This window comes from Cupressus sempervirens, chromosome 6, assembly GCF_028749045.1.
Source record: "Cupressus sempervirens isolate cs-2001-9-10 chromosome 6, ASM2874904v1, whole genome shotgun sequence".
Lineage (NCBI taxonomy): Eukaryota > Viridiplantae > Streptophyta > Pinopsida > Cupressales > Cupressaceae > Cupressus > Cupressus sempervirens.
The window spans coordinates 207,468,974-207,541,062 of record NC_143123.1 but is presented as its reverse complement, the minus strand read 5'-3'; the positions used below and the strand labels follow the sequence as shown (position 1 = coordinate 207,541,062).

The following is a 72,089-nucleotide window of genomic DNA, read 5'->3' as shown; positions in this document are numbered from 1 at the left end:
GAAATTGAATGTATAGTTGGTAAACATCGATACAGAGAGGATATGGGCAGGTACACTTCGATGGCAAGAATAAATGGAGAAATAAAAATAATCTTTATTAAGTTAAACAAACAACTACACAATTAATATACTAAATAAATGTTAAAACTATCAAACACTCAATAAACAAAGCTATCAATGGTAATTCCACCTGACTACTAAAGATTCGTGAAGTTACGTGGATGATAAAGATAGCTCACAAACAACTTTGATTCTCAAGATTCTAGCTCCTGTTCAAACTGTTTACATTGTTCACAAATATTTCTTACACCATTCTTGGAGGTTATTTATAGAAGGTTTAAGTAGTCAGAGACATCTACTATGAAGTAGTTCAATGGAATATCTACCCAAAATAGATCCACATACAGTTTCTATAGATCGTCAAAAGATATGTTCACATATATAAAGATCTATAGCTATAAGATTTTCAAATAAATATGGTCAGTAAAGAAGATTTAAAGGAGATTTTCGTTGATTGATCATTGAAAAGTATTCAATAGAAAAACCACCAATGGTATATGGTTTGATGAATGGATAGGTTTGGACTAAAATGTCCACCTCTAATAGCCTATCGGCTAATTACCAATCTTTATGAAGTTGTTAAACTCCATTTATAAATTAAGGACCATTTATTACACTGAAGCATACCCTCTCTCAACAAAATCAAGTCAGTCTTGGGGTCCATGGGCACTAGATTCTTCTAAAATAGAGTAAAAATAGAGTGGTACTCTTGATATTTTTTCCAAATATTTAAATGAAAGCAATCCTATGAATTTTATATGTGAATCTGCTTTAAAAAATTAGTTCCCAAATTCAAGTTGGTTGTTTCACTGGTGGGATTATTTCATTTTGGTGGGAAAATGAAGAGTAAGTTGTTGAAAAATGGGAGAATTCTTCCCTAAGATGATGGGGCTATTTCCACCCTCACCCCATTTTCACTACTTAATTTGAGAAACCTAAAAAGTCAGAGCTCCTATTTTTATAGGAATATATTCCAAATAAACATTTAGCCCCCCTTTAAAAAATATCATGGGGCCACCCACTCCACAAAAATAGATCCCAAGCCCCTCCCATGGGACCCCTACCTCACTTATAAGATCAATGGTTGAAAATTGCAACTAGGCTTCCAAGACAGTAGGAGCAATCTTAGCCTTTTATTTGTTTGTTTACTAGCTTCTAGACATGTATCATCTTTTTTCTATGCTTTATCTGTGCTGTTGAAAATGGAAAGGGGATAAGAAAGAATTTCGAGAAGAGATAGGAAGGAATGTGTTTGACATGTGTCATTCTGCAACCAAGAACATGATTGGAATGTGTCATTCACATCGCCCAAGAAAACATAATCTTTGAGCATCAATCGCTTAGGGCCTGTTTGTTTGTCAGAATAGGAATAAAAAATTAGAATAAGAATGGAAATGTGGAATGGGAATGAAAAAGAACATTCCCATTCTTGTTTGTTTCACCTAGTATTTGATTGATTTATTTCTAACAAAAAGTCCATTCATCGCTAGTAAATTGAAGATTATAAAACTCATAAGCTTACAAACGTGATCCATATAAAATAGATGTCACAATCTGAGCAGAAATGTGACGTGTCTTGTAGTTGCGCAACTTTCTTTTCTTGCCATTTATTATCCGATCTGGAAACTACGATATCTTCTTAGTGCAATAGCTCCATTTGTTTCAAGTGAGGTGTTAATGGAGGAACTCTCTACATCTGACCTTCATCTTAAAGTCCATCCAACCCCTTCGATCACTTTCTTCATTTTCCCTACAACTCTTGCAACTTTTAAGACGTTTTCTTCATCAGACTTAGTCACCAATTTCTTGCAATCTTCCATTATTACAAACTCGGCTGGAACGAAAATGAATCAAGTGCCAAAGCATGAAAATGACGGAGTCAGTGCTAAAATGAGAACGAATTCCAAATAATTGTTAAATTTTGAAAAGGATAACGTGGAATAGGAATGGGCCATTCCAATAACAACTTTTTTTTGGAATGGACATATCCTTATTTTTGGGGTAAAATTGGAATAGAATTTCCTATTCCCTATTCTAATTTGGTAGAGCAAACAATGAATACAGAATCAATTCTAATTTTCCCATTCCTATTCTCGCAAACAAATGGGGCCTTAATTTAGTATTCTCGTGACTATCCTGCATTCGCTGTTGATTATATCTCTTGCTGAAGTTTGACATTTTGTATGGTAAATGTAGCAAACATTCTTTTTTTTAAAATTTATTTTGTTAACAAGAGCTAGGTTGACTTTAAAGAGCCCAAACTATTCTATATGGTTTACTCACAGATTAGATGAGCATTGATATGGGTGTTCACTTATAGAATCAATTCTCGAAGCTATGAAAGATGGAAGAGGATATCTGCTCCCCACTTGTTTGAAGTTGCATGATTTTATTAATACATAAGTTTTAGTTTGAATAATTTAATTCAATACCAAAATTCAAATTTGAAGGATTTTATGCTTTACCCAAAATTGAATTCAAGTGAGAATTGTATTGTCTCAATGGGATGTCATTGTTGGAGATAGTTTATATCATATCCTTATGTAGATGGGTATGAAAGGGGTGCCTACACACAGGCTCATAAGATAGAAATATATGGTGAAATACCACTTTTGAGTACTTTGAACCTGTAGCCAGAATGTATAGACTTAATTTAGTTCTATATGAGAAGGATTTAGACTATCCTCTATGGCCTCTACCTAGAGTATGTCAAATTGACACCACTGTATTGTAAAGAGGGAAACCAACCTTGAAACTTATGGGTTGGAACCTCAATATCTTATTTATGTTGATCACAATGCTAGAGGTATCATCTTTGCTTTTAGGGGTTGAGTATGGTGAGGGACAATGACTATGCAATTCTGTTGGAGAACAAGTTAGGGTAGGTAAAGTTTGAGGGTGGATATGTTCATCACGACTTTCTCAAGTCAGTAGTTTGGGTGTTTGAGAAGGAGGTGGAGACTCTAAGATATTTGATTAGTATTCACCTAGATTAAATTTTGGATTTTACTAGACATTCTTTAAGATTTGGTGTGGCTTCCATGTTGGCCTTGACAGCTGAAAGTTATAGGGACTTGTTTCCTAATATTCATAGGAAACAAGTTAGATGTTATGTAATTACTCCAACACAATGTGTTTCCCTCAATTTAGCTATGAGGAGTGCAGACATAATCAACTATGTTATCTTACAGGCAAGCTTATATAGATTTTCTAATACTTTTTTTTCAACTAAAGCTTTCTATCATGAGAAGAAACAATATTGTACAAACTTTTATTCTTCTCACTATCTATATTAATAGGTCGTAAAACTTTTACCAAAATATTCCTATGTTAGATATTTTGCAAAACTTAAAAGATAAAAAATATAAACTTGAAAATCATAGCTAGAAAATAATTATTGATGGTTTCGAGCCTTTCTCCATATTTTTCTTGAGATCTCTGTAATGTCCCCTTTTAAAAAATCTTGGAGTAACAAAACAATTACTTCAATTCTTCACACTTACACTATCTGACCCACTTTTGCATCAAGGTTTGAAATGCTCCAAATTCTTGCAAGATGATTATGGAAATCATGGCCTTCCATTACCAATGCAGCAGATAGTGTGACACAGAGGTAGCATGGAAGGATTTTAACCATGGACATTGATTTGTTATGTCTCAAAATCAATGTAGAGGACTCATGCCACCAACCTACTTGGGTAGAACCCCTCCTATGATACATATGTGCTTCTTGGTAACCCGTCATGTTGGCATGGCAGATTTGTCTCTTGCCTAGTGAATGGGTAAATAGATAACAATCACAACAACCTTGACCATCAAGGGTAAGGGCAGAACTACCACCATCAACAACCTTTATAAACCAACCATCATGAATTTTTGAATCAAGCTCTACACTTTTGATTTTGTTTGAGATGGTAAATCAAGGGATATTTAAAATTATCTCATCAAAGGAGTCATCAAACATCTTAAAATTGGTGATTGTAGGAAACATAATGTTCTTAGGTGTGTTGCTTACGTCCATCTCACACTTGTTTCAGGAAGCTCTATCTCAACAAGTACACTTGGAATTTATTTTAGGTGTGATATGAGTTTCCTTTCAATTGTATAGTTGTTGCCTAAATATCCTATTGAACATTTTGGAAGGGGTGGTATTGCATCTTTTCTCCCTCTCTTACTATCTTTTAATCTGTTTCTCTATTTGGGATTTCTTGGAGTATTAAAATGAAGTTTTTTGTGGACATTTCAGAAGACTATATTCAAGCATCTTGCTGGATCTTTGGAGCATTAATATTTTCTTATAAGTTTCATTCTTTTATGAATAAAACCTTTGCAACTCAACTTCCCTGGTACATGAAAATGATGGTCTTTTCCCTTCATTCATTGTTATTCCATGCCCTTGCAAATTTATGTAATAAATGGACATATATTGCATTTACTACTTTTCTCTGTACATCTAAATTTTAGGGTTCATCTCTAATTTACATATCATATTTTTTTGCCTCACCGATAATGACCACCAAAAGAAATAGAGTTCATAACTAAATCCAAAATCACGCTTTTGTTCATAGAAATCAGTCTCTATTTGGGGGGTGTAGAGTTTTTTCATAAATAATTCCTCAATCATGTTTTTGCTCCAAAGCCCTAGTTGACCTCCTAACTTCCACTAATGTACTCATTAAATCTACATGTTCATACCATAAAGCTTCTATTTTAAAAGGGAAAAGAAAGAAGAGAGATTGGGTAATGTAGGATTGCAAGGATATTGTGGGTTCTGGGTAAGATACACTGATAGGTATGGATATGTTGCTAGCTCAGATCGATGATTTGGAAGGTTATTAAAAACATTTTTTTACCCATTAAAAGGGCACTTGTTCTTGTAGGTTTTGATTGTGTTTTTTAAATGGGAAACATTTTCACTCTCTCATGGTTATTCTCCTCTAAAGTTTATACATTTTGTTTACAATCCTAGCCAGCCATTGGGTGAATATTTTCATAGATTTCATTTGCCTCTTTTCACTTTGCATATTCCCATACTTGCTGACTATGTAGAACATTCACACATAGATTTTTGGCCTACTTGCTCCACCATTTCAAAACATTAGTTGGCTCTTATTTAAGATTTTTTCCATCCTCCCCAGCTTTCTCATCTTGCCATAAACAATAATTTCTTAGACATAGCTTTTTATTTCGCTTGCAATCCAATTGTTTCTTTCCTTTTCATAGCTACACCTTCACTGTCCTCATCTTTCTTTTTCTTTTTATCTCTAACGTTAAGAGATAAAAACCACTTCTTGAATTATTGTATTCTCCAGTGCCCATGTTTTGATTTTCAATATTAGTTCTGATTTCATTACAGTGCAGTTTAGCTTCCACTCAAATAAAAGATCAACCTTGAATTCTAATTGCTAGGTTTTATTGTTCAAAACATTTTTCAGTGACTAAAAAGTGATGATTGGTTGTTAGTCTCATACATAGTTGCATGGGAGGTCTTGATTTGAAGATGGCTGCTTGTGGAATCTTAGTTTGTATTCTATCAATGTATGTAACCAGTGGACTTGCATACCATCAATATTTACATCATGAACTTGAAGAGCCAAAAGAGCAAGCTTATGCTTGAGAAAACTAAGTAGTTGATTAAGATAGGAGTAGGGGAAGTTAGAATCCTGCAAAGATGATATAAGGAGTAGGAAGAAGAAGAAAAAGGAGGAATAAGAAGAGGCCACCTTGAAATAGGCTTCATCAAAATGGAACCAAGGTCTTGCTTTTTGCCTCACTTTTCCAATTCAGATATGGTTTTTTATTTTTAGAGGGGTAAGTAATTTATAGTCTTTGTTATGAAATATTTGTCCTGATTGCCCAAATATGAGTTTCTTTTATAAAATTGTATAAAGTTGTTTTCCCTTTTTCTTTAGTCTCATCTCCCTTGTCCAAAATTTTAAGGACCTTTTCCAATCAAACTTCAACAAATTTCACTCTAAAAGTAATTCAATTTTCAATCCACCCTCCATGGTAACCACTGACTAGGAGATCTAGCTATGAGGTAGTCTAATCATCTTTATCACCACGATGATAAGTGTTTGAGGAACACTTTGTTGATATTTTCCACATTTATTTTTACTAGAAAGTTAGAAAAATATTTAGGTCAATCTTCTCCATGTTGGGGCCATATACATTAGACATTAATATATCTTGGCAGCCCCTAAGATCCTTAATTTTGATAGATGGGAATCTATTAGCAGAATGGAGTTTCGCGGTTAGAAAGTTGTTTTTCTTTTTTTTGAGAATGGAAAAATTGCCTACTGTACCATTGACATCTATTGCAAAGTCTTCACCATTCCTTTGTAGAGAAAGCACCAGTTTCATAAAACTTTCATTGTCCTATTTAGTTTCCTACAAAAAATATGCATCATAATTTTACAAGCTTGACTAGGTGATGGTTGTAGAACAAGATTTTAGTGTGCAAGGAACATTAACATTAAAGAAAGCATTCACAAACCAAAACTAAATTCACATATATGTTTAGACAAATAAAAGCAAACAAGAAATGCAAACCTCACAAGAGAACACACTCCATGCTTTCTTGATTTTGTAGATGTGTCCTTTGATGTGGATGTATGCTCAAGATGCTCAAAGCTGCTTCAATGGAGATGGGTAAATGGCAAATTGGTAGCTTTGTGAGCTCTCAATTTGGCATTATAAGGGTATAGGTATGGATTTTGGCTCTCAAAAGGGCATGATAACTTTAGCTCAAAGATTGTTGATTGAAATGGCTTGGGATGGGATTCAATTTATAGGCCAAGGGGTAGAGGGATGGAGGGCTTAGATGCAAGGATGGGGAGATGGTTAAGGAGGGCTAAGATGCACTCAAAGGGGAGCACATGGATTGTGCTTGTTTAACACCAATGGGAAGGTGACACTTGTCACAAAGAGGATGAGTGTGAGAGGGTAGGGTAAAGGGTTGGTTAAAGGCATGATGAGTGGGGTTGAGTATGTAAGAGAGATGTAAGAGGAATGAGTGTGGAAGAGGGAAGAGTGTGGAAGATGGATGTAAGAGTCATGAGTGGGCTTGTAAGAGTCTTTTATGGTTTGTAAGAGCACTCGTGACTTGGTGGTTGGGATTTTTGAGGGGAGACTTTGGTTTGGTTTAGGAAAGTCTTAAACTTGTTTAGGGAATGTGACAACATTAGGGGGTGGATTAGGCTTGGGTTTAGGATTAGATTAAGGATGTTAGAGATGTGCAAGTGGATGACATTAATGAGGGTGGGTGAGTTAGTGGCTAAGCTAGGTTAGTATGGGTGGATGGGGTGGATTAGCCTAAATGGAGGATTAGGGATAAGTTAGGGGTTTTTGGATTTGAGGATTTTATTTATCAAATAGATTTATTTAATAAATGGAGATTTTTGGAATTAGATAGAAGAATAGGATTTAATTGATAAATAATAGGTTATTTGATTTATCAATTAGGACTATAGATGATTAATTAAATTAATCAACTAGGGATGGCAAAGGATTAATTAAATAAAAATTTAATTGATGATGCCTTTAGAGATAACTAAATAGGATTACTAAAGCGGTGTAATCAAATTTAGGTGTCTACAATGGTAATCCATCCCATTGAGGCTGTAGATTAGCAAAATTTATTCTTCATATCTTTCTTCTCATAGGAGATGGTTGATCACTTGCACTTTTTACAAACTTGGATAGAGTCTCCTAACTTCTCTTGATGACTTCTTAAGGATATTTTTGTCCAACCTTGCTTACATTCATTTTCTACTTTTTCTTAATACTCACACAACATCTCTGAGGATGGATTTCTTTCCAGTTGACCTCTCACCACTCCTGTAGATAATCTTCTATGAATTCTTCTTGTCTTCCTCTTCATCTTTCCTGTACCATTTGATGTCACTCCCTTCCCCAGACATTTGGTCCAAGATCCTAGCATCCAAATGCAAGATCATTGCAACCACAATAAGTTCAAGATGATGCCTATCATTTTTAGGATCTTTTGCCTTGACTATTAGTCAACACACATTAAATAGGAGCAATAGTGGGATGGTCCATGCCCTACTTGTTCATATCATTCTCCTTCTTTGTATCAGTTTAGATTGTCTTGGGAGCAAGGTCAAAAAACTTTCATTGCATTGCTTTGGACATAACCTATTCCACTTGAACCTTGATGGTGCATGCCTTTGCTTCCTCACAAACTTGCCTCAAGGAAGAAGCATTTCCTTCTCTTTATGATCCATTCTCCTCCCAAGTTGAACTTGTGACTTGAACATGATCATCCAAGCCACTTTTAGAGTTGCAAAATTTATCAATATGCCCTACTCTCCACACATCCAATCCCCCAAGACAGATGATAGCCATAGTGAGTACTTAAGGGATTACACAAATTAATGTTAACATGGATCTTAGTATAAGGGGTTGACTACCTCCAATTTTGTGCATTGGAGCTACAAAAAAATTCCTCTCATGAGTTTCCAAAAAACCATAAAATCTCTACTGAGTGTAACTCATGCAGCAACTTGTGCATGTGGATCCACAAGGAAATTACTTCCTTCTATTCAAAGAAGGGATCAAAACCTAGATTACATTCTTTGAGATACAAGTCAATAATTGGAAGAAAATATTGCGCTAAAAAAATTGACCTTTGGCTTGAAGTCAAATTGACTATGTCCAATCCAATTATCAATTCTATCTAGTAATACCCAAATACCTATAAATTTTGTGAAAATGACATTTTCCTTAATCTTTCTACCTTTAGAGTGAGGAACTCACACAAAATTTGCACAACCTAGTTCACATTGGAGATATACTACCCTTTGATGAATGTTTCATACTATGGTATCATTTCCAAGTGGTTGTTTCTTGAGGCGATAAATTTGTTGTTTGTTATTATTATTTTCCAATATTTTCAAGATAATTAACATTACATTTTTTCTTTTTTAATTACTTAGATATTTTCTTCATGAATGAACATGCAAACTTCCCACATGCAAGTTAGAAATGTTTATAGATCACAATAAATCTTGGTAGATTACTTGATAGTTGTATTGTTCTACCATAAATCTCTCAGCTTCCAATGTCTCATACACGTTAGGTGCAAATCTATTCATTGTTTAGACTAGACAAACATGTACGCTCTATTGTTAAGGACCCAATTATGCTATTGAACTTAATCACAATAAAATTAATTGGAACCAACTTAATTTGAAATTCTCTAGGTAATATGGATGGCTTTCCTTCATGATTGAGGGAATCTTGGTAATTTTTGAAATCTTTGCTTGGCATTTTCTACAACACCTTTATGTGGTTGTAACTTCATACCTTTGGTTTATGTTTGTAAATTCACTCTTGCAAACTTGCGAGTTGAGTTTTTTTTATTAAATATTACAATGACCTCCCTACTCTTTGTATCATCAAACAACATACTCATTAATGTTATATGGTCAGAATGGAGAAATTTTTGATGATGTTACCTCTATATATATTATTTGTGTTTTTCACTATCCCCATTCAACTTGTTTCAAGATGTATTACAGGTTGGATATGCTATCAGATTATATAATGAGGAAATGGGTTAGTGAAATTGATAATTTATCATTTTACATAACTCTTCCCTTGATTTATTAATATACCACTCCAATTAAGTTAGAAATCACTATGAATTGTACTTCGATGTACGCTATCACACCCCAAGGTGTGATTGCTAGTTTTATTTCCGACGAAATAGGAAATAGTCTAATTACTGATGTGTGCAAGATGTATGAAGCACTTGTTTAAACTTTTTCACAATCACTCTTCTAGCTATCAGACATGCATTTACTCACAATACATCACAATGATTTAATTTGATATTAAAACTAGCAATCACATCTTAGTGTTCAATGGATATGGAGAACATGTGGGAGGTCAAATATAGAAAAAAATGATCTATTCACTATGTATAATAGATTTAGGAGAAGACACATAAATATATGTGTTATTCTTATAAAACAATTATGATATTGCTATCATAATTCAATTCTTTAGTTTTCAAGTTAAACTTATTGACTTATGTTTGATAAGTAGTGGTTCACAAGAATCCATCTTTCAAAGAACGAATTGAACAAAAGCACTCTTGCCTCTAGGTGATGTTCACAAGAATGAAGTGATGTGCCTTTTGGGAAGGTCACCTAGCCTCCTAATACAATAGCTCAAGTGCACACTTGACCATGGAGTTTCCTCCAAGGGTAAGCCCACTTAAATTGCTATTACATTTGCAATACTTTGTTCAAGTGAGTGTTTGTGCTTTATGAACCATTCTCTATGGAGTTCCTTTAGTTCATCAAATATTAAGTAGGTGGTATTTTCTATTGTGAATCAAAAATTAATTATTTCTTTCTACAATTCAAGTGAGTAATTTTTAAGTCTAACTCATTGATCCATGTATTATGATATTCAAATTATTCTTGATAATTAAATCTACTTTCTAAACTTACAAAATGATTGACTTTTAATGCGGCATTGAGCAGAGAGAATTAGGAGTACCATACCTTTTCACTAAGTGCATCTTGAATCACTAGTGTTTTAGATTTTGCCATCACACCAAAAGCACGTACTGATGGTGGAGAGGGATCTCATCGGGGATATAGTCACTACGCCAACCACCCCCCACATGATGGAGCTAGATACAACCATTTATCATATGGGATTTGCACCCACTACATACCATGTTGATAATCCAAGCCTAAGTGGACAAAGGGTCAATGGGCTTGAGGGACTCAAACCAGTGACCTGCGCTCTGATACCATGTAGATTTTACCATCACACCAAAAGCACGTACTGATGGTGGAGAGGGATCTCATCAGGAATATAGTCGCTATGCCAACAAGTGTATCCTTAGAAATGGTGGTAATAACTTCTGACGTGCTAATCCCCCCCTTCTCAAAGAATCCAACGTCTTGTCTCAGAGCAGCTTTCAGATACCTTGTGCGCATAGAAAATGCCGGTCTCTCTCCAGTTCTTGTCCAGCAAAATCCTTCTACAAATCACAGTAGCAGTAAAATAAATAAACAGGACTCAAAGAAATTAATTCAGTTACAATACCACCCAAATCAAATTATGACCCGCCAAAAAAGCTATACCCAGAAAAGCCGCCATCCATACTGTTATTCCAGTGTAGACGTAGTATAGAGTATACTGTGCACAAAAAAACATTAGTAAGAAATCTTGTTAAATTTTAATTCACTGCAGTGACCACGTACGACTAAATATGTAAAGTAAATCATCATTAAACCTAAATTTTAGGCTGTAGATGGAACGAATATTATCATGATAAGTGTGAATTGCAACCATCCTTGTCACCTACAAAACTCCGAAGTCCAAACAGTATTTTATTCATAAAAAATGTAAGAGGCGGTGAGTTAAACAAGTAATTCTTCTTAATTAGCAAAATGCAAACTACTCTGACAAGTTAAAATTTCTCTGGCAGAGAGTCTTACTGTAAATAATGGAAGCTAACAAGAAGTGGTGCTAACCATTAAAGATAGCATCCCACATTATAGTGTAATCTCAGTGAAGAAGGCCCAACAAAGCTACAGTCAAACAATCGTATAAACAAAGGAAATTGTACCTGATTCATATGGTCCATGAAGGCTCGGGAAGTTTGTTTTTCAGCTCCTAACGTGTTAACTAATTCACTCAAAAATACCGCTGTTGCTGGGATGGACAAGCCATCTAAGAGTGCTCCGAGAGTACCAAAAACCATTAATACCACGTCTACCTTGTCTGCATTTCTCACAACCTTCCACACACTACACTTTCTTTCTTTCACTCTATCCTTCACTGCTAATTCCAACTCCACTGTTTCCCCATCTTGGCCTGATTTCACATTTGTATCATCCTCCATTACACCTTGTTCACACAACTAGAGATGACTGTGTGGTAAGAAGACAATCAAACAAATAAGATACAAAATGGAAGAAGGCTGGTGTCTCGACTTTGAATCTCAAGACTTGTCCCATCTTATTATAGACCAATGATGGGCGCAAAGGAACAATCGATCGATATAGAATTGCAAAGATTAAATGAAACGTGGCCATTAACATTCTGTCCCACAGAATTAAACTTACAAATCAGTGGAGCCAAAAAGATAAAACGTACTTCTCGAATAGCAGACGACTTTAGAGCTGTCTCTAATAATTGTTCTTGCTTTCTGCTTAAACTTTATGATTGTTTTGAGTATTAAATTGAGAATAGGTCATGTGTTTTTTTGGTTTTAGTCCATATTATTGAGTTTCTGGGTTGGGGCTGGTGAACGTTAGGGGGTCCAACGCCATCTTTTCTTTTGATTTGATCTCTCTGCATATTCTAAGCAAGTAGCTCGTACAACACGATTCATATTTGGATCCGCAAGTAGGGTATTTCTAGATTGCAGGGAAATATATATATACCTCACCAAAGAGTGGATAATAATTGAGCAGAGTATGCGTAGTGAACGTGGAGATACGCTTTACACGTTATTGGTAGTTGAGTAGGACGTTATTTAAAGCTCTGTTCGCCTTCCTTTTGTGATTGAGATTGTCCACTGATCTACATACTAGCAACATATTAGGTCAAAGTGTTTAACATTTTTAACTTGGGAATTCTAGCACTTCTAATCTAGATATCAACACTTTGTCAGATTTAAAGTTTCTTTGGAAAAAAAATATAAAATATTGGTGAATCTTTAATTATTTAATTTTTAAAAAAATTCTATTTGTGAATCTCACAATTTTTTTAATTTTAAATACTACTTATATTAATGATCATTTTGGAATCATATTATTTGTGTGAAAAATATCGGCAAATATCAATAATAATAGAAAATTCATTAATCAACTTGGAATATTATAAATCAAAATTGAACATTTTTTACCTCATGAAATATTTATAAGGAATATTACATTATATATTAAATCAATAGTGAAAACTAAATATTAGTGATATATCAATAGTTATGATAATTATTGGTGAATTAATTTTAATTTCTCCAATAATATGTAATGTTTAGTTGAATCAAATCAAATCATGTATTAAATGTTGTGGCGAATCTTTGAGTTTAATTTTTTAATACAATAAATTATTGAGCAATTCTAGATATTTTAGAGCTAAATTTTATAAAAATGTGGTGATTTAAGTTGTATTAAATTTTAAATTATTAGTCAAATTACTAGCCTAGAATTTATAAAATTAGTCAATTGACAAATATTAGCCACTTAAAATTTCTTTGATTTAAATTGTTTGGTATCCACAACTCTAAAATTAAAAATAGGTTTTTTTTAAAATTGGTAAACCGTTGTAGCCTTTTAGTTTATTTTAAGGTCTGTTTGGCAACGGGAATACAAGTGGAATAGGCATATGTATATTCTTAAAATTTTGAATTCTCTTTTTGGATGAACCAAATCGAAATTGAATTAGGAATAAAATTGGAATACGTATTCCAATTTTGGCCCAAAAATGAGCATTTTCTATTCCACCTAAATAGGTGGAAATGGAATATGTATTCCTAGTCCAATTTTTTTAATTTTAGAAAATATAAATTTTTGAGTCAGTGAATTCCGCATCAAATTCTAGGTGAACCTAACAAGAACAAGAATACATAACCCCATTTTCTATTTGAGAATAACTATTCCAGAATAAGTATTCCTATTTCCCATTTTTATATTCCCAAACAAGCACTGGTAGGAAAGAGCGGAGAAGAAAACTTCTAGCCTTGTCCGAGATCTGAGTCCTACACATAATAAATGTATTAAAGGGGCATGCCCTAGTTTCAGATATTGTGAAGGAGAAAACCCTACTTTGCTATTTAACTATTCTACACTTCATTTTGTGTTATATCCTTACTATTATTATATTTTCTATTTAAATATGTGTCTTGAGTACATTAGATTTCTTTGAAAACCATTCTTTCCTTTGCTTCTTTGTTTATGTGATTCAAAATATTCTTGATATGGTGTTCTTGCACTTTGTGATTCCGCACTAAAGTCATATGTGAAACCTCTTTCTTCTCCATTATAAGTTGGCCACTCTTTATATGAAGTTCCATTATGATTTTTTGCAACTTAAACATACTTAATGCTCATCTTTACATGTTAGTCCTCAAACCAAAATACAATTCACATGCATCTACTAAATAGAATTATGTCACTTGAATAAATTTAAATATGGATATATTCAAACTCCAAAATGTTTGATTGCTTTAAATACCTACTTCTACTTAAATTTGTATGAGATTTGGACAAGTAAAAGAAGTTTTTCATTTCTAGTTTGTTAATTTATTTTCTAAAGAATTTTAAAATTTCTTTAGAGTCCATTTTGACCTGTGAGTGAATCTCACCATATTCTTTTGAATAAAACTAAATGTTCACGTATCAATTATTGGTCTAAATAAGTTTTCTTTGGTTATGGATAAGATTAAAGAAAAAATTGAAATGTCCCAGATTGAAGGGCATTACCAAAACTCATATTGTGCATCTAATCCAAATATTATAGCCATCATGGATAAGGTCTAGATTTATCATGATGAAAGTCTCAATTAATTCAACTTCATAATCAAATCCTCCATGATTGAATATGAGAATTTATCCTTAAATATTCTCCCACTATGATGACCTATTATTTCTTAACCTCAATTTAGATTAACGAATGATAACTATTAAGATCCAAAATCTAAGTTATAGTCATATTGTATTACCAATCATCTTAAAGAGGAATAAAATACCCCCCTTTATCATATTAATTGTTTAAAATAAGATTGATAACAAAGAGTAATTTACTCATGTTTTGGAAGTTATCCCACATTGTTATTAGTCCTAATCAAATGTCAATAAACCAAACCATTCTGCTAAGAAATGGGCACAAGCTAACATTTGTAGATTTTAGGATATATGTTTAGATGGCAAGCTTATTTATGGGATGACCTTTTGAGTAGGTTCAACCTTCCTGACTCCCATTGGAGGACTTATTGCTATGTTAAACTTGCAATTGAGAGATATTTGGCCTCCTTCTACTCTTGTTCACCATCTTCCTATTCCTATCAGCTGAGATGGCTTGACTATACCCCCTCCACCTTGTTAAGTCCAGAAAAAATTATTCTAGTCTTACTGCCAGCCATTCCATCCTTGATCATCTTAACTCTTGCTGGAACCCTACCTTAAACCCCTTGACTTGGAAAAGATATTTGCAGAAGCTTAGGTCTAACCCAAATGAACCTAAAATCTCTCGTTTTCTTTGCAAATTATGGTTGCACAAGTTGCCTTTCAAGAAATCGGGAGGGGTAGCTAACATCTGTCTAATTTTCCAACAGAATGATTCTATCCTTCACGTTGTTTTCGTCTACCCCTTTGCTAAAGGTGTTTGGGATTTTTTTGGTTTCTCCTTTGATGGGAAATTCAACATTCATAATATCCTTTTTGGGAAGATCTACAACAATAAATTTTTCAATTTATTTTGATCTATTTTATCTTCTCATATTCTTTGGTTGATTTGGGAGCCTAGGAATAATGATGTATTTCGGGGAAAAGGTAGATTTCTTACTGAGTCTCAAAAGAGACTCATAGTACTTGATTTTTTTTCTCCAGGTAACAACAATCTTCAAATTAAAAGAAGTTGATTTCCTAAAAATCTCAAGAGAAGGAAAAGGGACTATGGAACTAAAAGAGTTGGCTCATGGCTACACTTCTTTGAAAAAGGTTGAAGAAGTAAACATCCCCCTAGCGCAACTAGTGAAGAAGCTAAAAGATGAAGGTAATTAGAAACCAAAGAATATGGTTGCATCATTGCCTGGCTCACCTTTCACCCCCTCTCCAGTCAAATATGCCACTACAAATTTTAGTCACAAGTAGGAGGATTGAATTCTACTTTGCTATTGTTTTGATAATTATCTATATTTCTAGCAACTAGTACTTTTTGGTATCAATGTATCTCATGTAATATTTTTTGGTTGTCTTTTCTGGGGGTTGGAGAATGGATCCTACATCCTCATATTTCTCAGGTTGATAGAAGGTTGAAACTAATTTTGATGTACTTTTTTTTTTTTTCCAGCTATGCAATAGTAATAAAACAAAGCCAGAACCAGATGGATGAATGTGACAAAAGAAGTAAAGGATCTCACTAAATCTAGAAAATACATTTTTATTTAAACTCACAATATATACATAAGATCCATATTGTACTGGTCAAGGTAGCTTTACATTGATCTGAACATAATATATTCTTCGAAAAAGCATCAAAACCCCTCAAACATAAAATAAACTAGCAAACTACTTACAAGTCTAAGCATTCAAAAAGGAAGGATACAGATAGCTAGACCGACAAAACCCACCCAAAAGGAGCAGAAAAAGAAAAAGCAAAGACAAATGAAACCCAAAGACAACAAAAGGACAATGAAACCAAAATCTAGAGGAAGCCAAACATAAACAAAAGATTCCAACTAGACAAAGAAAAAGTTCCAACTAGAACCAGGAAGCAAAAAGGAAGAATTAAGATTGCTTTAAGATTCCTCCTCTTCCTTCCAATAAACCATTATGAGATCAACCACTTCCTCCAAATGTGCCATCATTGTGCCCAGGGCTATGACATAAGTCATTTTCTCCCTACTCGATTTATGCAAATTTGGCAGGGAAAAGACCAATTTGTATAGGTCATCAAATCCCACCCTTGGTTCAATATAGGCATTAAATATATGCATATATTGAAGGAACTATTCCTTATTCTGGTCTACCACAATTCTCCTCGACCAAAGCAAAAAGATAATGTTGGACTCCATCTTAGGCTATTCCTTATAAAACTGAATGTTATCTCTAATATATAAAGTTGGACACCTAGGGACATTAGCTTGCCCCAAGCTACTTGGAGGGTTTGCCATATAAACTTCAACAAGTGTGATTTTCATATTCTGATTAATGTTGAGCACCACATGCTCTAGGCCCTCTAACCAGATGGGATCATAAATATTTTCGCATAGGTGGATAATCTCCCATTGGCCAGTATGGGCCCTAACTAGAAACACTATCAAATAGCCTAAAATAGAGCTATTGGTGACCCAAGTATAGTCATAATTAAAACCATTCTCACCTAAGACCTTGCACACAACTACCCTATTCATATCATCAACCAGGTTTAGAATCCTATTCCATCTCTCCGATTTGACAACCCCCCTAAATGCCATAGTACAAACCTCCAAAACATGAAATAAAGAGATTGTAGACTCCATTCTAGGCCACCTAAAACTAAAAGCTAACACCTATCAGAGAAGACAAATGAAAGTGACATAAGAGAGAAAAAAGAGATGAAATATAAAGACCCTAAATGCTGATGACAAGGCCATTGCGGAAGACCTAGAAAGTTCTTAAGGGAGAATTAGACAATATTATAAAATTATTAATAAAATTATTAGACAACACTCCTAATATTGGGTTCATTATTAGTCCTGATTATCAGTAGATAATTTTATAAATTAAACAATACTTACCCTTACTACATTAGAGATTAAAGGGTGTGATTTAATGAGGTGATTAATCTTGAATTAGGGAATATAAGGGTGAGAAAAAAATTAAGATATATTATGCACTCAACTATTGAATTTAACTACCCACCTCATGAAAGGCTCTCCACTATTCGTAGTTTAATATCCTCACCTTCCACTCCCCTATTTGCTAAAAGATCAACTTCGGTATTCCCTTCTCGATATATATGTAGAATTCAAATTTTCTCAAATTTATCTATAAGGTTTAGAAAAATCTCAAGGTTTGAGTTCATGATCCAATTTGGAGTCCTCCTTTTTCTTAAAGCATTTAGAATAATTTGGGAGTCCCCTTCAACTATTAATCTCTTTATACCCAATTGTAAACTAAGGCTAAGCCCTTCTCGAAGTACGTCTAGTTTTGCTATATTGTTTGTTGTGATGCACAATGGTTTAGCTCTCTTGATAATCCAGTTTCCTGTATCTGAGCATTTATTGTAGGCTATTTATGCTTTCCTCAGGTTTCCCCTTGATGCTCCATCAAAGTTTAGCTATGTCCACCCAATTGGTGGCGGTTCCCATCTACATTCTTCCCTTGCTTTCTGATTTTTCTTATGATAAACTAATGGAGGGTTGATTATATTACCCCAAATTCTTTTCATTTGTTCATCCCATTTGGTGAAGGTTCCTTCGTCTTTAACTAATTTTCTTAAATAATTATCGATAAATTATGTTATGCTTGCTTCTACTTTATTAAGAAAGGAATGGATGTTGAGTTCTATTCCTTTCTTTCCAGATTTCCTACCTTAGTATGGATGGAGATATATTTCATAATTTACTATATATTTTATAATTACTACCATTGGGCCATCCAATTAGATGACTCTTAAAATCCCCAGAAAGGGGAGAGGTCCATTTTAACTTTTGTCAAAGCCAATACCAACTTTCCTTAGCGTAGGGGCATTGGTAAAGTAAGTGTTATGTTGTTTCCTCATTTCTTTTACACAAACTACATCTCAAAGGACCTTCAAACCCCATCTTCCTAAACCTCTCCACTATTGAAATTCTTTTTTGAGCTTCAACAATAAGAGGATTCCATCATTTGGTAGACATGTTGGATCCCAACATAGTTTGAGAGGCATGTTTATATTTTCCCACCTTCTTGAATTGATTATTAGGTTGTATCCTTTCTTCACATTGTATAATCCATCCTTTGAAGCCCCCCAAATGAGTTTATCTTCTCGATTTTTATGATTAACCTACCATTGACTAAGTATTTGCTCAAAAATACCTTTTTCTTCAGAAGTTAGATCTATACCTTCTAAAGATTTCCATACCCAAATATCCTCCCCATTCACCCTTTTGAGTTGTTTATAACTAGCTACATGTTTACGCCATGCATTAACTGGAGTGATTTTAATAATTAACAAAATATTGAGATTATCTAAAATAGGGAATCCATCCCAAGAACCATCCTAGAATAGTGCTTCTTCTCCATTCCCTATATCCCAAGTAACATATTTATAGATCATTGAACGATAATTTGTTATGGAATTCCAAGCGTCATATCCTTTAGGTGGATTCCTGATTCTAAATAATGATGTAGAATCTACCTCATTCATATATTTATTATATAGAGTTTTGGCCCACTTATTATTTCTATCTTGATATATTCGCCATACTAGTTTTTCTCCTAGGGCTTCGTTCTGCCAACTAAAATTTTTGATACCTAAACCTCCTAACTCTTTTGGTCTACAAATATTCTCCCATTTTATCAATGCTTCTTTCTTTTTATCTTATGTTCCTTTCCAAAACAAATTTCTCTATTTTTCTTCTAGTTTTTTGTTGATACTTTTAGGTAGAGGGAGACAAGACATTTGATAAGTAGGTATAGCTGAAAGAATAGCTTTAGTTTTTGTATTTCTACTGACCTTAGTTAACCATTTTCGTTTCCAAATTTCAGTCTGCTTGTCTATTCTATCTAAGATATTATTCCAAAATTTTTTTTTCTTGCTCCTTTTTCTAAGTGAATACCTAGATACTTGCATGGGAACGATCCTTTCTTGAACCCCATATTATTGCATACGAGATATTCCATTTCTATTGATGTATTGAGGGAAACAAATCTTGATTTGTCTATGTTTACTCTTTGCCTCGATGCTTCCATATATTATTGTATAATTTGTTTAAAGTTTTGAGCCTCTTCTATTATACTTTCCCCATATAGTATTGTGTCATCAGAAAATTGTTGGTGAGTAATGTTTAGGATGTTCTCTGTTACAACTATTCCTGTGATTTTTTCTTTTGTTTGAGCATTTTTAGTTGTTTTGCGAAATGCTTCAGCCATAATTATGAATATAAAGGGCGATATAAGGCCTCATTGTTGAATTCCTCTAGAGATATTTAAAAAACCTTATGGAGTACCATTGATAAGGAGTGAGATTTTTGGTGTTAATATACATTTAAATATGATATTAATCCATTGATGAGAGAACACAAATGCTTCTAGTTTTTTTGCACAGAAAACTCCAATCCACCATATCATAAACTTTATATATATCCAGTTTCATGAGCTTACATGCATCTTTGTTCCTAGAAGTTGAATGAATAGTTTCTTGTATAATCAAAATTTCATCTAAAATAGATCTTCCACGCACAAAAATGGTTTTTTTCCCTAGATAAGTCTAGGTAGGATTCTTTTAAGTCATGAGGCTAAAGCACTATTATTATTCCGAAGCACCCTTCAAAGTTAGTGGTTCTTCACTAGGATCTACTTCCTCTATAGACACCTTAGCTATAACTTTAAATCGGCTAGTCAATGCAAAATCCCTTCAAATAGGGGCATGCATTTGCACTACCCAACTACAATAATATAATAGTAGGGCCACCCAAAGATAGGTGGGAAGATTAGCTAGAAGTTTGTATATAGTGTTACATAATGCAATTGATCTAAAATCTACAAGTTCTTTAGAGTTTTTCTTTTTGGAATAAGAGTTAAAAATGCATGATTGATCTCTGTCAATAATGATCTTCCATTTCTAGATGCTTCTATTGCCTTGCAAAGGTCTTCCCCTAAGATATCCCAACATTTCTAAAAGAAGAATTCTTGAAAATCATTTGCTCTTGTCGATTTATTTGGGTTAAGATTGAAGAGGGATGTTTTATTTTCCTCAATACTGAAGGGTTTATTGAGGAAATGATTGTCTACTAATGTGACTAGCTTTGGAATTGCTTTTAGCATCTTATCTTGCACTATCTGATTGAAAGAATCAAATTTATTTAGAATGTTAGTTTAATAATCTACACACACCTTCGCTATCTTAGTAGGGTCTTCTTCTACATTCCCTTCTTTAATTTTAATTTTAGTTATTATGTTTATTGTTCTATTTTGAATATTGTTGTTACAGAAAAAATTTGTATTTTGATCCCCTTCTGCTAACCATTTCTCCCAAGATTTTTGTCTCCAGAATATCTCCTCTTTTGCCAAAATATCTTCTTATTTTGCTAATAATTCTTTTTCTTTGTTAAATTTTTCATGATCCATACCTTTTTTTATGACTTCCTTGTTTAGTTTCTTAAGCCCATCCTCATTATTTAATTTTTCTTTAAATATGTTATTGAAATTATTTTTATTCAATTTTAAGATTTTTATTTTAAGCATTTTAAGTTTGGATACAAAGCAATACATATTTTATCCTTGAAATTTACCTTCTTGCCAACATTGCCTAATGTTTTCCATAAACTTATTATCTAAGAACCAATTTTTTTCACATTTAAATGGATTCCTAGATGGTCTAATAGGTTCTACAAGTTCTATTCCAACTGGATAGTGATTCAAACCTACGTATGGAAGAATCGATGACTGAAGTTCCAAATCAATATTACTTAATTCTCCTTTGAAGAAGAATCCATCTAGTTTTTCTACTACATGACAAGAAACTTTTCTTCTATTATTTCAACTGTAAATTCTATTACTAGACGATATATCCAATAGATTACTTTTCCCAACCCATTCTCTAAAATCTGTTGATGCCTGTGTTACCAATTGAGATCCCCCATACTTTTCTTCCAAGTTTAAGATTGCATTAAAGTCTCTTCCAATAATGAAGTCTTCTTTGCAATTAACTTCCATAAAGGAACAAATCTCATCCCAAAGCTTTTTCTTATCCGCTATTTGGGTAGGCCCATAGACATTAATCAAGATAACTTGAAGATTATATCTAAAGCTTTTGATTTTGCATCCCATCTAGTTTTTATTATTCATAATCATATTTAGGTCTATTTTCTATGGATTCCAAAAGAAACTATTCCCCCTAATGCCCCATTTGATTCCATTAGTGCAACTTTCCAATTTCCTAGCTTCTTTTCTAATCTACTTCCTTCATCTTTATTCAGTTTAGTTTCTTGAATTAATATCACTTCTTATTCACATAAATTTATGTTACGCTTTATCAAGTGTTTCTTGCTAGGGGTATTTAGACCCCTAGCATTCCAGGTTGTGATCCTCATTGAGCTATGGGAAGACTCTTCCCCTTTCCTGCATTTAGTATTTCATTGATTTTCTTTGTTTCTTGGCTTGCCCTATAGCCAATAATAGTTCCTTAAGTGATTTCCTTCCATGCTTCATTTTCTGTTTGCTACAATTCGGGGTTTTGAAGCCTTCTTGTTTAATTGAAATGCCTAAATTATCCATAAACTCTTGAGCATTAATGGTGAATGAATTACTTTCTTCTTTCACTTTGTCCTCATCTTCTTCTAATTCCCTAATTATCTATCCTAAGTCCATCACATTGATATCTTGTTCCTTACTTTATTCATTTTGATGTTCTATACCTTTGCCCTCTTTTTGCATACTTGTTTCTTATGCATCATCTATAGCCTTAAATTCTTCCCATCTCCGAGTTTATTCAATTTGATTATCCTTTTCAGTCCTTTGTTCCTTGCAGATATCTTGTGCCTCTAGACTTACTATCTTAATCTAGGTTGTTATTTTCATTGGTATTAAAGAATCCTTAGTCTTATTCCTTTCATCAAAATAATGTTGCTCCTCTCTGTCACTATCTTCAAAGGGATCTTTAGCATTATATGGAGTTTGTCAAAATTTATGAATTATTTTCTTTGACTTTTTCCTAATTGTTACATTACTCCAATGTACAGAGGAGGTTGGGGATATATTGTCTTCTAATTTTGCCCTTCTATATCCACGTCTTCTTCTATATGCTCTTGGTCACTCTCATTTACTATATTCTTATCAAGATTTGTCTGGATCCTAATACTATTTTCATTTACCCTTTTTGAAAGTTCTTTTTCCTTCTTTTCTTGATTTTTTCTATCCTCTATAATGATCTCCCTTTTCTTTTTTAATTTGTTCTGATTTTCTGCTATAGGATTTCCTATTTGGGTTAATAACTGAATACAATTCTGACTATTGTATTGTTTATTTTCTTGTCTTATGTCATCACCTATTCCATCTTCATTCTTGTTATCTATAGTTGTTCTTTTCCCTTCTTTATTTTTTAAATCTTTATTTTCCTCTTTTTTATGATCCTAAGTTGCTAGATTCCCATGTTCCTTGTGCAATTATTCTCCTAATAATATTTGATCGTCAATGTCATTCTACATGAGTAAGATATCATGGGATATCTATTAAGATTCTTCATGATAAATTCAAGGTCCTCTATGAAGTCATTCTCTATTTGAAAAAATACACATTGTTTGATTTTTGAGATTTTGGATTGCATATCCAAACTTTCTTTAATCTCATTTTATCTTTATTCTGGAATCTTTAGTTTCCTCTGTTTTACCTCTTGTTGTCCTTTATCTTCATTTTCTTTAAGTGTAGTTTGTTTCTTTCCCTTACCAGTACTTGCTTCTTCTTTTGTTCCCTTTATCTATTTATCTTTTGTGTATTGCCATCCTTTTCTATTTCTTTTTCTTTTTTGTATTCTACTTTTATCCTTTGAGTTTTGATGTTTGTTAATACCTCTTTAATGTTTGTGAGTTTAGAGTCACGACTAAGATATTGGTTTAATAGGCTCTTTTTAACCTTTCTATACGAACATAAAATTGGTCGCAATTCTTCTACATAAAAATTAATAGTAGAAGCTTGTGTAACATATTGGTTTAATTTATGTTCTTTCTAGATTTTTTATGTAGTTGTTAGTACCCCATGGAGAAGGTTTAAGCAAGTATGGTAGACTTTGAAGGACAGAAACTTGGGAAAATTTATAAATGATTCAATTGTATAAGGAGAGTTAAGTAACTTGTTGTTTCTTATAAATCAATTTAAGAAAATGGAGTTTTTTTATATATTAAAAGGTGACATTATTTCTAATAATATTAATAATATCGAAATAATAATAAACAAAAATAATTTATTAGATGTTTGAGAAAATATTATTTTCTTTCTAAAGATTGGGAATTAAGGAGTATATTTGTTTATAATGTGATAAGTGTATATTTATTTATATGATTGAGTTTGTAGACTATTTATATTTGTGGTTTTATAAGTATACTACATTTTTTAAACTAGTGCTTGTATCAAATGAGGTGTAGTTGATAGTAATATATGTAACTATTTTTCATGAAACCATTAAATCTTTGATTTTATAAGAAAAACAGTTATTTGAAGAAGATTTTTTTTTTTTTTTTTGTTTGGAATGGAATTAAGTCTTTTATTTTGAATGTTGTAAAATAGAACTTAAACTTCTATGTGCTTGTTAATTGAAAAGTTAAAAGAAACGCATTACATGAACAAATTCCACCCAATACATATTTATTAATTCTTATAAAAAAATGATTCTCAATTCCTATCTCTACATCAAATGAAAAAGGTTATTGTTGACACAAAAATGTGCACCCTTGCTTGAGGTATGAGCCTCAAATGACCTTGTGTAACATGAAAACAACCTCCTAGTATGGGACTAGTGCTCTGAAGTCAAATCTCTGAAGAAGGCCGACTTCCTTACAATCATGATGCACCTAAACTACCACTTTTGAGGAAAAGGGAGAAGGATTACGTGAAATTTAAATGCTAAAAGGGAAAGGTGATGCACCAAATTGAATTTTGGTTACTAGCTCTACCTAAGATTGTACTATACATCATTATAACCCTCATAACATACACAAATCTTGACTCTATTTTATTTCCTAAAGACTCATATGTAGATCATAACTTATGAGATGTTATAAGGAACATGAATTCACTTATATAACATTCATAAGAAAAACATATACAACATATTAACTATAGAAAATAAGAAAGAAACATTTAGCATAAGGCAAATAATATGCACATATACAAAATGCTAAGAATAGGTAAAACATAGAGAATTCTATTAATGGAAGGCACATGAGTACAACTGCAGAGCATAATGATATTGCAATAAACAAAGAAGAACCTAGAAAATATGTACAAAGCTTCCTTTTAAAGAGATCAAGCATAACTCAATTATGTCAATGCAGATCAAACTCATGCCAACTGGAGCTAAGATTACAGACTTGTAGATCGAGAAAAAATTAGATTGTGTGTGTACATTTGATTCATGAAGTGATCAAAAACAACTAGAAATGAAGAACTCTACAAAAAGACTAGACAACCCAAGTAAAATAAATTAGAAAAAATCTGATTTCCATGTGTATCTGATCCATAAAATGATGGAAAATAGGTTAATAAATGCTCCTATGGTTAATAAAATCATGTCCATAACCTCTACAAGTGGCAACATAGGAAGGAAAGCCTTAATGTCATGTTAAAAAGTCAAAAAATGCAATTTGGCAATAAATATTTAGCTATTGGGTCGCATCACAATTAGCAGGAAAAAAATGCACAATAATTTTGACTTGCGCTCCATCACAACATTAAATTCCTTCTGCAAAAAAGATTCATGATGTCACGCACAACACAAAAACACACCACTGTGCAAGATCACAACAAAATTCTCCTTCCTCTCACAAGCCTTGCAATCATCTGAAAAGCACAAAAAAAATTTTGCAACCCAAGATCATAGCATGAAAACATCTTGCAATGGACAACATGTGATGTCACGCAATGCAACATTACAATATTGCAAGATCACAACCTGCACAATAGTGTGACATTGAATGAGCAAAAAATGACTCATTTAACAAGCAAATATTTCGACAAGCTCTTTCAATACCCAAAAATGTGCAATAGTTTTGGCCTGCGCAACATCGCAACAAATAGTTCCTTCCCTTCAAATTGTCTAGTGATTTTCCACGTACATGAAAATGCATTGCATTTTTTACCTACAAATGTTGAATGAGAATAAAAGGACTCATACGATAAAAAAATCTCATTTGACCAGCTCCTTCAATGCATGAAATTGCACAATGTTTTTGTGCACCTGAGAATTCTCGAAAATGCACAAATTTTCTTGGTCGAAAGCTGTAGAACTTATCCCATGAAAGATGTATTTGATCGATTATCTATAATGGGATAAATGGTGAAAAAATCTCAACAATTATTTCAATCAGGTTAGAGCTTAAAGGATTAGAATTGTATTCTAAACCCAACCCTAATTCTATATATAGTTTTAATAAAATATAATGTCAAAAATTATTGCTAAATATCTATTATAAATAGAACCATTAATATCATTATAACAATGTTAATTAAATAAGATTCCTCTATGGGTTCAGTTGTTGAATCTTCCCCTTCACTTGTGGCTAGATTCAGTCTTGGAGGCCATAGGGGAGGCTCTTGGGGACTTTTTTTTGGTTGATTCAAAGTCTTCCAATATGTATAGGGTGACATATGCTCACATTCTTGTGGAGATTAATGTCTCCAAGGGGCTCCCTGAGATCATTAAGTTGGTCTCTCCTTTTGGTTCTTGGATTCAACTTCTTGATTATGAGAGAATTCCCTTCAGATGGAGGAAATGTCATAAGACTGGCCATCTTGCTGCGCACTGCTCCTCTAAAAAGGTTAGATCAAAGAAATCACCTTCTTGGTGGTTGGGGGTTTTAGATGATCACTACATGGTTCAGAAAGTATCCTTAGTTGTGGATGGGAAGGATAGCTCTTCTCAAATTGATCTTTCCTTGTTGGAAGATTTTGTTGATGTCTCTGATGATTCAAATGTTGTCCCTAAGGTGGTGACTCAGAATGTTGCTACTACCCCCTCTTCTGCTGATGGTACTGTTGGTTCAAATGTTGTCCCTTTGGTGGATCTGATTCAACATGGTGTTGATGTCCCTTCTTCTGCTACTGTCTAGAACACTATTGCTGGTGTTGTTTTAGATGTTTTATCTCCTGCTATGAGGGTGTTGGGGTTTGGATGTATGGTTGATTGCCAAGATTGGTAGAAGACTACTGGGAAGGTGGAGGATGGATGGATATCAGTAAAAGGTAAAAAAGTTAAGCCCTCAAATCCTTCATTTGATATGCCTTTATGATCTCAAAAGATGGGACCAAAATAAAAATCTTGATGGTCTGTAATGAATAAGGTTTCGGGTCCTTTCAAAACCTATTGCTCACTTGCTCTTTTAGAGGTTGTTCCTTTTTTTCAGGCTCTCCTAGCCTTCTTTGGCCTATTGTTTCTTTGTCGATTATTTTGGTTTAGGACTTAATGTTTGTTTCTTTTGTAAACCGTTGGGTTTCAAGCACCCATTAAAACCTGTTTTACTTAATCAAAAAGATAATGTTAATTAAATTTTAATAATATTACATTATTATAATTAAATCGATATCATATTTAACCTACCTTAATATAATTTATGTTATTTTAAAATGTGAAAATATTATGATTAATCTCTTTCAACTCATAATGTAATATTATATTATCTACTAATATATTTGGGATAATATTAAGCTACTATATAGAACAAGTTGTCCTCCATTAAAATCAACCGAGTTTCTAAACTTTTGATCACTACGCTAGTCCAAACATGTATTGATTTTTTAAATTAGCTTTATGCAAAAAAAAAAATTATAATATTAATTATATTATAGAAAATAGTTAATAATTTTAGTTATATTATATTAAATTACAAATCTGATTCTTTTTGTTGAAATCAAGCACATCAAGGTTGACATTGTAGGACTATTTGGTTCAACAAATGTTTAACATACAGTTGTGCAAACTTTCAGAAATAACACATGGGCAACTAAGTTTATCTGACAATGTTAACAATTCTAGCAACTTATTTGCGGCCATGTGAGACAAACCCAACAAACAGTGTGCGTAGTAAATGCCTATTGACTAAATATAGGTCATTCATGAAATCTATTTGTTTAGAGATGTTTTAAAATGATTTAAAACATTCTCCTCTCATCATCTATTCTTTATATCACTTTCTTATTTTTAATTTTTTTTTTTTTAAATTACATTTTTTATTCTAAGATTAATTTTAAATTATTTTATCAAAGGAATGAGCTTACTACATAATGATAAATTGTAAGCCTCTCATTTAGAAGGTCTTAGGTTTGGGGCTTAATGCAATAATAATTAACCTTAACAAATAATAATAATAAATAATCTAGACTAATTAATTAACTATTTCATTCAAATTAAATAAATAGTTCAATTATTTGGTTATTTATCAATTTATTCCTTCAAATAATTAATTTATTGAATTTTTTATTTGATTAATTTATCAATTTACTCTTCTGATCATAAATAACTAGTATCATTATTCAACTAATCAATTCTTTCTTTCTTTCTTTTCATTCGCATTATTTGAATAATTCTTAATTATTATCAATTAATGGGTGTATGAAGGTTTATCTTTCAAAAATGTGAAGGGAAGAGGTGAAGTGGGAAGCTTGGAAGCTTGGGAAGATGGGTGAATGAAAGTTAGTTTTGATGGAGAAATAAAAGGTTATCTAGGACTGTTGGTGCAGGATGTACGACCAAAGTGATTCTAATGGTCATATCCAATGGGATGAGGGTTCTTGTTTCATCTAGGAACATGTTTCAACCAAACAACCAGGAGCTCCAACCAGACAAGCTTAGGCTTCAAATAGAAAACCATGGGATCACAAAACAAAGACATAATATTTCATCATTTTGTAAATGGGAACCGGTCTGCCAGGTTCTTTTAGGTCCCTTGGTTTTTTCATGCTCTTTTGTTTCTTTACTATTTCACTTTTGTCTCACAATAATTTCATACCTGTCATTCCATCTATAACGAAAAACCAAAAAAAATCTCTACACTTAAGTGTGCAACTCTCCACAAAAGAAAAATCTGCGTAAATTTTTGGTGAACCCTATATAATCCTTATGGAGGGAAGTGTTGGTAGAGATACTCTAGAGGCAGAGGAGCCTCAACTAGCTAAAAATATTACCAATAAAATCTTGTCAATAGGTCAATCAGAGGTAGAGGAACCACAAGTAGGCACATATGAGGCTACAATGCACAACATAGGTTTTGGTGGCAATACCTTGGTATTGGCTTAGGGGGATAGGGTACTGTAGGGTCGCATATTTGGGATTAATTAGGGGGCTTTATCATTTTCCATGGATTGTTCTCTCCAAATGGGTTTGGGAACTCTTACAATCTTGGTGAAGCAAATTGCAATTTGCCAACATGCTTGTTGGGCTTGCCCCAAGTCAATGTGCCATCCTCATAGGGGATATATATGTGAATGCAAAACAATATAAAGGTATAATTAGATATAGAAAGATTTGTAAGATTAGGTATGCGAAAAGGGGAAAGTTGTCAATTATACTACTGAAATTAGTACCAAAGAACTTGGTCAATGAGGTTTTAGAATGGGAGCTAAGGGAACAAATTAAAACATCCTAGCTAATTCCTACTCCCAAAGACAAAGGTAAGGTAGATAGATCTCACCCAATAGACACAATGGAAAATAGGATATGGCGGGTGCACCAAGATGGTGTGCTAAAAGGTGGACGCCATGGAAAAAAAGTTAAAAGTACACATAACACAATTGCGTTATGTTTATTTTTCATTAAAATTCAAAATGGGGCTTGGCTCAACAACGAGCCAAGAAAATAATATTAAGAAACATCAACTCAACCATAATGTGATCGTATTTTTACTTACTAGTAACACAATCACATTTTTACTAGTAAACAAATTTTGTTGGCCTACAGGTTTGAGCCATTCTCATGCCCAAAAATACAGACAACAAAGGAAAGAAACCAAATTCTCACACTAAAGTGATCATATTTGGCTCCCTCAACATCCAACCCATCTAATTTGCCAACAATTTTTGATGGCGCCTCTACAAAAAGGTTATATATCTTTCATTTTTATTTATATTATTGTATGTTGCATTATATTACTTTTTTTTTTTATTGATTTGTGTTTTTTTATAATCACTTGGAATTATGGAAAAGCAATGTAATTATGAATAAAAACAGAGTCTCATGGAATGGGGTTGCTGAATTTTTCAAGGAGTATTTTTAACATGTGATCTAATGAATATTTTAGTGCATTTGAAACTTATTTAATTAATTTGTGCATATAATTTGATAGAGTATATTAATATAGAATAATAAAAAAGCTTGAAATGATTTTTTTTGGAGAGTCAACTTAGAATAAAATAATAAGAGAAAACCTCAGACAAACCCTTACTCAATAAGTTTTATAAATAATAAAAACATAAATTTAAAAAATATAAGTTATTATTCAAATATACATATATCAAATTAAGATCAGCGACATTAAGATTAAGAATTTTAATTATTATTAAAATATAAAACAATAATTTTTAATTGGTAGGACAAAATTTAGACACTGCTAGGAAAAATCTTATAGACCTTTGATGAAACCACAATTACCAAACCCTTCCCAATTGTTCCTCTGTAATTTACTTTTAAAACTTTTCCTAAGCCTCATAATTGAAATGAATAAATGAGAACTCATTCAGAGAATGAATACACATGTAGTTGTGTTTATAATTCTCACCCTAAAGTTTCACATCATTTTTTTCCTATTATTTAGGGAAAAAAGTCATATATCAACTTAAACAAGTAGTAGGTAGATTGGGAATAAAATTTTAAAAAATTATGATCAAAATACAGTAATTATTTTGGAAAAAAGAACATTTTCTAAAATCATCAAACTGGTCTCTATTTTTAACTATTTATTTTGTAGATCAATTTCACTAACATCATAAACACTAATATTTATGCTATCTAGAAACCAATTAATATCTTCTTATAACAAGTTTCTTGCAATTGTTTGTGATGTAATTACAAGCCTTGTGTCACAGGGTGTGCATGTATGCCTAAGACATGATTTAAAATAGAAGAGAACAAAGATTTGATATTATATTAGGCAGGATACAACTAGGCGAGATGATTTAAAAATTAAATTATGTCATCCGTGTCCATTTGATTTTTGTTGTCTATCTTGTGGGGTCATCTATCATCTTATGTGTCTAAATGGTGTATCAAATATATAATATAGCGTGCCCATGCCATTTTTTTTCGCCAGGACAACTTTCACCTATATCTACCTTGTCAATTGTAAATGGTATTGTGTCTACTATCAAGAGGTCAAATTGTTCAAATTTTCAGTGCTATCAAGTAGTGAATTGTGGATTTTGTGTTGGTGTTCTCCATCAATGAATTTCAAAATATATTGTAATGCTTTTATGTATATTTAATCAAATAATCTTTTATTGATAAATATTTTTTATATTATTTTAATTAATCAATTAAGTATTTCCTCTAATATATTACAACTAAATATTTTACCACATTTACATTCCAAAGTTAATTAAAAATTAAAATAATACTTTATTTGCATTCCTCTAAAATTGAATAAAATTTATTTATTATACTTTTTTATAATCATATGCATGAATCAAATTATAAATTTTATTGATAGTTTTAATGAAGATCTATCATATTAGCTTAAAGTCCTTCCTAATCTAGCCATTATTAAATTTACATTGAAAAATATATGTCAATGTCACGATTTCGAACCATTGAGATTATTTATTTATTTATTATTATTTGTCGAGATTAATTATTATGATGTGTTGAGCTCAAGTAGATTCAAGACCAAGACCATTGTGTTGTAGGCTATTGCCTAGTTTTACAATTTCACTTTTCCTCATACACATTTATTTCCTTTTTATTATTATTATAATAATGAACATATGTGACAGTTGAGTTAATATATACAACATGTATTATATGGTTTAGGCACTAAATATTGTAATTACACACATTTTGATACCATCAATCCCATTTCATCACCTAACAACACATTTTTGTTATGATAATTCTTATATGAGTAATCCACTTTATCAATCTTAATTGATTTATTTTTACTAATTATAATTAACTAGATAAATCTTCTCAAGAACATTAAAAAATAAGAAAATAAATCCATGTAAATCTATCACACAAATAATTTAATACATATAACTATTAATTGACTCAACGAACTCATTTCGACGATGTTTCTAATATAATTCTAGATCACAACTTAGTAATTTTTGTAAGTAAAAGATTAAGAATTCATCTTCTATCTTCTCATACATGATCCTTGTTTTTTTATAATCTCTCTTATAGCGGTGATACTGCTATTTGGGAGATTGTTGTTCCATTAGATACAAAATCATCCTTGAAATATTTCTAATGTTTAGTAACTAAGCCTCTTTCACTGTTGTGTGTTATAAAAATGTTAATTTGCACCTTTCTCCGTGTTTCAAAATAGAATAAATATGTGCTTAACATATTCTTCATATTAGAAGGAAAAACTCTTATAATACAATAGATCCATAAGTGTGTTATTTATTTTTGTGGAAAAGAGGTACAACTTTATTGAACTCGAAACAAAAGGTTTACAAGATTAACCTAAATAATATATCTAGAAAAACCAATAAAGAGAAACCCCAAAAGTGTCACTACTGATCCACCATGTCCTTTTAACAAACTTCTTGAGATCCCAAGGATACCTAATCTCCAACATTCAAACCATCTAATCCTTTAGAAGTACACTTGGCCAAATAATATACCCTATTTTGCTCAAGATGTACATAACAAAAGGAGACAAACTTAGTGAGGCCTCTATTGGAAATTTGGGTAGGTTAGACATTTTGATGTTGTCATTTATGGAAACATATCAGATGTATGAAGTGAGCAAAACAGGAAGATAAAGTTATGGCATGTATACTTAGAAAATTGCCAAAGTGTTATATAGTTTATCTGTTAGAACATTTTGGTCAACACAATTTATAGAGGCTATATTAGCATGTACACACTTGAAGACATATAGTACCTAGTATGAGGAGTCTACAATCAAGACCGCGAGACAATAGAATCAATACAAACATAATTATGAGGGATTTACCAATTACAACAATGTACAAGCAAAACATAGCATAATACATAAAATGGAAATTTTGGGTTATAAACAAATATTTAATTAACTAATTAGGGATGACATCCTAGATGTTAACCCTAAGTCAAAAAGAGTTAATATTGTATTTTGATAAATGTATTAAGTTGGCATGAAGGTTGACTAGACAAATATTTGATAATTAGCAAGGTATAAAGGAAGATTGCTAAATTTGAAGTTATGTGTAGTAGTATATGAGCTATTACAATATTGATGATGCAAAATCTAATGTATGATCGAAGGAATGAAAATTGTGATAAATTTTTGAAGAGCAACCAAGACAATGATAGATATTAAAGATATCAACAACAATGTAAAGAGGTTTTCATATCTATCTCTTTGTATTGAAGAACTTCATTGTATACATCATGTTTGGGAAATGGGCTCATCTTGCATAAATTTTGTAATTGTATATAATAACTCCTAATAGGATTGAGTCTTCTAACAAGGCCTAGTCATCTAACAAGGACCGAGACACCATATGCATGTAATAGACTCCTAACATGGTCAATATCTTTCCCAAGATACTTTTGATTAGTGGGTCATTTTGTGAGTACCATCCCCACCAGGGTTTTCCTCGTTAACAAGATATAGTGTTATGAGTTGTCTTATTGCATGGTTATGTTTACTGTTTAGCATAGCTAGGTTACTTTCTTATACATGTTATAAAGTTGTTAAAGATATCTAGTTTTGGGCTAAAGTTTGTGAAATACTGATTCACTCCACCCCCAGTCTTTTACTATTTCGTATTTCTGACAATTGGTATCAGAGAATAGTTACTCAAAGAAGGCTTGACAACTTGAGTAAGAGCTCTATGGATATGGAACATTTACAGAAGAACCTAGAAGAAACTCTTGAGCAGATTGCTATTCTTACCAAAGAAAGAGATGCTTTGAAAGAAAGATATGAAGATGCTAAAAAATACATTAAAGGAAGTTGAAAGGTAAGATATATCATCTCAAGTCCAAGAAAGAGCCTAAAGACCAAATCAAGGAAAGTGATGAAGTTTCAAGATTGACAAAAGAAAATGATATCTTAAAGCATGAACTTAAAATTATAGATCTAAAGTTGAGCTTGAAGGATGATACTAGTAAAGTTGAATTAGAATAAAAGTATGAGAATGCTCCAACCTTACCAAAGTGACATCTGAGCTTGAGTCTACCAAGTTTTAGTATGCAAAACTTGAGAAGTATAACACTATTGTGAAAGGAGAGTTAACCCAATCTAAGAAACAACTTGAGAAACTATATTCTAGCATTGAGAAGATTGATGAAAAAATGTCTTTTTAGAGACCTTTTTATGATAAGACTAGTCTTGGATATTTCATTGGAGAAAATTCAACTAACAAATCTAAAGCTAGAAAAGAACATAATCTTGAAAATCATTAGCTTATGAAAGAAAAAGAAGATCTGAACAAGATTGAGTCAAATCAATCTGATGATGTACCTAAGGAGGTTGAGCAACCTAAGCAACCTAAGAAAGTTGATGAACCTAAATAGCCTGAGTAAATCAAATCATCTAAAGAAGTGAGATTTGAATTCAAAGGTAGATGTTATGCATGTAATGAAATTGGTCATATGAAAAGTGACTGCAGAGGTAAGTCATTTAAACCAGTTACTAATTTTTATAGTTATAAGTGTCATAGTTTTTGTCATAGAGTAATTAACTATAAGAAACCTAAATTTGATAATAGTAATAGCAATAGTAGAATGTTTATAGGTACTAACCCTATAGGAAGAAGATCAACCGAAGTAAATAATGGAATGATGTGACATCCACATTTTCCCAAGTGTTAATTAGCAACTAACACATCAAAGAAATACAGTTATTACTTCATTTTCATAGGAAGACAGTTATATTAGTTTTGTTCAAGTGAGTGAGATTAACAATTATAATCAGTTAAATGAAAATTCATAACTAACAATTGAAAATTCCATAAATGAATTTACTATAGAAATTAAAATCTACATACCATGGAATTCAAAACCGAAATCAATCTAGGGATGCTTCTACAAACACCTAGGTTAATCCAAAAATATCACTTAGGATGAAATGATGATTACCATTCAATACCTCTATATCAAAATCAAATGATGATTACCATCAAATACCATTATGTCAATTAGGGCATCAATTACCTTTGGATCATTTAGGGCATTACATACCATTGTAATAATTAGGGCATCTATTATCATTGGATCACCACTATGTCAATTAGGTCATCAATCACAATTGGATCATCTAGGGCATCACATACCACTCTTTCAATTAGTGCATCAAACACCATTGGTTAATCTAGGGCATCAGATACCATTGTATCATTTGGGGCATCAAATACCACTCTATCATTTAGGGCATCAGTTACCACTGTATAATTTAGGACATCAGATACCACTATATCATTTGGGCATCAGATACCATTGTATTATTCCTTTTCTTCCCATTGCTAACTATGGCAATAACATAAGATTAGAAGATATGCCCATAATCATTATTCATATAAATGAAAGACTAAAATAACAATTGTATAGATATACTCCATATTCAGTTAGAAGATCATCCAATCTACTAGTTACCAATTACATTGATGAGAAAAGTTTCTTACATCAAAGGAAATAATTCAATTCAATGATATAAATTAATCCATCATATTTTCTACTTGTATAAATATCATAAAAGTAAAAATAGTTGTTACCAATAAATGTTTGAATGCTCAACTTATCTTTATCTCATACATGCCCTGAAATTTTGTGGAGAGGGAAACATTGTCTAGGGCTTAACCACCCAACAATGGACCTTATACATATCCCCACACTTTCTCTAATTACAAAGGACCTCCCTACTTGGAATAGACATGGAACACCTTGTCAGCCATTGAGCATCCTGGTACTTAAACACACCACTCGACTTGACAACAAAGAATGAATTGGACATGCATGAGCTATTAAATGTTCCTTTTAAGAATATTATAGTATTTTTTATGTCACATCTGATTCTGCTTCATGTTATTATAGATTTCATCTCTTCACCCTTTTCATTAGCCATACAGCCAGGTGAGTACTAGGTGTTTGATTCTTAGAGCAACCAACTCTTTCTATTGATACTCAACTAATATAGGAATATTACATGTTTTTAGCATATCACAATTCTATGACCTAAGAAATACAATCTTAAGACTTGTACAATTAATACCATCTAATTTTGACATTCAATTAGTAGAATAAAGATATGATATCATGTCATAGATATTTGATCTTGACTCATCATAAGAAATTATTTTCTAAAGAGGGACTTTTCTGATGATATCTAAAACAAAGGTATGACATATTCTAGAATTAAATCTTATTGCTATAATTACAATGCAGTAGTATATGATAAGAACATATTATAATCGTTGGGATATGGGGAGGAAACCACATAACCTCGTGAAATTAGAAAGTAATATGAATCTTGGTTGAACACTATTAGTAGGCACCTTCATAGAAATAACTTTGATTGCAATCTTAGAGTGATTCCAATCATGTATTCAACAAGAGTATAGAGGAAATGAGAATTGTTGTGGTAGAAAATATGCAGGGAAAGAATGAAAGGAAATCTGCAAGGATTATAGATCGTAAGGAAAACTGCAGAAGGATATCTCATGAGGAATGAGACTCAATGGTCTCTCATGACTTCCATAATATAAAGAGGTATTTGATATCTTCTTGGCTTCCAAGAAGCCATAACTCATAAGAAGAGACTTGACTTCTTGATCACCAATAAAATATGCCAAATGTGCATTTCGTTTTCTAGCAAGAAATTAAATAAATATGGAAAAAGATTTTAAGGTTATAAATCAAAGATAATTATAATATATTTATCTACTTGCACGTAGATGTACTTATGAGGTGGCATCATATTATTTATTTCATCCAAGTTCATATCTATTATTAAGTATATCTAAATACATGCTTTATTTGGAAGATTATTTTATCTTCTTATACATGTATTTAGATGTATGTACTAGATAAAATCTTGCATAAGAAATAATATTATGGTGTTAGTTTTATTTCTATATCTACATACAAGTACATAAATATATGTTATAATGATGTGGTGGAAAGAGTCAATAAAAAATCATTTGAGGCACGCATTATTTTTAATTAAAATAATTAATGTTTTAAATTTTTATTTAATAGCTCATGTGTGTCTAATGTGTGTATCCTGTTATGCAGTCGTTAGGTCCTCAACAATGGTGATTCATGATTCATACCCATTTGCCTAGTGATAGTGATGCTCCTATGACCAATTCTTTTCTAACAATGCTTCCATCCCTTCAACGTGCTCCCTACAAGGAAATTCTTCGCAGTTAAATCATATTACCATAACAAGTTATTAATCATAAATAATCATAATGGCTAACCACCTTTCCAATTCCATGAATTGATGATAAATAATTAACTAGCATGTTATCTTCATATGAAATTATAACAACTAACCATATTACCATTTCACAAGATTATAACAAATTTAATTGTCAACTAACTTCATGTGAACCTCATTGGCTATATGAATATTTTAAATTGGGCCGAAGATTGGGATGTAACATACCATTCCCCTTGTGTTTCATCTTTGTCAATGAATTTGAAATTATAACAAACATTATAAAGGAGTATTAAAATTGGGCCAAAATTTGGAATGTAATGTACCATTCTCCTTTATGTTTCATCGTCCTTGATGATCTATGCAAATTAGACATTGAAAGAATATTCGAAATACAATATGTATATATAGCATCATGGTATCTTTTCTTTTCAAATTTGAGTCAAATCTAAGTCATGACCAAAAATCAAGGTCTATTTTTACTTCAATACTTCTAGAAAGATACTTGCATGATATAATAAAATTAAACACACACTCACCTAAGTTCACTTTATCGTACTTGTAGTCACCTCAGCATCACTTGAGTTGATCATGTTGTAGAATATTATATTTCATATTCCTATCATACTCATTGTAGACACTCATAATATCTTTAGTTCAATTCTCATATTAATATCTCATATAAGAGAATTTTGAGTGTTCAATAACTAGGAGTAAGATAAGTATTCAAAATTTATAATCCCTTAGCTAACATGTTCTAGATCATAACTTCATCACATAATTTAAGTCACTTATACATACCATCTGGCATATGGTACTCATTAATGAGTAGATCATCCTTGTAGACTTATAGATCACTTGAAAAAGGTTAATAGATCCATGTTTTCCATTTCCTTAACCTCAACCTTCATGCCCATCTTATCACAATAACATTTCATTAGAATAATCATCCCATGATAAAAATATACTTCATCCAAACAATATAAACAACTCAGTATGTAAAGTCAACATTGCATGTGTATTATACATGTATAGCAATGTGTCAAAAGTTAAAAACATGATATAATATGAAAGATCATCAAAATTTAATCAAGATCATAGAGGTTATGTTTAACATGGTGCCACAGTATATGTATCTCGATCTTCTAGCTCTTGGATTACATGCCCACACATAATTCCTAAGACAAGGTGCAATTTGATGCTTGTATGTTTTGTCTACCATATTTTGATTGTGTCTTAAACTCTGAGTCCACAAAACTATTACATTTCCATATATATATATATATATATATATATATATATATATATATATATATATATATATATATATATATATATATATATATATATATATATATATATATATATAATTTTTTTATAAAAAAAATTTCAATCCAATCTTGGGTCATGGATAAGCATCAAAAACAAATTTACGTAGGGTTCTTATCGAGTAGCTTATCATTCACCTGTAAATATTTGGAAGTTTATCTTTTCCATTAGTGTGACCTAGGCTTTCATGCCCATCTTGTCAATGTAATATTTCAACGAAAAACTTAAGCCAAACAAAAGTTACATCTATAAATAGGCATTAATAGTTTTAGTTATGCAAGTGTGTTTACTCCATACTAGAGCACAAAATGGCCTTCTTGTCATTTAATCAACATCAAAAAGGATCATCATTGTTAATTTAAAAGAGTTCTCAAATTAATGGTTCACAATTTTGTTTTCCTTCAGTTCAAGTTTAAAATAGATAACAAAATATTACTACTATTTCATAAGTACACAAATATAATTGCATAAAGGAAATGCTAGGAACATTCAACTGAAAATAAATATTTAGTCACCATCAAGGTTTAGATAACATCTCATCAAGGTTATGGCAACTGGTTTGTATTGTGCAAGCCTTGGCATTTGGACCCTATTTAACCTTCTCATTCTCTACTAAGAATGGCCCTCTCTCCTAGGGTAGCGCACATGTATCATTTTGGTCCTACCAGCCAAGCATCTTGGTGTTAGAGTGTCTGCTCAACAAAAGACAAGGTTAAGGATACACTTCCACCAACTCTTCTCTCTGTCAGCTAGCACTACTGACCCCTTAGTGATCCATTTTAGGTAGGCATGTCTTTAATCTACCTTGGCCAAGGATTTAGATGGGCAAATGAATAGCTTGATCACCACCGCTCAACTTGCCAACTATGTCATTTTCTTTAGTTTTGATTCAACTCTATGATTTTGCAATTTATCCATCTATCCATTTTATATGGACCACACCATCATCTTAGCCCTTCCTCAGCTATTCAAGATGATTTCCCAGTGTGATTTTTTCAGCTTGATTGTCAAATATCCAGCTGCATAAAATAAATCTTTTTCAACATTACATTCTCAATTTCTCAAAAATAGTGTTGGGCCTAAGGTTTCAGTATTGAACCCAATGCTCTGATATCATATGTAACAACCACTTTTTCTCAGGTGTTAACTAACAACTAACATATCAAAAAAATATAATTATTACTTCATTTTCATAGGAAGACAATTATATCAGTTTCATTCAAGTGAATGAGATTAACGGTTATAATCAATTAAATGGAAATTCATAACAAACAATTGAAAACACTATCAATGAATTTACTATGAAAATTAAAATCTACATACCATGGAATTCAAAACTGAAATCAATTTAGGGGTGCTTCTGCAAACACCCAGGTTAGTCCACATATCACTTAGGATCAAATGGTGATTACCATTCAATACCACTATATCAAAATCAAATGATGATTACCATCAAATACCACGATATCAATTAGGGCATTGATTACCTTTGGATCATTTAGGGCATCACATACCACTGTATCAATTAGGGCATCTATTATCATTGGATCATTTAGGGCATCACATACCACTATGTCAAATAAGGGCATCAATCACCATTAGATCATCTAGGACATCACATACCACTACATCAATTAGGGCATCAATCACCATTGGATCATCTAGGGCATCAGCTACCACTATATCATTTTGGATGTCAAATACCACTGTATCATTTAGGGCAGCAATTACCACTGTATCATTTAGGACATCAGATACCACTGTATCATTTGGGTGTCAGATACCACTGTATCATTTGGGGCATTAGATACCACTGTATCATTCATTTTCTTCCAATTTCTAACTATGGAAATAATATAAGATTAGAAGATATGCTCATAATAATTATTTATATAAATGAAAGACTAAAATAACAATCCTATAGATATATTCCATATTTAGTTGGAAGATCATCTGATCTACTAGTTACCAATTACATTAACGAGAAAGGTTGCTTACATCAAAGAAAATAATTCAATTCAATGATACAAATTAATCCATCATATTTTCTACTTGTATAAATATCATAAAAGTAAAAATAGTTGTTACCAATAAATGTTTGAATGCTCAACTTATCTTTATCAGATACACGCCCTGACATATTGTGGAGAGGGGAAACATTTTCAGGGGCTTAACCACTCAACCATGGACTTTATACATATCCCCACACTTTCTCTAATTAGAAAGGCCCTCCCTACCTAGAATAGACATGGAACACCTTGTCATCCACTCAACATTCAGGTAGTTAAACATAGTACTTGACTTGACAACAAAGAATGAATTGGACATGCATTAGCTATTAAATGCTCCTTTTAAGAATATTATATATATTTTTTATGCCACATCCAATTCTATTTCATGTTATTGTAGTTCTCACCTCTTCACCCTTTTCCTTGGCCATACAGTCGGGTGAGTTCCAAGTGTTTGAATCTCAAAGCAACCAGCTCTTTCTATTGATACTCAACTAATATAGGAATATTACATGTTTTTAGCATATCACAATTATGTGACCTGAGAAATACAATCTTAAGACTTGTATAATAAATACCATTTTATTTTGACATTCAATCAATAGAATAAAGATATGATATCATGTCATAGATATTTGATCTTGACTCATCATAAGAAATTTTGTTCTAAAGAGGGACTTTTTTGATGATATCTAAAACAAAGATAAAGTACGGCATATTCTGGGACTATATCTTGCTGCTGTAATTACAATGCAATAGTATCTGATAAGTACATATCATAATCATTGGGATATGGGGAGGCAACCACATAACCTGGTGAAATCAGAAAGTAATATGAATCTTGGTTGAATGTTATCAACGGGCACCTTCACGGAAAGAACTCCAATTGCAATCTTAGTGTGATTCCAATCACGTATTTAGCAAGAGTATAGATGAAATGATAATTATTGTGGCAGAAAATATATAGGGAAAGAATGAAAGGAAATTTGCAAGGATTATAGATCGTAAGGAAAACTATAGAAGGATATCTCATGAGGAATGACACTCAATGGTCTCTCGTAGCTTCCATAATATAAAGACGTATTTGATATCTTCTTGGCTTCCAAGAAGCCATAACTTATAAGAAGAGACTTGACTTCTTGATCACCAATAAAATATGCCAAATGTGCATTTCGTTTTCTAGCAAGAAATTGAATAAATATGGAAAATGTTTTGAAGGTTATAAATCAAAGATAATTCTAATATATTTATCTACTTGCACGTAGATGTACTTATGAGGTTGCATCATATTATTTATTTTATCCAAGGTCATATCTATTATTAAGTATATATAAATACATGCTTTATTTGGAAGATTATTTTATCTTCTTATACATGTATTTAAATGTACGTACTTGATAAAATCTTGTATTAGAAATTAAATTTTGGTGTCACTTTTATTTCTATATCTATGTGCACATACATAAATATAGGTTATAATGATGTGTTGGAAAAAGTCAACCAAAAATTATTTGAGGTATGCACTATTTTTAATTAAAATAATTAATAGTTTAAATGTTTATTTAATAGCTCATGTGTGTCTAATGTGTGTATCCTATTAGGCAGTCGTTAGGTCCTCAACAATGGTGATTCATGATTCATACCCATTTGCTTAGTGATGGTGATACTCTTGTGCCCAATTCTTTTCTAACAATGCTTTCAACCCTTCGACATGCTCCCTACAATGGAATTCTCCGTAGTTAAATCATATTACCATAACAATTTATAATCATAAATAATCATAACGACTAACCTCCTTTTGAATTCCATGAATTGATGATAAATAATTAACTAGCATGTTATCTTCATATGAAAGTATAACGACTAAACATATTGCCATTTAACAAGATTATAACAAATTTAATTGTCAAATGACTTCATGTGAACCTAATGGCTATATGAAAATTTTAAATTAGGCCAAAAATTGGGATGTAACAAATGAGAAGCAAAATTGTGCGTCAGAAGAGAAACAACTTTGGACATTGCTAGAGATTGTAGAGTACCTGTTAACCAGCCTGGACCCAAAGTTGGAAATAATGCACTAGTATGATAGTTATGTAACAACCTTGGTCATATAGAAAGGTACTATAGAATGGACATGAGGAAAAATTCAAGGAATCAAAATTTTAGAAGGAACATGAACACGAATGTGAGAAGAAATGATAAAATCGGTGATACCTAGAAAGACAACATAAGAGAACATGTAGAAGAATTTAAAGAAGTATATCAAAGATAAAGATCCATCAAGTTCACATGTGGTATTGGAATAATAATCAAATGAAGCACCTAAAGATAGATTGAAGTTAGTTGTAGTGATTGATTCATCTTATTTGAATTAAGCACTTTTACCAAGGAACAAGCATCAGAAAGATAGAAAAATGTTAGAGAAAGAGTTAAGGAATGCGCAATTAGTATGAGGTAGAGCATGATGTATTAAAGCTATGGTTAAGTGCGCAAAATATTTGGATTTCATATGTGAGTGCGCGAATGAAAATATGTCCAATGGTAATCAGAAACAACCTTTGTTGATTGCGTACTTGCGCAATGATTTAAGGGTTGAAATAGAGTTATTGAGCACCATTCAATCATGTAAGAGTTAAACGAGATCTTTGAAGAAAATTTAAGGTGAATTTGAGGAGTTTTAAAGAGTGAATTGAAGTAATCCCTAGTTACACGAAATTGAGGTATTTATTGTGTGTGCAATCATAATATGAAGTTTTAGTTTGAGAAATGATGAATCCTATAGGTTGTGATGTAAGTGAGAGGCCTAAGTATAAGTTTGAGAAGAACCTATATATTTCCATGAAAGATGATCCTCTAGGAGATTTTTCACAAGTTCCCCATAACATTTTACACGTTGAGGATGTTAGGGCATACACATATTGTAAATTTGAGAGCATTGGTGACAATGACATCCACAAAGATTTAGACCTAGTATGTAACAAGAAACTATCATTAAAACAAAGGTTTAAACACTTGAATGAGTTGAACATTATCAAACACATATTCTACATAGAATTTGATAATCACAAGTAGACCAAAATTGTATTGAGAAGAATTGATGAGAATATGTTTTGGGAAGTGATGTACCTATTATGATTAATAATGACTTAATTTACAAGCTTACTGGTTTGAGCAATGAGGGAATTAATGCAATAAATGAGAAGAATGTGAAGAAATCGGTAGAGACGAACCTAAAGAATAAATCTATTGGAAGAAATATGAGACTAGACATGATAACTAAGATAGAAATAAGACTGATAAGTAAAATCATTGGTTACAAAATGAATTACAGTTCAAGACTGAATTTAGTTCTTGCTAGATTTATCTAGGTAACCTACTTGATATCATTGAAAAGGGAAAAGGTGAACATGTGTGAAATTCTAAAACACCATTTGTTAACGCATTTATTCTTTCAAGTAATTAGAAGATTCCCTAGAATGCCTAACCATGAATGGGATAGTAACAATTTCACAATGAGCACAATTACCTATCACTACAAGAAACATTCACGAGACAAGATGACATAAGATATTTCAACGATGATGAATTCTTTTCAAGAAGCTTTGAAGAAAAGGTATAGGATACCTCCACCTTTGGTGGAAAAGTATAAGAATTTCATTTGTTTCATGGTTGAAATTGATGTAACATGCATGGAGGTAGTTGAACCATGAAGCAAGTTAATTGATCCTATGGGATATGAAACAACTAAGGAGTTGATAGAGGGTTAAATGAAGATAATCCTAGAATCTAAGAGAGATGAGGAGTGTCCTAGATGGGGCACTTATGAGGAATAAGTGAAGGAAGTTCATAGTGAACTTCAAGGTAAAGAAATAAAGAAGAGAGTGGAAAAGAAGATTTATACAATTATTAAGAGAAGAATGTAAGGAAGCAATGGGAATTTCTCTAGAGATGAGAGCAAGTGGTCAATATGAGCTAAGCCTTTAGAAATTGATTTTGGATTAGCACAAAGTGTCACAGTCATTGGACCATCAGCTAGTGCACCTTATGCAATAGTATCACAAGTACAACTATAGATTTTGCCAAAAGTTCAAAAAGAAAAAGACGAAGAATATGTGAGCATCACCAAGGTTCAAACAGTTACCCCCCCTAACACTAGGAGGTTTGCGAGGTTAATTGAGGTCAAACATGAGCAAATGGAATCTCTTTCACACAAATAAACAAAATAAATGACAAGTGGACCAGAAAAGAAAAGAAAAATATTATATGGTACACATAGAAGGAAGACTCTGGTAATTGAGTATGAATTAGGTTAATCTAAAGAAGAGGAAATAGAGACAAGACATGCAAAGAAAGTAAAGCTATAGGTGAAGGTACCTATTGGAAGGAAGCATTGGAAGCCTAAGGTAGAAACTCTTAATGTTGCAATCATAAATAATGGAAAATTGATATTGTTGAACAAGTTTAATGATTTGTATGATAGTATGGATAGACTATAGTTAGAAAATGTTGGAGTGAGACATATGATTTTTCCAAAGAAAAGGTTTGAGGATATATGGAAGCAGATACCTAAAGATTTGTATTATAGATTAATAAATAGAAAGAGAAGAGTGATTGATGAAGATAAGAAAATTAGAGAAAATACGGTACAAAAACTTTGTGAAGTGAAGAGTAGTGAACACCTTGAAATCCTAATCAAGGGTATTGAGCCCTTACCGAGGCATAAACAAAGATCAATTTTAATAATGGGAGGTAATTATGAAGAGATTAATGAGGAAATTGAAGAAGCAATTGTGAAATTCATGACCTCTGTACCCAATCAAGAAGAAGAGAGAAAAGATTTAAGGGGAAGAATCCCTATAATTGTAGAATCAACAGAGAAGAAGGATAATGTGACACCTTCAATTGAGCCATCAACAACAACAATGGTAACAGTATCAGAGGCACCATCTATAAAAGTTGGTAAAGACACATGAATGTTAGAGTGTACACCACATGTAACCATTGGTAGTGATGCCATGAAGTGGACAATTCAAAAATAGTCTTGGATAAAATAGAGGATCCATTCAAGGATTACAAACAATATGATGCTGGCAATTTGGTGAGCTACACCTGTTCCAAAGATGAGGAAGAGAAAAAGAGAAAGAAGGAAAGAAGAAAATAAAAGGAAGAGACTAGAAGAAAGAAAAATTAGAGAAGAGGAAAAGAAAAGAAGAAGAAAAGAGGAAGGAAGAAGAGATGAAGAAGAAAGAAGAAGAAAAGAAAAAAGAGGAAGTGGAGGAAATAAAAGAGCTAAAATAAGAAAAGAATATTAAAAGAAATTAGATGACAATAATGCAAGAGTCAACATTCTTGTCACAATTTAAGCACACTAAAATATAGTTTGATAAAGTTGAATTCCAGAATGAAGCATATATTCTATTATAGACACCTGAAAAGATTAAATCTCCATTGGAATCAACACTAGAGAATTTTTCTGGAGATGATGATGACCAGTTAGGCTCAATATCATCTTTGAGTAAATTGTTTGAAAGGAACAAGAAAGTAAAAAGTATAGAAAAGACTTTGGGAGAGGTTTCAGAGATAATGCAAAAATTTATCTCAGTCAACGTAACATAGACAGATCCCATTTGAGAGAAAAAGAATTGATAAAAGCTTTTGATAATGATTTTACTCATTTATCAGTAGTAGTAGTGGTACAAACATAGATCAAGCATGATGCACAACTATTTTCTACATTGTGCACAAATGTTAGAAATGATTTGTTAACACTTGATGTCTGCATCAAGGAGTTAAGAAGATGCTTGACAGAACGAAGGACATTGTATGAATAGTACACCCTATCATACAATAGTGTCAAGGACATAAATGATGAGCTAAATGAGTTATAGAATTTGGTGAGAAAACTCCAACAACCTAGCACCAAGATTGAAGATCTTGAAGAAACTATAGCAATCATACATGATGATATAAAGATAATTAAGCTAAACAAGGAGAGAATATTAAAGAGGTTCTCGTTATTAAGAGAACACTTGACCTTGAAAATCGGCAATGTACAAAAACAATTAGATGAGTATCCTGTAATGAAGACATCATATGAGAAATTTGTGTATTCTGACCTTAATGCAGTTGAAGTAGCATCATATGGATTATGTGCTCTTCTCAGTATATCAGAGGCATTAAAAGGCATATAAAAAAAGGAGTTTGAGTCTGAAGTCAAACCTTACATATTGTATTTCCAAGATGAAAAACTCACACTAGTAAATTTAGCCCTAAATTTCAACAAGAAAATGTCAAAATTCTGACCAGAATTGGTCGAATAGACGACTAAACCTGTCATCAATATTTTTTAGTCAATTTTTTGTCACAGTAATTATGCATCAAAATTTTGACTCAAAAAAGGTCAACTTACTGACATGAGTTTCGTCGATTTTCTTAGTCCAGCCTGAACTCTTATTTCCTCATTTACGTCCATCTCTGGTTGAAATTTTGATGTACACCCCTTGACTTTTTAGAGGGTAAAGCCAAATGTTCGATGGAAAAAAATACCAACCGTCATCAAAATTGTGACCAAGATCCCTTTCAACTGTCATTGAAATTACGACCAAGACCCCTTAATTTTCTACAGTTGTACCATACATGTGACGGCAAAGGGAAGACATGTTGGTCAAAATTGAGACCAATTCTTGGTAGAAATTTAGATGAGCTGTGCCAATTATAGGAAAAGCTTTGCTCTCATAGGAGCCTTCTAAACTGCACAAAATTGGATTCTAAAGCATAATTTCTCGATGTGAGACTCAAGGTATCGTGCAAATTTCTACCTCCACAACATTGTTTCGTTCATATCACATGATTCATTTCATACAACACAATGGGAAGGAGGAAGAAATGTGCACGATATCCTTAGTCTCCACCGAGCAATTATGCTTTAGAATCAAATTTTATGTAGTTTAAAAGGCTCCTATGAGAGCAAAGCCTTTGCAATAATTGGCACAACTTGTCTAAATTTTGGTTCTTGAGACATCGTCGCTTGTGAAGACTGGAGGGAAAAATAAAATTAGGAAAGAATTATTTATCAGGAATGAAAGCCAATAACACTAACTAATCTCTATTTTTCAAATAAATAAACATGACAAAAAACTTACAATGCCAATCACATCATCATAAGAGTGCATATATAACTATAACCCCTTATTTGGTTGCTTGTTGATCAATTCCTTGGCAAGAGCATCTAGGACATAATATTAAAATGCAATCAATCACTGAGCCTATTTCTAGCAATTGAATTGTACTATACAAACAAAAATTGCCTTAAAATTGAAACCTCACCAGTTGTAGTTCATTTGCATCCGTAATGGCTTCACAAAAGTTGAAATCTTACCATTTGTCAAGAACACAAAAGGCACTCATAGTTCAGCTACATCAATAAAAGTAAAGTTATTTGAATGTGAAACTTCCACTTAATAGCTAGAAAAGCCATAATTCCTCAGTATACATCATCTTTGATGGAATGTTCATAAGTGAACGATTTTCTCTAAAAGCTCAAACTTATGCACAAAGAAGCACCATGCTCTTGAAGATATATATATACAGGTTACAAGACTGATATATCGAAAGGAGAATGGGGAGGACAAGAGACTATCATCAGTATCGATTGCGGAGTTGTAGATAAGTAAGTGATAAACATAAAAAGGTAGTACAAGGAACCATTTTCCATGTTCTAATATGATGAACTACCTTGGAGTTGGTTCTAAACCTTGATTGCTTAATGTTGGATTTGATCCAATGGTACCATTATCTGGAGGAGGTCCCACACCTCACTTTCCTACTGATTATGAAGGCTCAATGACATAAACTCCTCCTTCAATCATTCCAAGAGAAAACTAATTTGAGTCAGATAGATGTGATGCAATTACTAGAGGATAGACACTGCATGAAAAATCAAAGGATACATTTTGAGTTAAATCATAAAATATGAGAAGGTTATCACATGAATATACCACACTTGAAATGGGAGCAGATAGAGAATCATGAGGTGTCCACTGCATTACAAAAAAATGTGATATCAATTTACACTCATATAGAGAAGGTATCTTATATCATTAATACTTACTAAATTTGAATTCTAAATTGCTGACAAAGACTTACATAATGCAAACGGTCAAACTTAGAAGCATCATAAATAGCAAGTTGGCTCTCGTGAACAACCAACAAGTGAACTTGATCATGATGGAATTGTACTCTTGTATCCCCAACTGGTGGTGATGATCTTCCTATCTGCACTTGTAAAAATTTTGACTTTCATTTCTCCCATCTATCAATGCTCTAGAAATAGAGCTGCCAAAACATTGGCCAAACATTTAGTAATTTGAATCTATAAACATGTGAATGTACAAAATGAGATGGCAATGGATATACAAAATGAAGACAAACCTAGGCATTGGCCCCAAAAGATACCAATACATTCAAAGTGTGTGTAAATGCCAAGCCTATAATTTTCTTTTGGTGGCCTTTAAGCTTCATTTTTACCTGGTTAGTTTAAACAAGTTTTTAAAAGACACAAGTTAGAATATTATCACATTGAACAATGTCATCATATTGAATGACCCCAAATACTCTTCCTATAAAATAAACACCAAAATAGAATGAATAGAATGAGGACAGTTCACTTTGACCGTGTATAACATTTTTGCATCAACTTTGCAATTCATATTTTAGAATCTATAATCTCGATAGTGAATTAGTGAAAAAGAGAACTACCATGATGTATCATTTAGTATAGTGAGCTTGAAAAGAAACAAAAAGTCATGCTAGATCATAAATATAATTTCAGAGATACCTGCAATCAAGTCTTCAAACTTTCCAATTTAAGATACAAATTAAGACATTTTCATACATGAGTGTGGTCAGGTTTATAATGGATTGGACAAGATAATGAGCTAGAAAAGAGAAAAGTTATGATGATAGATAAAGCTATGATATTTAATTCTGAGTTTACAAAAATACACAATCAACTCAAAAAATGAAAATTCGGAGTGAATAAAGATTCTATTTATAAGTAGTTCACTTAGTGTACACTATTTTTCTTAGAATTTAATGAATTTCAAAGATTTTGATATGACTTCATAAATCTATTTTGCATCAATATTTATGAGTTATTAACAAGACATTATGGCAATGGCGCATATCCATTATCTATCACAATCAAGATAGGAAGTTAGAGAACACCAAAGTTGTGATGGTAGATCATAGAACATGATCTAAAATATTGATAGGAAAAAATGATAAAAATAACTGAATCTGAAAACAAATTAGGAAGTCTTACTTTCATGGTCTATAATAAAGATTTTCAAAGAGTTTGAACACCCATCAATATAATGAATTAAAAAAAAAAATCCTAACAATGGATTGTAAGAACATGGATCATACTCTATAATGCATTATTGAAACAATGATCTAGAAAAGACAAGGTGATAATGGATCATGGAATACGTTGACATGCAAGGAAGGAGGAGTGTGATATCATGTATATCTCCTGAAGAAGTGACTACAACTATCTCCCCTCATCCAAAATTCATGCCAAATAAAATAAGCATACATATATGTACATAAGCATAATCTTTTAGTTGGGTTGGCTTAACACCAAATCATACTTATTCATAAGCAATGTGTTCAAGTGTGATATTGAATTAGAACTCTAAGCAACATATAAAGCATGATCCAAGTTATTGAAAACATGATATTGAATAAATATGAATCAAGGTACACTTTTAACAATGCATTTAAACAACATACTACAATCAATGTACAATGCAAAATAGGTTCTAAGCATCATAAGAAATCCCAACTAGTACATTAAGGATAGAGATACTTCTAACTGTTAATAATTTAGTTGATGCATTAATTAAATCAAGACCCTATAGAACCTTTTAGGAACTTGTCAAGTAGATAGATGTCATATAGATTGAAATTCTTAAAGCTAAACATATAATTATATACACCCTTACAATTCTTTCATTTATTCAGTCTCATGTGTTATTTGTTAAGATAAATCTTATATTCCAAAATGTCCCAAATTACTTATACTAATACAGGGGCATTACAGGTCATTCTACATTTCCTCACATTCTAGTTGATAGTGGCATCTCCAATCCTCTCCTTTGGGAGCAAGTTCTCATGGTAGGGGATAGGTCATGGGCTCAACTGCTAGATTATGAGGACCTCCCCTTTTGGAGTCATCAATGCTTCTCCATAGGATATTTGGTTATAGATTATCTTTTTGCATGTCAAAGAGGCATTTTCACTTTTTGGAGGGACACAAATGATAATTATTTGATTATTTGTGCATCTAACTCTTCCTCTAATGACTCTCCATAGGGTAATGATGACTCCTCCCAATGTTATGGTTCTATTGAACTAGCCTTTTATGGCCTAATGGATCTAGCCCCACCTCTTGTTGTTGATGTCATCCACTCTAGACCCATGCAACCTTCTCTAAATGTTGTTGCTCCTCATTCACGTCAAGGCTTGACTATTGAGATAAAACATTGTCAATATCTAGAAATTATTATTGTTGATTCTCTCTCGAAATGGGCTCTTCCACATTCCTCTTGTAGTTGGGACCCTACTGAACTTAAGGCTTGAAATTTTCCAAAGGTGGAAAAAATCAGTATGTAGACTCTCACTCACCTTCCTAAATGATGGGTGAGTTGTCTACCTATTATTGATGTGGACTAGAAGTTGTGTACTAGTTTGTTTCTAACGATCTTTCTTGACATTGTTGTACATGTTGGAATATTTAGGAAATCAAGGATGTTGAGGCAGGAGGTAAATTTGTATCCAATTAGAATGTGGAGAGACAATCATATAGGTGGGGTTGTTCATGCATTCCCTAGTAGCAACCCACTTAGCACAATCATCATTTTCATCAATGCATTCATTAGAAGTGCCCATTTTAATGAAGTCATATACCTTCACATGTATCCATTTTGTAGCAGACCACTTCTCTCCTTCTATAATAGGATAGCTTCCATGCAGACTATTTTCATCAGTTGTCCCATTTGGCAGAAGATTGAAGAACATAATAGCATCACCTTTTCTTGGCTTCACTGTATTAAAAAAAAACATGAATTTCATTTATCACTTGTACTACAATCATCTCATAGATCATTTTAGTTTTGACTGTGAATTAGAAAATAAATTATATTGATAAAAATAAAGAATATAAGCTTCACTTCATCTTTCACCCTTAAGATTATTAAATGTAAACATGAATGCTTAGTTAGTGTTAATTTGGAGAACAAAAAAAAATCCAAAGTATTTATCACTGAATATCCACCTTTGGCACATTTTGACCAAGAACTATCTTTTAATTGGTCATCACTTTCTTGACTACCCAATAAAGATAATTGAATAATATTTGTAAGATCTCAATTACATTTTATGATATGGATTAACCACATAAAGTGGGTGTTTGATGCAAAGAAACTAACCTCTAAATAGGGAAAAATAGTCTCACCCCCCTTGATCACATCTGATAAATACATGAGCACTGTGGCAGTTCTATGACCACCCACCTCTTTGTTAAACTTATCATGGAAAAAATCAACATGAGGTTCATATTTTTGGCCATTTTCATAATGTAAAATCTGTATTGCCTCACCATTCTCTAAAAACACTCGTAAAAGAAATATTAATGAAAGAAACTTACACATGAGATCTTTTATAGTATTGAAAAAATTAGGGCTTATATTTTAATGAGGTCATTTCATGATTGAAATCTTGGTTAAATAAAGTGGGAAGGGCATGGGTTGAACTGGTAAAATTACATTCAATGAAACTAAGTAATGAATTTCTTTTTTCATAAGAAGTTGTACAAGATTTTACAATGTTATAAAAATGGAACAACATTTTGTAATCATCATCAGAATGATACAAGTTCTTTAAGATAATCTTTACCAATACATCATGAATTAGACTTAGGTTACTACCATTTTTCAACATGTTATTACCTTTTGGAAGAAAGGTCTAGGCTACTATTCTATCTTCAATCCTTGCAACAGTGTCATCCTAATAAAAATGTACAAGCAATGCCAATAAATAGACTTTGTAGAGGAGTAAACATAAGCCAGGAAAGATCTACTTATTACATGATCTTAATCAATATAATCTATAATATGGATGTTTGTTAAAGCCCAAGTGTGCTTAAAATTTCATCCAACTAATTTATAATGAATAGTCTCATATTTTTCTACATTTTAAAATCAAGCTTTGATTGATGGTTGAGCCCAACATACCTAAGATTTATTTAAAAACATTCCTGAGCTTGTTCAAATCTCACTCAGAAAACTCTTCCCTGATTCATTATCTACCACCATTGATTTCTCTAACTTGTCTCTTGCCTGAAGTCAACATTCTTGACTATAAGGAAATATTTAATAGTGCAAAGGTCAGCCCTTAGCCCCCTTACTAGAATGCTTAACTAATGAAAAGTATAAAATTAACCAAAACAAATCAATGTCTCAATAAAAAAAAGCAAACACAAAAATAGTTAACCAACTCACATATTCTGATTCATACTAAACAAGAGGCTGCTTCTAAGTCTTTGGAATTTGGTGGGGTCTCCAATAAGCTAGGGATTGATTCTTTGTTATTGTAGTAGTGCTTAACACTAGATTTTGTTAGTATATTTATTTTATTTAATCACACTTACAATTTTAATTCTAATTGGTCCTCCATACATGTATGACACTTGTTCATTCAAGTAATCACCATTTAGGAGTTTTTTTAAGTAGATTTTTTAATTTCATTTTGATAGCTAATCTTAGGTTCATGGGAGTGGACTCACGACCACTCATTGAGTATTGGGTTTGACTTTTGATTAGATCCAATTACTCTTGTCATATGCACTCTCCTCCTTTAATTATTTAATCCATGGATGTCTTTTAGGCTCATTTCATTATTGTGCTTCTTATTATATCTTTACATCTTGCAGGTTTTTATAGATTTTGTGTTCTTTATGATCATGGTTCAGGTCTAATTTTGTTTCCATACTTTGTAAAAGATGGGATCTTTACTTTAGTTTCTTATGTTTCTTTTGTTTCAATAATAGATATGAAATATAATCAGAATAAATAAACTTCATACAATTAAATTCACTAAAAAATTAATCAGAGTAGGTTTAGCAATGGACAAAATTCTGTAGTTGAGTGAGTTCTAAGTTGAAGTAGTATTGGGATGAGTGCCCTTGGCCAAAGTCTTAGTGCTTTACTAGATAGATTAGTGTTAATCGCTACTCGTGAAACATAAATCAATGAATTTGACTCAAAAACTACACAATTAAATCATAATACAATATCAACAAAAAATTAGCCTCTAAATAAAGATCCCCTCTCAATTTCAAACCCCTATAGAAATAAGATGATCTTACAAATTTATACTATCCTACTCTACAAGGGTTTTAACAAAACGGCTAGAAATTAATTTATAAAAACAATTGAGGTGAACTAAACCCTTATTGAAAACTCTAAAATTTTATTTTAAACACATTGACACAACAATGACATTCCCTTTATAGTCTTAGATGATTTAACAAGAGAAATGGCTAATTTCTTTTGCATGAGCATTAGGTAAATGAAATTAAATCCCATTAAATTGAGTTAGTGGGCATAAAGTGTTATAATGACAGGAAAGTGTAATTATTAGTATGTAGAATGACAATCCAACAATAAGGCAACTGATAATCATTCCTCCTGCAACAATATGAAGAAAGTTTTCTTTATTATAATTCAAATTAATACACAGTAAATGTCCTTATAATAGTCTATATTTAGGACCTAACTCATACCATTAGAAGTGGTCTCCTACCAAATTTGTCCATCAACAATGCACCTATTGCTATCTTTGGCACCTGCAAAGCACCACTTTCTAATTAATAAGACAAACGTGTTTGATCATTGAGAGGAATTAAATAAGATACTCTTATCTGGAATTGACCATTGTTGGCATCTGAACTATAGCAATTGCAACTGATGTCTAACCCAAAGAATAGCCTACAACAAAGTCCAAATTAATAATATTACATTAAAGTCCAAAAGTCTTTTGACCTCTTATGAATTCCTTCTGCCTATAGTTTCAACTTGATATTACTTTTTATGATCTTGTTGTTTCTTTATTGTATGGGTTTGAACCCTATCCCACTTTATCTAATCAGAACAGTTATATTACATCTAAAATAGAAAAGAACACATTTATATCAGTAGAAATGAAAGAGAAACATCTAATATCCTAAGGTAGCTTCTCACCAGAAGCCTCAAAGATTGCACTGGTGTAAAATATAACACCATTGATTCCACCAATTTGTTGGCATACCGCTAGGCCAACACCAACCTAATACAAAAAATACAATTGTTAAGTTGTAAAGGATGACTGGATAAATAATTAAGATTCAACAAACAAAATTTCATCAAGTACAATACATATTATGAAGTTGTAAATGATGAATGGATTATTGGAAGGAACTATGGATGAGTAGATAAATTATGGAGAACCAACAAATCGTTGATTATATTGCTTACAATGACAGCATGAGCATAGTTTCTATGAAACAAATCAAGTATTTTGGTCTTGGGAAGATTTTCCAATGCCTTTATATATTCCTGTATAATATATTCAATAGATTGATAACCTAATATCAGCAGCAATCAACTATTTTTTTTAACATCCTTATTGGAACTTATTAGCTCCAAAGTTTTACTCAAATTTCAGCTTGAATTGAAATTGGAAGCTGACCTAGTTGATACCGGTGAATGAAAAATATATATATTTCTAGAACAGACAAAGATACGCACCAGGATTCCAGTTGCTTCATATGACACATCACATTGGCTTCCCCTAAGAGCTTGCAATGCTTCTTTAAAATCTTTATCATGACCAACGTTTTCCTGGAATGCATTGACAGCAAATGTATTAGAAAGAGCACCACATTTTGAACATGTAGGGTTTTTTTAATCAGATATTGTACAGCTCTTAGATGGCCATTTTAAAACATCTCACATTAATATGAAAATTGAGCATGGAAAATAAGACAATTTTGACTATTTAATACTTTTAGTTTAAAAAACAAGTCATAAATTATGTTCTTATAGTAAAAGAATACTTTGACTTAAGAAAAAAACTACACAATATTAAAACATGACATCGTGCTTTAAAAACTAAAAAAGTACCTTTAACGAAGAACTTCATTTAGACTTGCTAATTGGTTGTCACTATTAACTATAAGCTTATCTTTAAAGTTTGAGCTTCACTTGGTTTTGAGAACAGTTTAATATTCTCTACTAAACAAGGCCAACCACGTGAAGGTGGAAGCTCATTTTGCCACTCCCCCACACCCCCCCCCCCCCCTCAACATCACTCTAAATTCCCCATTAACATTTAATGACATTCATTCATTCATCCATTTTTGAAATATAACATTCAATCATTATAATCACATGATAACATTCATTAACACATAAAATTCATTAACACGCAACATTCATGAATAATTCATTAACATGCAACATTCAAGAGTAAGTCATTCATGAATAATTCATTAACACAATATTCATTAACACCCAACATTCATGAATAAGTCATTAACACATAAAATTCATTAACACACAAAAATCATTTCTTTTTGGCTTTCTTGTTGTTTTCTTTTTTCCATGAAATTTCTAAGAGGAATATCAATGTCATCATCATCCCCCTCCTCTAGTAGTTCTAACGCATGTCTCCTTCTCGTTCGTTGAGGAACATCATGAGGTTGTTGCACCAAAGGGGGGTCCGCTGCAATAACAAGTACTTCATGAGTTAAGTTTACACCAATTTATATTAGTGAATTACGAGTTTTTATTTAAGTAAAAGAACTATAAATCAAAAAAATAATTTAAAAGAACAAAACATAGATTTTCTTTACCTAAATGTGTGACATGAGCTACCTGTTGATCAATCTGAACATCCTCCAGCACTCATTCATCAGCACGACATGATTGATCTATATCCTCTAAAATATACACAAAAAGGTTACACCAAGTTCAATTAAAGATGTTAAATTGTATTAATAATTACATAATTAATTTTAAATAGAAAATGAGAACCTTCATGGACAATATGAGGCACATCAAGGGCTTCATGATGCGGTGTATGATTTGTGTCATGATTAGCAGGCTACATTGCAATGTCATGCACATTATTATCAAATAGATTGTTTCTTAAGTATTCAATTTTTAATATATTTTTTTGGCATATTTACCTATGCGCATGATGCAAGAGACTGTTTGGTTGGGGCAATGGAAGCTTGTAGTAGGCGTTCAGCCACAGCTGCATAGCCTTGCTTGAAGGCAATTCTTTTGTGTTCTTCTGTGGCCTCCAAATTAAAATCAGCACCCTGCATTTTTTTATTAATTAACAAATTTATTTGCATTTTATAAATACTTTTTCTCTGCAATTCATTTACTGCTACTTACAACTCGAGCTTTGATTTTAGAATATCCCATAGAGCCAAGTTTGTGCTACCCAACCTTTTCCAGCCTGGCCTTTGTTTCCTTTGATGTGGCCTACAACCTATGAAAAGTTTGAAATATGTTAGATGATATAGATATAAAGATTAGTACTAATTAGTGCATTATTACATTAATGTACTAGTAGTTAATACTATTGCATACCTTCTCACACTTGTTGGTGTAGTTTCTCTTCAATCATCTACCCATTTCTCCTTTGCATCCAAAATGAACTCATTCTATTCGCTCACTATAATAAAGGGACGATGCTTGTACTTCGGGTTTAGGATGAGACTCTTTCTATATGAGTCCCTCACAACCTTAAGATGTTTGCAAGCTTTTTGTAACATTTTCTTATGATCAAAAATATTATTACCAAACTCATGCTCTAAATCTTTGATGAGCTGATCTTTTAATTTTTTATCTTGAAAGTTCCACCTTTTAAGAAAAAATACAAAATTGTTAGATATAGCTAGTAAAATAAAAGACCCAAATGAAAGGAAAAATGTTGCACCAATTAATGATATGAAAAAAAAATAGTGGGATAAAATTAGTTCACTTATGATGTTCCCCCTTGTACGTATGGAGGGCTCGAATATTTGCAGTGTGAGGTCATAAAGCTTCCTATAAATTGTATTGTTTCCTGCAAAAAATGTCATGGGATAATCAATCCAAAGCTTCTTATGAATAGGTAAATGCATATTACAATATAAAAAATAATTATTTAAAATACCTAGAATCTTAGGACATTTTAAAGGCATCGATTCATCATTGTCAATCAATAATGATGTCTGCATAGCTCCCATGCTAGAAACACGGGTAGCTCTAGGAAATGATGGTGAATTATCACCAATACTTGCACTATGATCTATCTCTGGCATAGAAAATGATGCATCTCCTACCACAAAAAAAATAATCCACTATGTGATGCACCCAAGATAAAAGTACAAATTATCAACTCATAATTAACACAAAACCAAATATAGAAAAAAAAAAGATTTACTAGTTGGATGTCCCCTTGTTGCCGACATTGCTGTCGACAATCTCATATGGACGTCTGTCGACCTCCTAGGAGTCTCCTACACTTGATGACTTGAACAATAAATTGTTAACAAAGACATTCTGAAATAATAAAAGTAAGAGTTAAGAAGTTTTTGAATGTTCAAAATTAAAAATTCCTTGTAACTTGTGAACTAAAAGATTATTTTACTAGTGGCAGTCGGAGCTCTGCTAGTACCCGGCCTCACCGCGTTGTCCTTGACTAGGTTTTGGATCAGTTGCCAAAAAATCTATAACAAGAACACATATTACATATTTTACTTCACAACATAAAAGATTATAAAATATAAATATTTATTGAACTTTTGTTATAACTAAAGATTCATTACTGCTTACTTCATAACGACGAGCTTGCACTCTCAAATCAAATAGCCTCTTCATCATCTGCTTAGATGGAATATTTGCTTCATCCAAAGTTCTCATTATTTCTAAATTAACTTTTTCTATTTTTTTCTTCAACATTATTGTTACATTGGGAGTTTCTGCAATATCATCATCAAAAGGGGTAGCTAGTGGCTTTGTACCTACTGCAGGTGCTTTTCCCTTATCCTGAATATCAGATTGTGAGAGGAATATTAGTAAAACTATCATAAAAACTCAAAAACCATAAATAAAATAACGTATTAATATAACATTTTTCAACTATCTAATTTTTACAATTTCAATAAGGTTTACCCTTGCTAAACAATGGGTGGGAGCATTATCCTCGTGGCCTCTATCATCTGTCAGATCCATATTGTCCTGTCACAAAGATCAAACATAAAAACTTCAGCCAACTGAAAGCAATAGACAGCAAAAAAAAATCATTAACAAAATGGTATATATTACTTACAACCCTCATAATAGTAACTTTTTTTGTATCTATGCAATTTAAATGGTAATCTATTAGCAGTTCTTCCCCTGCACTTATTGATTTTATTGCACAAACAAAAACTTCATTCCCCTCATGCACCTCAAATATGAATTGGGTTGCTTACTAGTTGAGGAAGGTCACGTACTATTTATAAAACCTGCAATATTACCTATTTCATTTGGTCTCCCATCAATGTACATAGCAAATCTTTTACTTTGATCATTTTCTTTCTATTGTATATAATTAGTTGATAGTGCATACCTACGCATACTTTTTTTATATCGAACAATCTGCATCCAATCATTGTAATTGTAACATGGACTGACATACTTGAATAATTCGACAACTTTGTTGTAACATACCTTTATCCCATCCATGCAAAATAGGCCCAAACCATGTAATGAGGATGGAAAAATGTGATATATCCTCTCATTAACACAAAAATTTGTGTTAATTGGAGGTAGCTCATTGGTTACCCGTTCTTTCTCAATGTGTGTGTAATGAAAGGACACCTTGATGTCACCTTTGGTCTCATCATCATAAGAACATGACCCCCCATTAGCAAGGAAAAATTGCATGTGTTTATCAAAAACATTTCTAATCTTTTAACCTCTAGTTGATCTCCCTATTTTAGTCGTACTACATTTAGAGCTTTCATCTACCATTTCCCTCATTCGATGTAGATAGATCTAACAAGTACCTATTTGGTGGCGCCTGCAATCCATCAAATGGAAATATGATAATATTTAAATAATATATATAGAATAATCAAGTCGTGACTCATACGTGTAGTTCTTCCTTGTCTATATGTGAGAGATATAAAATGTAGTAAGTTGAAAGTGATTATACAATTATATTTCTATACAAACATTCTTTGTCTATATATACATTATATGATTATATAATATGTCTATTTATAACATACGTGTTCAATGATAAACAAGAAGAATATAAGAAAATTATGTCTATTTATTGACTTATACCTGTTGATCCATGTCACTATGAATGATCTAGGCCAAAGGGGTGACAATGTCTGTAGTCAATTGACTATTTGCAAAAAGGGTGATAATTAGACACAATATAAACAATGGTAATTATAAATAATATATGTTGTAATCATTAGAATTGAACAAAATAAATATGTTATCATATTACCTGCATATGTTAATCATTTATCTTAAGTTAGCGAAAAATTACATGATACGTGTATGCTACAAATAACTTAGAAGACAACATGAACAATATGCAACATCATAAACATGAACAAATTTACCTTATATATGGAATGCAAGATCGTAAACAGAAGGGGTGACGATGTCTGTAGTCAATTGACTGTTTGCAAAAAGGGTGATAATCAAACAGAATATAAACAATGTTAATTATAAATAATATATGTTGTAATCATTAGAATTGAACACAATAAATATGTAATCATATTTCCTGCATATGTTAAACATATATCTTAAGTTAGCTAAAAATTACATGATACGTGTATGCTACAAATTACTTAGAAGACAACATGAATAATATGCAACATCATAAACATGAACAAATTTATCTTATGTATGGAATGTAATATCGTCAACAAAAGAGGTGACAATGTCTATAGTCAATTGATTATTTGCAAAAAGGGTGATAATCAGACACAATATAAATAATGGTAATTATAAATAACATATGTTGTAATCATTAGAATTGAACACAATAAATATGTAATCATATTTCCTGCATATGTTAATCATTTATCTTAGGTTAGCTAAAAATTACATGATACGTGTATTGTACAAATAACTTTAGAAGACAACATGAACAATATGCAACATCATAAACATGAACAAATTTACCTTATATATGGAATGTGAGATTGTCAACAGAAGGGGTGATGATGTATGTAGTCATTGATTATCTTCTTCTTCTTCTTCCTCATCATCGCCATCATCATCATCATCACCATCATCACCATCATCATCACCATCATCATCGCCATCATCACCATCATCATTTCCATCATCATCATCACCATCATCATCACCATCACCATCATCATCATCACCATCATCTGCTTCTTCATCATCTTCAGTATCTTCTTCTTCCATAACATTATACTTTATCGACCTTCCTCTTGGATCATGTCTAACAACAAATGACCAACCCTATTTATGTGCAACCTCTAAGTAAAACACTTGCTCACATTGGCTTGGAAGAACATAGGGCTCATCTCCAACTAGCTCAAATGACCTTGTATTAATCATTATAAATCCATTATCATGTTGAATAACCATTCTATCTAGATCATTTTGATTTAGTCATAACCTATACCATTTGACGATGAATAGAACTAATTTGAAGAGGTTAAAGTTGCACTCAATTATATCATCCAAGATGCCATAGTATTGATTTTGAGATTGTTGAGGATGTATGTCATTTCTAGATGATATATTGGTGACCTCAAAAACTGTAGTTATCCCAAAATCACAAGTTTTCTTTGTGTCATCCAACTTTTTTATGTGAAATTTGTGGCCATGATAGTACATAGCTTTGTGGTGCTTAACCTACAATTTTTGAAGCGTGCATAAATTATTTGCATCCTGAGTTGATATGAGACATACGTCGAGTTAAGATCACTAATAAATTTCTACATACCTCTCCACCTCTTAAACCCTTTACTAGATCAAATACCATCGGCGTAACATTGGAATCTCCATTACGATGAGCTTCTATAACCAATGAAGCAACACCTTCCCATGTTAATGAGCAACCATTTTGTTGACATCATTCAATCCATACCGTCATCCAATCAAGATTCTTCACAATATACAAATATATTGCATCCCACTCTCGACCACCTGTATCAAAAAAAATACACCAATTATAAATAACTTATATTGAAGATTTATAAGAATTAATTAACTACAATAACATCTTATATTTACCTCTCACTTTCCTCGATCTACCTTTTCCCATCAAGTACTCCCCTTTGAATATGTTAATTGAGTTGGGATCTCAAATACGATCTACGTGGATCTTTGTTGCAAATTTAAGAAGATATTCACTAATTTAAACCATGGTCTGGTATACCATATATCCCTCCACCATAAAACCCTCAAGATGTGCTCTCTGTCAAACCATAGGTCCACACAATTTAATCTCCTCAACTTGATGTATGAGGTAGTGTTCTTGTGCATTGAAAAAACTTGGAGGTAGACACTTTTGCATTTCACACATAAGAAGAGGAATTTTTCTCTTCCAATATTTAATATCTTCTTTATTGATTTCTTTAGATGACAACCACCTCATGTATTTTCCAAGATCATATATAACCTATTTGACATTGTTGGCGAAGTGGTGTAGGAGAGATAGAGGTAAAACGTACTGCAATATTTGTAAAATGATCTTGTCAATATTTTATAAAAGAATGCAATTAAAACTACATGCAGTATAAAAATATATAGTGAATACAAAATAACATGAATTACCTTAATAAATGTATGCCAATCGTGTGTTTTCAAACCTGGCCCAATTTCACTTTTCTTTGATATGAGATTGTTTATGTTCACAGAAAATACTATGGGAAATCATATTTTTTTATGACTTCTTTTATAGCATTGCTCTACTACTCTAACAATAACCAACTAAGGGCACTTGTATCAATCTAGTCTCCATTGTTATTTGATTGAATGCCATTTTTCATTGCATGGTTGGATTCTTCAATGTCACTACAAGTTTTGACAATTTGGTCTTAGTCACACCTTCCATCCAAGATTTTCCATAATGCCTCTGTTAGATTCTTTCCAATATGCATAGGATCAAACAAATGCACAATTGAGAGTTGCTCATAGTATGACAACCTAGTAAATTGTGTAGGATAAATTTTTAGTCCTTTTGGAAGTTGGTCATTGATGCCTTGATGACCTTCACAAGCATCAATTACATCATCAATAAACAAAACACAATATCGAAATATAAATTTGAAACAAAAACCATCAGATGGAATGACATTACCTCGATGATTTATTTTATTGTATGCCAACTTTCATAGGCAAGGTATCATTCTCTATGGATTTTACATAGTCTCTTCTTTCCCATTGAAAAGATGTTTTTCGATAATTTGGTACTTATGACTTCTGTGCAAAAAGTGTCTATTCTCATCGAACACCTACTTTCTTAAACTTTTTGAATGATGAGATTTCATCTTTGGACCACAAACTAGACATGCAAATTTTTCCTTTGTCTGAAGACCTACAAGATCATGTATAATTGGATTAAATGTGTTAACTTTGTGTTGTCACTATAACATACCAAAAAAGAGGTGTTAAGAAGAGAACATACCACAAAAATGTGTTAGCCCAGGGGTATCATGTATTGCCCATACAAGCATTGCATGAAATCGAAATTGTCTTTGTCCTATTGGTCTACAGATGTCATACATAGTAACCCCATTCCATAACACCATCAACTCGTCGATAAGGGGTTCAATATATGCATTGATATCTTTAACGTGGTACTTACTTAGTTGAATGAACAAAAACATTACATAATTATTATGACCATTTTGATGGATTAGTAATAATAAATTAATTTAGATGAACATTAAATCAAAAAATACGTGGAACAATTGGTGTCAACATTATCTGCTCTCTCTTTATGGAAAACCAAGGAGGTATGTTATTGTTGATAACAAAATAGGCCACACCGAGTAAGTACATCTCATCTCTCCAAAAGGATTGACACCATCTGCTACCAATAAAAGCTTGAGATTACAAGGTTATGCTTTAAAGTGTGGCAATTTTTTCTCTATTTCCTTAAATTCCAAACCATCTATAGGCATTCGCATAATGTCATCTTGACTTCTATTGCATGCATGGTAATCCATAAATTGTGCCAAGGTATTGCACTTGAATAATCATTGCAGACGTGGAATAATGGGAATATGCTGAAGAACCTTGCGAGGCACCTTTTTTGTTAATTGATCTTATTGATATCTACTAGCATGAAAAATAGGGCATTGTGTGGCAAATTCATGTTGCTTATGATATATAATATGATCATTCAAACATGCATGTATTGTTTGATACTCTGTTCCAATATCTTTCATGATGGCAGATAATTCTCCGTACGAGCGAGGTAGAATGTTTGATGGTGGTAACAAACTCTCACCTATCAACCTATGACCAAAAATATAATTTTTTAATTTCAAGAATATTAATTGTTACATGAACCCAATGTTAATTGTAAGGGAAGTACGAGTAAAATAATGAAAGAAGATGACATACCTTAACATACATGTCATTGCTATGTTGGATAAACCATTCATAACCTTCAAGTTTGCCAGCAACAATATAGCGACAAGAAGAGTTGTTTTGGAGCCTTCATATAGGGACTCATGTGCCTTCTCAAGTATAGGTACATCAAGCTCTGTGTGAACATAATCATCATCATCATCATCGTGATCATCTTGATCATCATGATCTTCATCATCTTGGTCTTCTTCCATGGTATCATTACCTTCTACCTCAATATTCACACCTCCATGTTCCCTCATTTGGAAATCTGCACTCTCTAAATTGTCATGGTCCATAACATGAAACTCAGGGACATTGACCTATATGAAAATGATGACCTTATATTAGCCATGACCATGGTGTCATCATCAAATAATGTCTTATGTAATTTATAAATTATTAAAATACATACCAATGGACGATATTCATTTCCCCCTTAAATGTGACCATGTTGCCTACAATGTTCCTCAGCTATTTTTATTAGATATCTTCGAGTCTTTAAGCCCTTACAATTTTTGCAAGGACAGTAACATTTTCCATCACCTTTTCTTTTTAAGTTAGACCACAGTCTAGCAATTGTCTCCCTATTTTTTTGTGTGTTGATGTTGTTAGACACAGTCTTTCTTGAATGGAATGACTCATTGGTGGAAGAAGGATGATTTGTTTGCAACCTGCAAATGGAGTAGTAAGAGGAAGACGTATATAGAAATGAATACTAAAGTGAGACAGATAGAAAGAGGTATAGATAGAGAGATAGATTGATAAAGAGATAAAGAAATATAAAAAATGAAAAGAAACAAATACTTAGTTGACCTTCCATAACTCTACCTCTACATATTGCAATTGCTACATACAAGAACTTCCTGAGAAAATGGGCAGCAGTAGCCAAGAAGGGAATAGGAGAGTCCATTTGGCTCAAGAGGAGGATGCACAAAGTGACCAAAAGGCAAGAGGAAATGCTGATCCAAAGAGAGGAGAGTCTCTAATGTTCAATAGAACCCTGCTAAAGACTGTCATAGAGCAAGAACCTCCCCAAAGAAAGACATTATTCAAAACTCTCTGCAAGGTAAGAGGTAAGGTCTACAAAGTTATTGAAGATTTAAGTTCAACTGATAATATAGCCTTAGTAGAAATGGTAGAGAAGCTTGGATTGAAGAAGTTGCCTCATCCTAACCCTTATAAGGTTTCATGGCTAAATAAGGAGTAGCAGGTCATAGTAAATGAACAAGTTCATGTTCAATTTCAAATAGGGGAGTACAAAGACAAGATTGTCTATGATGTTGCAAAAATGGATGCGTGTCACCTATTTTTAGGTAGGCCCTGGCAATTTGATGTCAATTCTAAGCATGATGGAAGGAGCAATGTTTACATCACCTCCAAAAATGGGAAGTTATACACAATGAGACCACTACCAAAAGATAGGAAGGAGATCCAACATGCATCTAGTGTGATGATAGTTGGAGAGAAGGAGTTTTTGAAGACCCTCAAGGTGAAAAACACCCCTTGCTTTGCCATAGTAGTAAAGCCAAAACTTGGAGAAAAAGGAAAGGAGTTAGGTTTGTGAACCAATTAGGAGTTAGGACATATTTCATTGTCTTGCAAAATTAATAAACCTCCAGGGTGAACCAGAAGGGAGTTCAAGCCCTACAATTCTATGCCCTCAAAAATCTAGATACTTTAACTCTGGGGTGCCCGTTTCTTTATAGGTAGATGCAAAGGATAGTCGGGGAACAAAGGATGGTCCGACCAAGAAACTTGCCCACATGCTGGAGTGGGGTCAGCCCAAGATAATTTTGGAATCTTCAAGAACCTAGTAAAGGATATCTAGAAAGGTGAAAATAAACAAGTATTTTTATAGCTACAAAGGAGGAATCGAGAGCATTATAAATAATGAAGAAACTTAAATCCATACGGCTTCACCACTATTTACAATTTGACCTTTCTGCATATGAAATATGACAATATACAAAATTTCCAATCACATTTTCACTTTAAAAAGAACACCAAATATACCTTTGGTACAATATCTTCTTCAACTTCTTCACTATTGGATTCTTCAGAACTGCAAGCTCCTGTGCAGAAAAAAGATGAGATGTACTAAGTAATTTTTGATGGGCAATATTTAAACAAATCAACTATCAAAAAAATAATTTATGAAATTCAGTTGCTTTATTATGTATTGAAGACTTGGCTTAACCATGGAGTACCTCATCAAAAGGGTCATCCTCACTTGATTCTTCTTTACCATTTTTTAAATCTACAACTGACCCATTCTTCACTACAACTAAGTTATTCTTTCCCAAAGCAATTGGTTTTTTATGTGTTTTCTGTAATGCACTTTGAATAATATTAAACACAAATTTCTTATCTCTGTTTCAAAAAGTACAAAAAAAAATTATAAAATGAAAAATGTCATGATAGTATAGCAATATTTAAAGATAAAAAACAAATATCTATTAATGTTATGCTAGAAAAGTACAATGAATGTCTTCATCATTTAGAGAGCACCAATTTTTTTGTTTGATTTTCAATTTGGAATAAGGCATTTCAATTAACCATTTGTTCACTATTGAACATCAAAATTCCATAAGCTTGTGATTCCACTGAAACATGATTTTGTTCTACAGATAATTATCCACAACAAAATGACTAACCTCCTCAGAAGAAGAATCCTCATGCTAGAATCTTTTGCTGGCAGCTTCTTTGCGATGGCAAGATTTTTGCTTACAGGATGCCTCACCTTTATCTATAGAGCATTAACACAAAAATGAGTACCATAAAGTCAAAACATATGTTGTATTATCAATATGATCCCAAAAAGCAATAGAATAATTGGTATTCTTCAGATCTGGTATTTTTTTCAACATAAATGTTCTAGTTCCCAATGTGTGGAGGTAAGAGTTTGAGGGAACTCTAGTCAAATCAGGTTTGAGTCAAGATTTAGGGACTGTGGTGTTGCAAGGCCTGAGAGGTCAATCATTTATGAAATTTGATCATTTGTAGTCATCTCATGACTCTGGTGTGAGTTTGGAGAGATAAGGATAGCAGGTGTGATGTCACTTATTAAATTGATGAATTGTCATGCAAAGATGTGGGGTACAGTTATGTATAATCCTATTGGTCTATGGTAACCATATACAATCCTTTGCTATGTTATAAAACTCTTTAAAAAGGGTATTAGGAAGTGTCTTTAGATTGTCAAAAATTTTGAGGAAAACCAAAGTTGTCCCCATTCCAAGCATGCAGCAGGACTGATAGGTAGGGTATTGTGCATTTGAGCCAAATTTATAGAAGTTTGGTATTGTCTTAGAGTCTTAAAGATCCTTGTGCCAGTTAATTGGGTGTTTAAGAAACCAAGTCAGCATCTAGGAATATTGTGATAGACTTAAACAAGTTAATTCCTTGAAGAATTTAAAGTTGTTGATAGGTACAAGTATCTAAGTCTCTTAAGTTTGCAACTATTATTGTGTATTTAATACCAACCACCCTTCCTCTGCATTAGTAGTTATCATAGAAATTGCTCTAATTTGATTTCTAATTGTTGGAACACAACAACCTTTAGGAATCTATTAGGGAACTATAAATAACTTGAGGTCAATATGAAAGGATCTTCTATTTTTGGAATTAATCCCTAGGTGGATTCAGGCATACCCAACAAGGTGGCTTAATGGTTATAGGGTTTGGATGGAGGAGTAGTTTGATTGGTTTGTGCCAATCAAGGATTGGAGTATGTATAGAAATATCTAAAGGTATAGTTTCCAAGAACTAAGAAAGATTTGAATCTTTTTGTGTTCCTTTTGAATCTGTGTAAGGCCCGTGAATAAGTAAAGTCTTAAAACCCTTGTAAGTAGGCTATTTTATAGGAATGAGTTGTACAGAGGGGTTGAAGAACTAAAACCTTGAAAATATTTAAGCTCTCTAAAACCATAACTTAATTGGTATCTTCTTGAGTTTTTTTTGAAATATTTTCAAAATGGAAAATTTGGAGGCCTAATTAGGGCAAAAGGCTACTAGCCCTAAAATAAGGGTTTGAGGAGATCAGTAAAAAGCCATGGAATTTTGTGAGAAAGAACACTTTGAACCTAATCAAATAGACTTGTGTGGGATCCCTCCACCCTACTACAGCACTAGTGAAGTCCTTGCTTAGTTGAATGGATCTTGATGCTTTGAGTCTTGCATCTTGTTAAAGTGGAATATTGAAGTAGGAGGATTAAGTAAAGAATTATCCTAGTGTGTGGTCTTGGAGTAAACCCTAAGAAGGCTTATTAGTGAGCCTTGTGAGGTCCTAGTAAAGGTTAATTAGTATCTTCTTACCATTACAAAAAGTTGACAACTATAAACTTCCGACAACATTCCATACTTTTTTTGGCCCTAATTCATAGTTGTCAAATTATTTTTGTAAAAAGAGAAGCAGTCAATCTATTCAGCAAGAGAAGAGAGTTAACTAATTTACTTCATTTCTTTACATTATTTATAAAGATTGTAACTTCCAGATATATATGAGATTGTTAATTTCTTAAGCTTTAATTTTGTTGCTTTATGTGAACTCTACTTTACAGATTCTCAAATATGATAATAAAAGCATTCAAATTTGATATGTGCTTCAATCTTTTAGTGAAGCTTTTAATACTTACCTCATAGCTGCTAGAGGCTTTGGAGGTCTTTGAGCTCCCATTTCTATCTTTTTCTATTTTAAACCTTATGAAGATAGTGCAAATGTATACACTTCAGAGAAGTTGATGGAGGTCATCTGAATTATCAAATTCCTATTAAAATGGAGTTCAATTTATTACGATATAAGGTAGTTGACTTCATGTGAAAAATGCATCTATGATGATAATAAAATACTTAAGAATAATTCATTACAAGTAGTAATATAAGAAAGACAATAAACTTATAAACTATAAATCTCATATCAACTACAAATTATACTTACTAAATAGTGCAGAGACAATTCTTCTATAAATTAGGTAGAGAAAGCTTTTGAATAAATTATACTTTGAAACAAGGAATCACCATTTGGCCTACAATATACACCAAGCATCATCCACTCCTTGAATTTAACACAGAGATTAGTAGAGGAGAAGCACTAAAAAGGAAAAAAATAATTCCATATTAATTGCATAATACTTGCTACCTAGCATAGAGGAAGCTCTTTTGGAAAAGTTCCATAAACCTCAATTAAAACTTTGTGAATGGCCCATTTCATACTGCATAGACTCCTTCAAGTAAAAAGGTAATCAGCCAAGTTGATTTGATAAAATGCACCATCGATTATGTACAAATAAATATAAGCCTAAGATTTAATATAGAATATATACAAAAGCCAATATAACTCCTATTAATTTAATAAATATACTTACCCATTAGTAATCTACTTGTAAAGGAAAATTCCATATAAATCCTGGATTAACCTTCTTTGCAGGGTATTTGTCAAGTTTTACGCCAGTACATTACTATGCACCTGTCTGTCAACTAGTTTCTCCTCTCTCAAATTCTTCATGTAATTGCACAAGGATCCATATTTCATGAATGTTTTACCATATCTATGCAAATCTCCCTGATAGAACTAGGATCTTCTCTATGGAGACTGAAACACTCAATACAAGCTTAGGGGAGAGTACCAGAATCCCCAATGTGGCATTTAGCTATGGGATTAAAATCTAAGAACCTAGTTTTATAGGTTAAGCATTTGTTGGAAAATATTATGTAATGAGGTTGGGTAAGGGGCCTATTTTATTCACCTCACAACTTGGTGAACTTGTTGGAATAAAACTTCTTACTACTTGGTGGACTACACTATTTCTCCCCCCACACAAGTTAATTTATATTGGGGCAAGCACCATTGAGGTAGTCATTGAAGAAATCAATGAGCTACTCTCCTTTTCTAAGGAACATGTTTATAGAGACATTTTACTACATTGGGATAAAGAAAGTTTTTGTTGATGAGGTTCTTCTTCCCATCCATCCCAAGGTTTGGAGTATTGATGTTCAGGGAAATGGGAGAACTATCATTGATTTTGGCACCACCTTGACCTATATTGTAGAGCCTACATACCAGATAATCCTTGCAACATTTAGAATGACTGTTGTATTTGAGAATAAGACTTGTGTAGAGCTAGTTTGATCTATTATTCAATGTCTTAGGTATTGCTAGACTGTAATTACCAAATCTTACAATTATTTTCAAGGGTGGCACAATATTTAATTCTCCTCCTTTAAACTATTTCATCAATGTTGTTAATGACAAGTGTCTGACATTATAGGGTGTCTCTTATCTTATTGTTTTCTTTATTCTTGGTAAGATTTTGTAGCAGAGCTTTTTTTATCATGTATGATAGGGAATTTTCTAGACTTAATTTTACTCATATTGATGTATGATAGGTGATTTTTGTATGATATATATGTGTAGCAATCATGTTTCCATGTGATCTGTTATGGTAATCATGAACTACTGTCAGTTCACTATTGACATTAGGAGAAAAATTGTGAAATCATAGTGTCCTAAGACAATTCCTCTATCAAGTTTAATGTTAGATCAAAGGCATGACAATAACCTCCATAACAATATAGTAGATTACTTAGACTCCCAAACACACAACTCAAACCACATAGAAGAACTCATAATGTATACTTCAAACAAAATATCAGAACCAGCCCATCATGTAAACTAACTAAATCGAGCAAAAAATGAAAGCAAAGTCTTTTTAGGTGTCAGAAGATTGTTCAGCCACTATGATGGTCCTACATCACTAAGTCACAAGTGAGCTTTATGAAGCCACTACAGGACCTTAACCACATCCTAAAATTGCAAGTAAAATTGGGAATTGAATCTGAATATACAAGTCACAAGGACATCTTGCATATTGATGTTGATGTTTATTGACATGGATGAAGCTCTTTAGGAGCAGACACTTGTGAGATACAGTGCTTGCTTCTAGATTATTGAGCCAAGGAGCAAGTTCACAGGCTTGTGAAAGGAATTGAAGCTAGTTTGAGCGTATTCAGTCTAATAAGGGACTACGGTTGTCTAGAAGATTGAGAAATCTTGTTTATGATTGCACTAATTTGAAGTGTATGAAAAAAGTGACAAAAGATTAATCAATATCTTCTTCACAACTGGAAACCATTTTAGAAGACAAAGTAGCTATGGATATTCTAGAATATATTTCAGATTAATACAATAGCAAACCTTGTGATGATGATATTGAGCCAAGGCCAAATTCCACCAAGTACTCTCAATATTTTAAAATATGATATGAAAAGTGAAAGGTACTCCGTATAAAAAGTGAAAGGTTCTCTATTGAAAGTTTAAGAAGGATTTAGTGAAATAGATTTTGGACACCCACTTTTTGAAAATAAGACATGTTGAAATTGGTATTGAACATACTTCTAATGGTCTAATTTTGATCACTTTCTAATGGCTTCTCTGTTTGGACATCTTGTATATTTGTAGCAGCTATATTCTGATATTCATCTAGTTTTTCATTCTTGTACACTTCTTTTTTGAAATGAGAAAATTCCTATCATAGAAAGTGGAAAGGACGATATGTGTAAGCTAATTGTATGATGGCCTCAATGTTGGTGAAGTTTGACTAATGGCAATTCAGAATTATGGTCAACTCCATGGAGAGATCATCAAGGGATTTCTAAATTAGTAACATACTCCTCCCCCTCTTCTTAAAGAAAATGAGATTGAAAATAAATTTATATTATTGCAAGGATTTTCTAGTTACGAAAAGAATTTTCTTTGTATCCTTGTTCTTA

At 32.3% G+C, this 72,089-nt stretch overlaps 1 pseudogene; it reads left to right on the top strand.

The window, feature by feature from the left end:
* The first annotated feature begins 12,082 nt into the window (after window positions 1–12,082).
* Window positions 12,083–70,703, top strand: LOC149551971 (aspartyl protease family protein 2-like; annotated as a pseudogene).
* The last annotated feature ends 1,386 nt before the right edge of the window (window positions 70,704–72,089 follow it).